General features: G+C 40.2%; 1 protein-coding gene across 1 annotated transcript; it reads right to left on the bottom strand.

Moving 5' to 3' along the window:
- Positions 1–838: 838 nt before the first annotated feature.
- eif2b3 (eukaryotic translation initiation factor 2B, subunit 3 gamma) lies at positions 839–36,110 on the bottom strand. Its single transcript, XM_080906825.1, has 12 exons — positions 35,805–36,110; positions 33,216–33,378; positions 31,495–31,649; positions 20,754–20,913; positions 20,499–20,610; positions 13,098–13,187; positions 10,176–10,312; positions 9,521–9,711; positions 8,804–8,866; positions 8,472–8,620; positions 4,805–4,908; positions 839–1,030 (listed from the first exon to the last, which is right to left on the bottom strand). The coding sequence occupies exons 2-12, from the start codon at positions 33,361–33,363 to the stop codon at positions 978–980; spliced, it is 1,362 nt and encodes a 453-aa protein (XP_080762951.1). The 5' UTR covers positions 33,364–33,378; positions 35,805–36,110; the 3' UTR covers positions 839–977.
- Positions 36,111–72,089: the final 35,979 nt, after the last annotated feature.

Below are 72,089 nucleotides of genomic sequence, written 5' to 3' on the forward strand. Positions count from 1 at the left end.
ATGACTGTATAGCTGATATAGACAAACAAGGCTATCTAAAGGACACCAGAGAGGGGAAGGGAAAAAAAACCCGGACCACGATAATCTCTCTCCTACACACACGGGAACATCACATAATCAGGCCACAAGAGACAGTCTAAATGTCTCATGCAAGGCCACAGACACAATAAGAAACGGGGGACAGTAAATCACGCGCACGCACATGTACACAAAAAAGCATCCCTGCAGACATCCCTGTCCTCATCTTCTTCCTTTGTGACTAAGGAACCCTCAAACCTGTAATTTAAGAAAAAAGTCGAGTGATGGAATGCAATAAATCTCGTGACAGCAAAAGGAGCAGTAATGGAAAGAGGAGAAGAAAGAAAAGCATCGGGTGCAAGTCGGCTTCCTCCTTTGCTGCGTTCGTGAACGCGTGTGCGTGTGAGGGCGGGGTGTCGGTGTTAACTGATACAGGATCGAGTTGGGTGGTCCGGGGCCTACACATACACCATTTTTGTGTACAAATAAACTCAACCCCCACGCCATTGTGGTCTCCCTCCCACTGCCTTTTCTCTCCCTTCTCTGGTCTTCACAGCTGCACAGTGTGCATGTGTAAACACCCGTGAACATTCGAACGTGCATGAGTGCGCGCTCCTCCCTCTGGAACAGGCTAAATTGAGTAATTGACTGCTGCTATTAAGAGACAGTAGTGATCTGATAATAACTAATGTGGTGACATGATTGCTAAGATTGACTCGGTACTGCCACAGAAAAAGTCTGTAAAATGAAAGAAAAAGAGGATTTCTTAAAAACAGTAAAAGAAATAAAATAAAATAAAATAAAAACACGGATCCACAGGTTCAAGCTGACGTGAGTTTATTTGGACACTGTGTACAAAAAAGCCAATTGAGGTCAAAGTCTAGGCTTCTGATTGGCCTATCCGCTGGGGGAATTAGGGCCGTGTTTTGCTGCACTTGGATTGGTTAATGAGGTGAAAACTAGATCTCCATGAGCTGGTCTGTTCCAACGATGATCTCGTTAGTCCGTTCAGCTGCAGAAAAGAGATATGACAAAGAGATTATATCAGTTGCAGCTCTTGTGATCTTCACAGTTGAAAAAATAAACAGGGGAAAAAACAAATTCAAAAATGTGCAATCCACAAATGTCAGCTTCAGTGATCTCTTCCTGAATATTGCCACCATGCAATATGGACTTGCACTTTATTGCCAACTGGTGCACTAAACACATTTAAAAAAAAAAATATTTCAAATGCCGAATGACTATAGATCGTTGTTGTTGGGCTTTAACAATACCCATAATGTGCTCATCGTTTGAAAACGACTGCCTGTAATGTGAACACCTTCCCTTCCGCATCACAGACACAGCAGTGCTGACATCACTGGCTACAGGCGCCAAACAAATATTAGATTTTTTGTCGTAAGAATGCAAAGATTTCTAATAATAAAATTTGTCATTTGGCAGCTAGATTTATACCTTGGACTACTCGTGCACTTCTTCGTGAGTTTTTTTAATCATTTGTTTATAAACATTATACCATGAAGATCCCGGAGCACAGTTTTAGTGCTAATGTTACTGCTGGAGGAGGTTTGAAATCTAGAGTTATTCAGTCAGCAGAGAGTTGGTGATTTCTACAATCTACGCTCCTCGGGTTGCTGTTGTTCAACTTTGCGATAATAACACTTACAGCTGATCGTGGAATATCTAGATGGGAATTCATTTTATGAATTGACTTTTTGCAGCAGTGGTGTCTTATTGAAGTACCATGTTCGAATCCAGTGAGCTTTTCAGAACAACCCACTCTTTCACAAACGCTTTCAAGGCAGACTGCATGGCTAGGTGCTTGATCTTATATACCTGTAACAACTTTACTGAAAACACCAAACCTAAAAGATTAAGAGGTGTGGCCTAACACTTTTGTCCCTTTAGTGTAACCTTCATTAACTGAAGGAGAAAAAAAAATCAACTAACAAAATATTTAGTGCAATAGAAAGTCTGTTTTTTTATTTCTGCATAATATTTCTAGTAGCTAACAAACTGAATACACATCCAATAAGGAGTTAATTGGTTCTTTTCCTTTCTTAAATCATTCTCTACTCAAAGCTAGTTTAACATGAGGAAAGTCAGCCCCGACTCCCCCGTGCATGGCTCTTTCCCTCCATCCCCGAGCGTCGGTACTGATCCAAAGCAAACGGTGGCAGAGAGTTATGTTCCATCCACACAGACAGGTTTTAGTGTGAAGGAATCTGTTGCTCAGAATGAGCTTATCCTCAGCTGTGAAGAGGGGAGAACAAATGGAGCATGGGACAGCAGGAGCGGGAACAAGAGGGAGTGACTGGGAAGAAAGGGAGGAAAGGTTACTCACACTGGGCCAGATAATTTGTCACTAACTAATAGAGTTTGTAGATGTATTAGGACCATATGTAACATTACATGTTACATATTCCTACTGCTGGGCCTGTGACACACATAAAAGGAGCCAACACGTGGGGGTAAAAAAACCTGTGTTTTGGAATAATTATTACTGTGACTATTTCCTTTTCCATCCTTCTTATAGCAAAGCATTCTTATCAAAAGCTGCTGTTTGCATTCGGTCATAGATAATCTTTGCCTTTTTTTGTCTATGTTTTTTGAAGCCCACTTATTCTATGCCTACATCATAAAATGTGCTACACATACAATCAGAAAGAAAGAGAGCTTTCTTAAAGAAAACACTGAATTGTTTTGTAACTCACAGAATAAAAGCACACATTCAAAAGCATCTAAGACCAGTGCGTGATCTCGCATCGTTGGCATGTGTAAATAAAAGGCAGTGTATGTGTGACACCTGCAATAGCGAATGCATATCTGAGTGTCAGAACATCTACAGGAGAGGTATGTATCTTTAAAATATCAACACCTGATGGACGTAGACGTGTGTATTGTATGTGTGCGTGCGTGCATGCGTGCACGTGTGTGTGCGTGGCTAACTGTCAGGGTGGTCCTTAGCTGCTAACAGCTTCAGCAGCAGAGTGGGTGTGTAATGTCTTTAGCAGCCCACTGTCAGCCAGCTAATTTGGTGGTGAGAGGTAATCTTGTGCTCTCCTGCAGTAACAATGTAATGCAGGAGGGAAAGAAGGCTTATCTTTACTGCAAAGCATTACACAGAATAATCTGATCTGACCCGTTCTTCATACACAGCCAGGCTGTGTGCGAGCCACTGTTAAACTGAATCTCCAGAATTGTTGTGTTAAATCTTTTGAAGTAGGTTACGGCAGATTAATCGAACATATATTAAAAACCTGTGTGACACTCTTCTTTTTCAGTCTGTTTTTATTTCCTAGCCTGCTAATTGATTTTGAAATCCAGCACATGCATGCCAAAATATGAAGGTAAGTTTATGTGCCAAATTAGAGGAATAACAAACATTTCAGTGAACCCAGGACCTTTATGGCATGTCGCAACTTCAGTCACCGAATCAAATCTCTCTGCTGCATCTGCTACTTTTTTTTTTGTTTTTTTCTTAAACTGTAAAATCTTCTAAGGAAGACGACTGGCTTTGGGTTGTCTGATGAATCTGACTTCAGTTTGCTGTATACACTGGACGTGTTAAAATAAAAGGAGACAATTTATGGTGAAAGGCTGTATCTTTGCTGTTGTTTTGGCCTTATAGCACATGCAAACACAGGTCCAAGTTTCCAGTGTTTAGTATAATAATGCCAGGAACTGTCTAACAGCAAAAAGGGGGAAAAAAAAACAAAACAGCTGAAGCAAGATCAGACTTCCTGCAGCAATCGCTCACTGGATGCTCCAAAAGGCTTCAGCTGTTTCCAACAGTTTTAGACAAGTTTAGCTCAAATTCACACTGTTGTTTCTTGGAACACCCTGTTGTTCACTCAATTAGGCTGCTCAGTCTGGTAGCTGAGCTCGCCCTCTCTTTCTCTATATGTGTATGTGTGTGTGTGAATGCGAGTGTGTGTGGATGTGGCTGGAGGCTGTTGAATTCCGGGTGGTCCTGTTCTGGCCCTGCTCTCTAACCTCTCCATCAATGTGACACACACATACATACACACACGCACAGCTAGCTTTTGGGACAAGAGGATTAAGGAAATAAAAAAAAAAAAATCTCTGACAAATCAGACTTGAGAATGAAGAAACTTTCCTAGTTGGCTCAAACACTTGGCACTTATAAACAGATACCACACACATACATTAACACCTTATCCGAGTCAGCCAGGGAGAAGTACAAATAAGCGCATCAACAAAACCTGGACGTTACAGCCTGTCAGAGCTATTTTTTGTGCTGGAAAATGTTAAGAGTGCAAGATGTCTCTGCTTTTTTTGTCCATACTAGGATTTTACTGCCCATTGCTCAGGATATTTGTTTTACTGAGGCCATCATTTATCCCATAGTGTCCATTTAGTTTGGGGATTGAAAACATGCTCCTGTTTAACTGTGTCATTTAAAAGAATTAAAAGTCCAAATGTACAAACCGAAATGCGAGTACTGACAGAGGAAACAGGAGTTGACTATAGTGTGGGCACCAGAGCAGCTATTAAACTCACCTTGTGGTGAAACTGCTTTGCCAACTGGTCAAATAATAAATAAATAAAGCCATAAAAGTGCTTATAAAGCCAGAAATTATAATGTTCACAAACCCTTTACAACCAGACAAACTACCTGCCGAGGTAGACTGTTTCATATAGCTAAAATCGAACGGCAAGACGTTGGCATGCTGAGAAGAGTGAACAGGATAAAATGAAATCAGGTGATAAACACCGATAGGCCATTTCTTCATATGTGTGTATTTATCTCGGTGCCTCTTACCTTCTGGTTCGATGTGTTGTCCATTTCCCACCAAACAGTATTTGAGGTCTGCTCCTCTGCCAATAACAGCATTACTGCAGATCACGCTGCCTTGGATATTACACCTGAAAATAACACACACACACAAACTGCATGAATTTGATTTTATATCAATAAATCTGCATGTGTGCTGGCCACTATGTTCCCACAGTGATGGCTGGTGGCTCTATGCATGGAGAGCTAACAGGTATACATTATACCTGCCGTGCGGTACCTGGTGAATGGCATCTTACGACGATGCCATTCGTCAGCATGTCGGTTTTTACTGCAGTTTTAATGGTATATCAGTACAGATGTTCATAGAATCACAGATGTTGCAACAATTTGAAAATATAAGACTTTGTAAAAAAAATTCTTTGCCTCTGGTTTTGACTTCTTCTCTCCAATATCAGTGCTGATGGGAAGGTGTTTTTAGAGTGATCACACCTATTTGTTCAGAAGAAAACTGCAGCAGCTACCTACACTGTGGCGATGAGCATAAACGGACGTGGCTGCGAGATGACGTTATCGGCAGCACACGAAGCGACCAATGCGGCACGTATACTGGGACCTTAACGCTCCTTTAAACAGAGGAAAGAAAACTGACATTACATGAAGAGATGCCACAAACTTGTGGCTCTCTTTGCATCACCACTTTACCAGAGATTTCATGAAAAATACCCTTGTTCATCCAGCTAAAAATCTCATCGGGATTTAATCGCTGTTTCAAGAGTGATTTGGCCGAGAGGGAAAACCATTACAAGAGTAACAAAAGCAGTCACATTGTCCAAGAGAACTATTTCCTCAGTCTTCTAAAATTGACATAAATATTATTCCACACTATCCTCAAAATATTTAAAAAAAATGCACAAATTTCCCTTCCTAAACATACAGTTCAAGAAAATCCTCTTAAAAGACTCATAAATCTTGTATTACCTGAATAAGGGATGAATCAGTAGATCATTAGTCCTAAAACATTATTTTTCAGCTCAGTTGTTTGCTCTCTGGGCCCTTGTGTAAATACGCACAGGCAGGTACACACAGCAAAGAACATTCATGCAGCACTGGGAGCTTCACAGGAAAGGCGCAGCTTTCCAGCTGGGCGCTAAGCTTCTTTACTTGCACCGTCATGGACTGAGGGCCACACCGGAGGTTACACAGACATTCGGACTGTTTTCCCCACCTCACACCTGCTCCGAAAACTCAAAACTATCCAAACTATCCAATCAAACAAACTTAATGACACAACATTAGCATCTCTATTAAGTTAAGGAAGGCGCCCACGCTGTGTGCGCATATATGTGTGTGTGTGTGTGTACGCTGTAGGCCCCGTTCTGGAGTCCCACCTGAGCTGGCAGTGCCAACCGACTGTGCATGCTCACATTCAGCCAAACCATCACCATAAAATTCTTGGAGAGAGACACAGACAGTCCTGTGTGTCCTGTGTCGACTAACCATGAAGGGCGTGTATCTGCGAATGTGTGTGTGGGGTAAGAAACGCGCGTGTGTTTCAGAAGCTCGGGAAGCCCAGTGGAGAACACATGTAGGTCTTGCCCAGGCAGTGACGCACACACACTTGGCCCTGTGCACCTCACACACAGACAGGTTTGTATTGGCTCATTCTATTCAGGTGGTTAGGCTTGGAGGGAGACAGAGAAAAGAGTGTGTGCGTGTGTGTGTGTGTTTAAGTTACTACCTAGAAGGTGGTGGTGGTGGTAGTTGGTGATGGGAGATTACAAGATTCAGAGTTTTGTAACATTAGAGAGAGAGGGCGAGAGAGAGACCACCAAAGAAGCTTCGAAGCTGAAACACCACTAATTACTAACACCAGGGCTCCTCCTTGCCATGACCCCCCCCACCATCCTCCCTCTCTATTACACTCATACACAAACACACACACACACACGCATGTCAACCCCCCACCTCCTGTGCCAACCCTCCCCTATAAAGTTGACCCCAACTATCCCCCTTCCCAAACATGCAGCGCTTTGTCAACAAGCTCTGGTCAGCACCAAACAAAGAAACCAGAAACGCGAGGGGTTTCTGCGACATGGCTGGGGTCTGCTAATCCCCTCATACTGGCTCTTTCTTTCCTTCTTTCTCCTTCCTTCTTATGTCCTCAAAGAAAGAAAAGAAAGAATTGCAATTTCTTTCTTGCGTGCTAGCCTGCTTTCCCCTCGCTTCTTTCTTCCCTTCTCCTGTCTCTCTTTCTTTCACGCCTTTGTGCGTGCACCTACATGGGCATGATGAGGGTCCCCATGCTAACTGGCTGGGGTCCCTGAAAGGCTTAAGAAGAGATTGCAAGAGACAGAAAGAGAGGGAGATGGCGTTGAGGCCTTGATGTAAAGAAAAGAGAGAGAGGAAGAAGAATTAAGATAAAAGAAACAGGAGCCTGTGAATGAGAGCATTAAAATCCAGAGCCAAGATGAGTCCCTTTAAACCAATATTCCTGCCCTAAGACACCAAACAGATCAATCTACATGCTAATTCTACAGTAGACACTGTTGCTCTCTGTGCAAAGCAGTCAGTTCTTTCCACCTTAACTCTTGACTACAGCTGAAACTGGACTGGATAGAAATCCTGCTGCATCCTTACTCAGACTGGACTCAAATCACAACTACAACATCTGACATGCTCTCCATTGAACTTCTGTGTTTCTTTAACCAAGTTGGAGTTCCTAAATCTCAAGTTGACATGATGCAATTTGCAGCACATTGGCTGTATGGTGGGTTTTTGTTTTGCTGTTAAAAATGATACGAAGTGGAAGAATAACATCATAAAAAATAAAAAAAAAAACTACACAATTTGCAACACTCTACATGTAAGCACAGACGTGCATGTGTGAAGTAACTACAATGTTTACCTCCTGGTGAGCCTGATTAGACCCCTGTGCTGAAACCATTCTTTAAATAAAAGATGGCAAACTGGAGGGACAACTGATCCTTAAAGGCTAAACCAAACACGTGATTTTATTAAATAGCGGCGGGCTATTAGGGAAAGTATCATCTGAACTCCTGTGGTATTCCAAAAATTCTAGGACCAGTGGGAAACTGGGTATAGCCAAGTAATTTAGGCGCTTAAATGAAATGTATGGATGTTGTGTGTTTCACTTCACCAGCTCTGTGTTTGTTTGGAACTGGTCTCTGGCTGGTTGCACACCAATAGCTACATTGTTAACTCAGCGATCCCACAGAAAACAAAAAACCTGTTACACGTCCTATCACCGGACACACACACACACACACACACACACACACACACACACACACACACACACACACACACACACACACACACACACACACACACACACACACACACACACACACACACACACTTCAATAAAAAGGTATGCAGCGAATGAAGAGGGAGCCACATAAACAGCTGAACAGGAGGATAAAAGTGTTTTTTCATGCTTCTGTTTAGAAACGTGTGCTTGCTAACTGCTGCTTGTCACCCACCACATGCAAGTAGCAACTTCACACTTAAAAAAACAAGCCAGATAATTAAAACTTTAATCTATAAACATGCCTTCAAGGTGAAATTCCCTTTTTTTTTTAGGTTAAATTAATGCGTTCAAGAAACCATTTCAAAGTACACAACCTCAGCAAGTGTGTGCATGTCTGTGTACAACTGTGTGTGTTCTCACCCCTCCTCGATGGTAACGCCATGCATGATGATGGAGTTGGTGACTTTGACCTTCTCTTTTACAGTGGTGAAGTTTCCAATAGTAGACCTTTTTATGGAAGTCTTGTCTGCAATGTGGCACACAGCTCCGATGATACTATCTGATCCCATCTGAAAGCCCACCACAAACAGCAACGGAGATACATGCATACACAATTTTAGTCCACGTATTGTAAAGTGCCTTTAGACGACAATAAAAGGCTCTGATGAAGTGAAGACAATCTGAAAAAGTTCAAAACAAGAGGGAAATGCTAGATAACTGAAATACAAGCATGGCTTGTAGTCTATATTCACCTGACATCTCTCAGAAATGTCAGCGGATGGATGGACTGATGGTTCTTCAAACAGCTTTGGGGCCTAGCAGAGAGAAAACGGGGGGAGTGAAAGAGTGATTAAGAAAGTAGTAATGAGTTTGAAAACAGACTGTAAACAAAAGATGGATGGAGTGTCCGCGTGTTTACAACGTTTCTTTTAAAAAGCCAAACATGTTGACCACAAGGTTTGTAGTTTTTAGAATAGCTGAGAGGCATAAATGTTCCTTCACAAGTAAAGTCAACTTAAAAGTGCATTCCTAAAAATGGCCATCAGGGGGCAGTTCCCACGGTCCAACTGCAAAAAGTCTTTGATAAAAGGACCAGCTCTTACTAAATGTATGACCTGAGTAAATTTATCATCAAATTGGTGACCGAAAATACTAAATCTGAAGTTTCAAGATGACATTTTACTGACAGCGGTGTGATGTCATCCAAGAAAGGAAATTAGAGAAAGTTGACTCATTTGGATGTAGCGTTTTCAGTGGGAGATGCATTTCATCACTCATTCAAGTGACTTCTTCAGTCTGGTTTCTCACGTTTCTCCCACTGATGTTGCTACGTCCAGACAAACAGAATCAACTTTCTGGGAACAGCATGTACACATAAGCATTTAACCACGATTAGGCTATTGTAGTCATGCCATACACGTAAAATAAACCCCAAACAAACAAAACAAACAGTCGAATGTTTGACTCACCAGTCGGTTCACCTCTATATAAGCAGCTAGAGTATTAACCCGGCAGCACAGACCCTGGTCCATAATGTGAACATAGCAGCGCAGCTTTCCTCCATGGTAGGCCTCACTCATATCACCACGGTGGTCATTCCAGCAGGAGCGCTCCTGCGCCAGCTGGAGGAGAGGCTCGTCCCGAGATGAGATGAGGAGCTCTGGACACCAAAAGAGGAAGAGATGCAGGAAGAGAAGAGGGTTAGAAGCTGATGCCTTAGGCAGCGATGCCCTAACCTAGAAGTTCTTTATGATGAATGTTTATAAGCAAGATGAAGAAGAATTTTAAAAAGGTTGCAGTCTTTGGGCAAGACTGAGGTTTGGACATCTGCAGAGGAGGGATAGTGGATGTACTGAACAAAGGATATCAATTATTTTGCCTCCAGGAAGGAGGAAAAGATGAAGACCACAGAGAAAATACAAGGATAAATGAAGGAGGACATGCAGAGTGTTGTAACAGAGGAGGATGCTGATGACAGGGTGAGATGGAGGCAGATGATCTGCTGTGGTGCCGCTAAAGGGACCAGCCAAAAGACAAAGAAGAAGAATCATGCTTGGGTTGTTAAATGCTGTTCCTCCTCTGATTCTGAGCGTGAAGATATGTTATGTGAATGCAAACAATAACCGTGGTTTGCAGGCCCATCGTTTTTTTCCTGGGTCTGATCGTCTGTGTCGTCTTTCAGTTTCTGGCTGTTAACAGTTTTGGAGAACTGTTTACGCACCAAATATGGCACCAACTCTCCACGGATCGATGAGATAGACCTAGGATACAAAAGAAACACATTAATTTAGTCATTTAGCAACTGGATCAGGTAAGAAACACTAGTTCATGCTATGCAATCATAACATCTTACAATATCTCGGTAAAAATGAAAAGATATAGACTATACTGGAATAAAATGGTTGTATTTTATGAATATCACCAGAGTAGTTGTAAGCAGTAATTGTGTAACACTCAATAACAGCATGTAATAAATAATTGAATGATGTATAAAGGAGTCATTGTCCCTATAAAGACGTCGATCAAAATCAGGAAAGGAAGCACTGACTAAAGACTGATGATGTTCCAGCAAGAAATACATTAATTAAAAAAAAAATAAAAAGAGCTAACAGTGAGCTTTCTTCGAAGTTTCTCTCTGTGTAAATCAGGAGGCAATATCCTCATCTTAATTTCTTTTTCCTCCTCTCTGGACTGCGCTGTGTTCAGTGTTCCTCTCTACCACACCACACACCCCTCCACTTGCCCTCTCTTACTTTCTTTTAAAGGGAGATTAGAATTTCCATCTGAATGACAGGAGAAAAACAACAGTTACTCTGTCCATTTCTCTCCTTGAGCAAGAGACAGAGAAAGAACATTGAGGAGAAAGGAAGAGAGGCAAAGAGGAGCCGTGAAAAGAGTCCAAGAAAAGAGCTGAAGAAAGAAATGAGTCATCTAACAAGAGAGATGATATATGGTGGCGGTAGAGGGTGCGTTGGTGATGCAATGATGTAAGATTTACATCTGCATCTCTATGGCAAATTGCTACTTTCAAGTGCTTTAACCAAAAATATTCACAGGATTAGTAAAGGGGATTTGTGTTTGTTGGCTTGGCTTTGGATTTATTGAGTGGAATAAAAGTAGCCTGGTGTGGATGCACTCCATTTATAGTTGTTGAACTTTAACAATGGGTAATAAATGATTTCCACAATTCGGCTTTCAGCGTGGTACCCACTTCTTCATGAAATAATGTGCAAGTTACAAAATACACGTGTGGAAGTCTCATCGCCACCCAGTTTTGGGAAGTTGCCAACAAATAATATTATATTTGCTTCCCAAAATTAAACGGATACAATCAAGCACTATTTAAAGTAAATGCTTCGCCAATAGAACACAAAGCAAAAGCAAATCAAGCGCTCCCTATATCAGAGCCTGACAATGCGACTGCATGTGACAATCACAGCTGTTCCCTGCACTGGACAACTAGAGGTTTCCTGGATGTACTCAGGATGACTAACAGTGTGTTAAAAGACAGACGCACAACAAAAATCAAATGTATGGCACAGCAGACGGTAAAGAGTTTCTGCTTAAAGTGGACTATCATCTGCTGTTTGGAGATACTTTGGATTTAGTGATATTAACCAAGAAGAAATCAGATGCAAACAGTGCTGTAGAGGTGTGTCTGCGCCTCAAAGCAATATAAGCCACTTATTCACATGCCTGAAAATGCACCACCACAAACTGCAGGATAATTAAGGCATGAAGGCCAAGAAAAACAATGCTTTGTTGCTGACGCAAATCGTCCACAAAACTCAGGCTGTGCAGTGCGTCTACATATTCCTTCACAAAGATGTGCTGAAATCACAACTGCAATCACACTTCCATTGACCAAAGATAGCAGTCCCCTCTCATGTAATTTTGTGCTTTTCATATTTTTATGTTTTTTGTTCCTTCTAAAAGATGCACTCAATTTGGGTAAATGAAGAAAAGTAGTTTTATTTTTACATAAAGATGGAACATGTTGCATCACATGGAAGTGAAAGCAGTGTTAAATTTAGAAAATTACTGACCCTAAAATGAACGAATAATCATGACAAATAATCAATATTGCTGAAAATAATATTGTTTCAAAATTGTCAAAACAATTTTCATCAATTTGCTTAATATAAAAGGAAAATGTAAGAATGCAAATGCTAATTTTAGGACTTCAAAGTGCTAGTTCCCACTACCTGTGTGAAAATAGGCATTTGTATAAGGTTTTGTCAAAGAAATTCACAGCAAGCATTTACCCAGCATTCAAGAAGTGACAACGTTTGAAGCGGCCCGCTTCCTGTTGTCTGTTTCAGGTTAACAAGAGCAAGTGCTGACAAACCCTGATTCTCAAAATAGTGAAAACAGCTTTAGCCTTTCATTTTTCAGATGCAGCACAGAGACAGACTCCTATACAGACTCCTCCGGCTATAGCGAGCTCCCCCGTCACACCGCTTCACTTCAGAGGCTAAAGGCCTAACAGCCTGTCTCAGTGGCACATAGTAAAACAAATTAACACCTCACTAGAATACCATGCTAACAGAACCTTTCAAAGCCTTACACACCATGTAACCATGTTAAACACACACAGATTAAGCAGCAAGGTAGAGTTCATGTCAGCTTGAGTGTGGGGCGTATGCATATATTTTGTGTCTATATGTGTCTAAGTCTGTTGGGTAATACCTCTCATGGAGCAGACATAAACAGGAAAATTTCAAAATTCAACAAAAAAAAATACAGTCAAAAATAAGTGAAAAAGGTCTGGGGAAATTTTTATGTCCACTGTGGACTTACTTTGCAGAAAGATCTAAACATAGACATACTTATATTCATTATTCACTTCAAAAGCATCATAAAGAATATGGTGATGGAGACATGTTTTTCTTGAGAGTTCACTAGTGTTTCTTGGTGTGGTTATTTGTATTTTGTTCTTGCAGATTTTTGGAAATATTTTGTGAGTTTGTATAGTCTCTCTTGTAAAACAGTCTGATCTCAGTAGGACTTCCTGTTAAAATAAAGATTCAACCCCCCCAAACTTACTTGTTTTCTGTGAGGAAGTCCACGACAGCCTTTTTCAGACAGTAGAGGTGAGCGTCCACTAAGCCCGTTTTGATGAGCATCCTGGGATGTCTGTGGGTAAAAGGAAAAACAGAGATGGAAATCAAAGCTCACAAAGTGTCCTCAGTTCGTGAAAACAAAGCATTAAAATCCACCGTTTGCACACAATGGAAAAGTGTGATGCACAGAAACGAATAGATTAAAATACACACTGCACACCTGCGCTGCTTTTACCATCTTAATTGGGTGCTACCTCTGGGGGAGTGTGCTTTGATTCTCTTCGTCACCTGCTGGTTTTATCTTTAATGCTTACTTCACGTTTGCTCAAGCCACTTTTAATCTGTGTTCCTTTGCACGCAGGACTATAACACTTGATGAAAAAAACAGCAAAACCAGCTATAATGCGTGATTGTCCTCTGCCGTCTACCATAGATGTCGCCCCGAGGGCAGCCGTCATGCATTCACTCATTCACACAATTTTTTTCACATAGGGAGAAGCGGAGTCAAAAGTCTGAACGTGACATTTACGAAGCGACAACCTAAAGAAAACAATGCAGTCCCAGACGTTTCAATAAACAAATCTATCAACACCCCTACGTCCTCTCCGACTACTTACCCTTTCTTCCTCTGCCCTTTCAACCACGACATAATAAAAACTGTGGGGTGCATTCCTCCTTAAAAGGGCCATACCACTTTTAGCCCATTTATTACCAATCACATAGACCTTTCATTACTGCTTACCATCTTTCACAGCATGCCGCAGTGATTTAGATTTTTAAGGTTGTACAAACAGGTTGAAGTCTGTCTCATTATCACACAATAACTCCGACCAAATTAAAAACAGACACATCCACTGTTTGCAGAGTTGTTCAGTTTTGATTTATTATTCCACACTAAAAGCAACAGGAATGATAATTACAACTCTCCCTGGAAAGTGAGTGTGACAGCAGGAAGCCACGCCAACATTACTTTGACGTGATAAAGTTTTATTCAAAGATGTGTAAAAATTTAGAAGTCATACAAAATTAAGGAAACCAAAACAAATCAACTGCAGTTGTGCAGAAACTCTATGCAGCTTTGTGAAAAACTAAGTACACCCCATTATTTAAAAACTTGTAGAACCACCTTTAACAGCAATAACTCGAAGTGATTGTTTCCTGTTTGAATTTATCGGTTTTTCACATCATTGTGAAGGAATTTTGTCTCAATCTTCTTCACAGCGTTGATTCAGTTCATTGACGTTTGTGTGCATTCGTTTATGCACAATTCAGGCACAGGTACCACCACAGCAGTTTCCCTGGGTCATCGAAACACCTCCATTCTTTTCTTGTTTGCGCATTCTGTTGTAGATTTACTGCTGTGTTTGGGATCATTGCCCTGTTGCATTACCCAATTCTGGCCAAGCGTTAGCATTAGTTGACTCTGGAACACTGGTATTCGGAGGAGTCCATGGCTCGCTCTATGACTCCAAGGTGCCCAGTTCCTGTGGCTGCAGAAGAAGCCCAAATCATCAGCCCTCCAAAACTGTATGAACTGTTTGTTCTGACATGCTGTATTTGTTTTTCACCAAAAGTAGTACTGTGCATTACAGCCCGATATCTCCACTTTGGTCTGATCCACCCCAAGGACATTGCTGCAGAAGTCTTCAGGTTTTGTTCAGATGCAACTTTGAAAACCCAAGCTGTTCTGCCATGTTCTTTTTAGAGATAAGACGCTTTCCAAACAACCGACACTTGTTCCATCTTTTTCTCCATTTAACTTGCTAACTGAGACTTGCAGAGTCTGAACTATAGCTCTTAGGATTTTGCAGATTTTTTGAGCATCACAATTTTGAGCCACAATCTCCCCACTCCTGGGAAGATTGTGGCATTCTGTTAACACACACCTGAATATTTCACACCAGCTACTTGCCAAAACTACTTCTTTTATAGAGGCGCACACTTGCTGCTGATGAGTTAATCAAGTGCATTTGATTACCAGCACCTGGTTGCTTCTTTCTCTCTGAATTCCTTTGGAGGCAATAAGGGTGTACTTGGTTTTTCATGGGACTGCATAGAGTCCTGTGAACACTGTATTTTTCACATGACTGATTGTAAGTCTGTGAATTTCCACTTAAATGTATTTCACCTTCTCTTTATGTCAATTCTCCTATTTTTGGAATTAGCATGTAACACTGATTAAACAACCTCTATGTACTAGGGGTGCAACAATACTTGTATCGATATTGAACCGTTCGATACAGTGCTTTCGGTTCGGTACGCATATGTATTGAACAATACAAAATTTTTAATTTATTTTATCAACTTTCCTTCTGACGATGCTGTCTGTGTTGAGTGCTCAGTGGATCTGCGCTCAACAGTGCAGCCTAGGCGGAGTAGTCGAACGCAGATTCACTGAGCGCAGGGCAAGCTAGCGAGACAGAAGTTAAGCTCTCCTTGCAACATGGCAAATTAAACCTCCCCCACCCTAATTCAGATCTGGCGTTTGGAACTATTTTGGTTTTCATGTGACGTATGACCCTGAAGGTTTACGTGTCATGGACTAAAGTAAAACAGTATGTTGGATGTGCCACGCAATGCTCAATTACATTGGTGGGAACTAGTGCGTTAGCGCAGTTAGCTTGTTAACGTGTTCGCCGTCCAGCCCCACGCACGGGGCGATCCGCGGTAGCTCGTTAACGGAGATTTGCCGTGTTGTGGCGTTAACGTCATTTCAATGAGATTTACGCTGACAACACTAGTGGGAACACAACGAATATGACTGCACATTTACTCCAACATCATCCTAGTGCAAAGACAAGTGGAAGCAGACAAAAACAACAAGCAGGCATGCTACAAGCTTTACCTGAGTCATTTAGACAGCTGTTAGCACATGATTCTCCTTATGGGGACCTGATATGTTTAATATGCTGCTGAGAATATAGCCCAGAAGAAGCGTATAGTATAGCTTTTATTTTGGAAAGAGACATTTCTCTGTAATAAACTCTCTTTTCCAAAGAGAGTTTATTACAGATAGATTTACTTTTTTATTACTTTGTTGTTTCAGCAACATTAAATTTAAAAACTGTACGTTTGAGTTAAAATATATATTTACAATTTTAATAAATGACAAATTAAAAAGGCATGAACATTTTTTGTATCGAAAAAATATCGAACCGTGACACCAAAGTATCGAACCGAACCGTGAATTTTGTGTATCGTTGCACCCCTACTATGTATATATATATGACCAAGATTTAGTGAATGTTTAAAAAAAAAAAGAGAGAGAAAAAGAAAAAAAGTGTTATTTTGATCATTTTAACTGATTTGAACTGAAACTGGGTTTTTTTCTCCTCATACACACAACTAATAATTTAAACTGCAATTTTTTTAAAACAGCAATAAAAGAAATGAGGAGAAAAATATCTGTGGTGACCCCACAGGAGCCATCAAAAAGATCTTCTCGACAAGCTTTCCCCTCCCACCTCAAACACCAGGCTTACAGTATAACTGGAGTGACTCGGGAGGATTACTTAGTCTCACACACACACACACACACCAGATGGTAAAAGCTCTAAATCAAACTCGGTGCGTGTCTGTCTGTGTTGAGGTATTTTATTAAAAAGCATAAAAACACATGTTCACTCTCACACACAGTCATGCTCTACGGGTGTCCCAGGTGTAAGTCTCTGTGTGGCTATCGCATACATAAAGTAAAACTCATCAGAACACCCAGCATGTGACATCACTGTTTAGCACCTGCAGACGGGCAAGAGACAGAGCCTTGGATAATTGGGTTATGAATGACGATGTGTGTGTGTGTGTTTGTAGGTTAAGAACAGGTGCCCTGAATCATAATAAAAATATGTTAGTAGCCATAAAAAGCAGCACAGTAGGTACAAGTATCACCATATCAAGACTGTTGCAGTATAAAACCAAAACATATTAACTTTTTTTAAGGGGGCCTCGTTAAAATAATTTTGAGGTCCATATGTTTTTATTCTGGGAATCTATTATAGCAGCTTTGCATGATCACCAATTCAAAACAAGTCCTTATTTTCCCTCATACTGAGCCTCGGTTTAACTACTTAGCTCGTCTTCCTCAAAGTCAACTTTCTTTGATTGCCTGTAACTGACAAACTGAACATTTGAACAACACCTTTGGGGGGTCTGCATATGCCATGTTAAGAAAATCCCTTCCCCTTGACATACCGCAGACCCAAGAGCAGAAAAAACTGTTGGAAACAGAGTTTTTAAGAGGAGTCTGAAGCATGAGCACACTAACTACTTCTACACATGCTGACTTTGAAATGTTCGTGTTTAATGAGTACGCACCATTGTAACAGTACATATATTACCCGAACATTAGTAATCAAGTTGCCTTTCCTAACAACAGCATCATGTGATTTATGGTTGCTGCGAGTGCTGTAGAGCTCATTGTCGAAGGGAGCAGGAATTTAGTGCCTCTGCAGGCAGGGATGACTCAACTGTTGGATTAATGACTGACTACTAAAGTACCACTAAAGTCCTCAGTGGGAGAGAGGAGTCACATCTCTCGCTCTCAAACACACACAGCATAATGTCTTATTTAGTTACAACTAAAACCCCACAGCGGATGGTGAGTCAGATGCAGCAGAATGACCGTTAATACCCTCATTAGTCAGGTTTTCACAAGAGCCAACAGTGCTGAAGGGCTTTTTAAAAAAACAATTTAACCACTCCTCCAAAGCAAAATTTGCGATTCTCGTAATATTAAACTAGCCCCATAGATGCTTTCTCAATTGAATTCACATATCTGATCTTGTGTTGCAAGCCTACAGTGCGCATGGCTCTGCAAGTGCAGTCAGACTAATGTTGATAGCTGTCAAATCCTGTGCAAACACACTCATTATGTGGGACCATTGATACATATGTTTAGTAAATTTAGTACAAGGATCTTTGGAAGGGAAGTTATTTAATTTTTTTTAAAAGGTACTTTGTGTAATATTTGTGTTTATTGGCTTTTAGCCCCACGTGTGCCATCATTAGTAACAGATGTAAGTAACTCCGAGTCTGTTTTGCTGAAGATCACTGCAGTTGATCTGACCTAAGCTTCCTTGCCTTTCCTTTATACACTTACTGGCCACTTGTTAGGCACTACATGCTAGTACTAGGACACTCTTTTGATTTCAGAATTGCATTAGTTATTTGTGGCACAGATTCAACAAGGTCCTGGAAAAATGCCCCAGTGATTTCCATATCGTCATGATAGGATCACACAGCTGTGGTAGATTTATCAGCTGCCCATCCATCATGTGGCTCTCTTGTTCACTACATCTCTTGACTTGAGTACAGTGAGCTTGCTATCATGTTCAAGAAACCAAAGTTTATTTGTGCTTTATGGCATGGATGTTATCGCTGTCAGAAGCAGCAATTAGAAAATGCATACACTCTGGTCACAAGGGGATGGACATACTAAGCAGGTAAGCAGTGGCATATTAGCACTGCTCAGTTTTAGCATCAACAAGCCATTCTCTGCGAAATCTACAGATGCTTGTGTGAGAAATCCCAGAAGGTCAGCAGTTTGTGAAATACTCAGATCAGCCAGTCTGGCACCAAAAACCATGTCCCATTCAAAAACTTCTACATTAACTTTCTTACCCGTTCTGATGCTCAGTATGGACTTCGAAAAGACGTCTTGACCATGTCTGCATCCCCAAATGCATTGTTTTGCTGCCATGCGATAGGCTAATCACATATCTGCATTAAAGATCAGCTGAACAGGCGCACCTAAAGTGTATGTCATAATTTTAAAACCTCCCAAAAACCCAAAACTAGCTGCTAAACTTGGGGCTTTGCTTGTTTTGCTTGAAACGTTCTAGTTTTCCGAACTATCCTGTTAAATCAGCAGATTAATACACAGTCAACCATTTCTCCAGACCTACATCCACAACATTCTGACAGGTGGAGCCTAATGTATGAGAGGAAGCTCTGCTGGATTCCTTTCACACCGTTTAAGCGATTTCCAGGTCAAACAATCTCACATGTGCAGAATGTTTTGAGCTAACACACCTCAACCATGTGGAAACTATAGAGAAGGAAAGGGAAGAGAAATTACAGAGAGGCTGAGGCAGAACAAGCATGGAGACTGTAAGAACAGATGGTTGGTTGTGTGGAGGGATGCACACAACAAGAACTGGTTCAATGAAGTGAATGAAGTGGAAAATTAAACGGACGCCAGTCAATGAAGAAATTCAGGGGGTTGCACTCACCGATTCATTTTTCTTTCACTAACGTTCCACAGAAACTGAAAAGAACCAACTGCAAAAGATACTACAGGTGTGAAATGTTAATGTGTACAAATGTAACACGAATACGAACATTTAATATCCAAAAGACGCTTCATAACCTGTATGTACAGTACGTGTAAGCTGTGACTACTCTGTGGGTGATACTGCTTTTGAAAACAGTCAGGTAGCTACAGGTGGGAAACAGGAATCCATACTCTGGCATTTACTCTGCTTACTACCTCAGGCAAAAAATAATTTTGTGTGGGTGTGTGACATGCGAGCGTATAAATGATCAGAGGTGCTTTCAGTGTTGGAAGTCTTTCAGTATAAGCTGTAAATGTTTAGCTGTGGGCTCAATAGGTTTCCATAACACTGTGACAATGTGTGACTGTTTTCTCTCCATCAATGTCCGCCTCGAGGTTGTGTTATGCGTTCATATAAGCATTTCTGAGTTTATGAAATAAGACAGAATGTGTGTGTGTGTATATATGTTAGTGTGTGCCTCAAGAGTTTCTCTGTGCAGAGAAGCATGCGAGCAGCTGCTCTGGCCCCCCTCTTATTGGCCAGAATTTACTGTGTCTTTGGCTCCATGAAGTATTTACAAGCTCCCAAACACCCGCTTTCACACATACATGCATTTTAGGAGTTCGAAACAAAAACCTACCTAGAACACTCTTCCTGTAACAAAAATCCCACACAGCCACCACAGAACCTTCGCCCTAAAACACACCGACTCTGATTAGAAACTTAAACATCTGCTTTGCCAGAGCTAAGAACCTACAGATGTACAGAACACGTCACCATCAGGCAAACCTCCAAAGTCTGATCCACGCATGGAGGAATAAGAACCTGCACGAGAACACGTGCCGCACATGCTCAGCAACTTATAAAGTGAACACTGATTTGCTTTGGTTAACAAACCGTGCTGTGGACAACTGTCATTCCACTAATACAGAAGAATCAGGAGCCTTTAAGAAGACAGAGACCCCTTTGAAGTGAACAAAAACAAAGACTCAACAGTGAAATGATTGAATGAAAGTGGATAACCAATCAGAAATGAGTAGATTTTCACATATATGTATAATTTCTAATGGCTCATTTGGACATATAAATAAGCAATGTGTGGTTAGACTTACTTCCTCATAATGGATTTCCTGATTGATAGTCCGTCCTCAAGATCGGCCTCATTGGCCATGAAGAGCAGTCTCTTTCCTGACTTATCAACACCAACAAAGTCTCTCTGCTCAGCTGGGGAAAAATACACAACATATACTATTAATACAAAAAAAAAATATTGCCCAGTTAAACCACTGCAGGGAAAAAAAAATTATAGATTACATAAACAGCAGATGCAAAATGGTCTCATTTTCTAAGATTTATTTTCATTTTACCTGTCTTTTTCTTGCCCTTCTGGCCTGGGACGGTCTCTGTGAATTCGTGGGCTTTGCTCATTAGCATGGCCATTGTCGCGTTGTGCGCCCGGAACAGATCGACCACCTCGTGAAGCGCTACGTCTGTTATCAAGTCACAACTCAACACCAGGATGTCGGTCTTAAGAGAAAGATTTGAAAGAAAATCACAGTGATCTATTCATGCTGATGTATTTACTTGACAGCGCAACGGTAAGACACAACAGAATGTCTAACATAATGAACCTGACGTGGTTTGGTGGGACTAGGATTACTTTACTAAGCATAAAGAGGCTTTTGACAGGAGCTTGCAGGCACACACACAAAACTCTGAAACAGACACAGAAATGGCTGAAATACAGTTGGCAGGGTGAAGCATTTAGACTATTGTATACATAAACTTTATTTCCGCAAGTGCTTGTTGGCCCTTTGTTAAAGTGACTTAAACTCTGATTACAGAGAGTAGTGAGTAATGATTTCTGCTGTTATTCACCATCTCTGTTTGAGAATATACAATTTCTCTTCTGATTTTGTTGTTTGACATTATGTTTTAATACGAAAGCAATATAAGTTGCCTTGTTATGCAATAGGTTATAGCTTATAAAGGTAAAAAAAATTATACTTGAGTAGCTCAGTTAAACGGTAAATTTAAAAAAAAAAAAATTAAACCAAAAAGCACAGATCTAAATAAAACAGGAAGGAGCCTGAATCAAAAGGGAATAAAGGTATTGTGGTATAAGGTAGTGAAGAGTTTCTGCATCTGTCTTCATGGAAACAAAGCTGAACCAGATGTCAGACAAAAAGTTCAGCTGCTGATCTAGTAAAAAGCGCAGAGGTGGTGCGAAGAAATTACTCAGCAACTTTTGACAACAAAAGTTATCTCCAGACACTTTATGCTGTAAGCCAAGAACCCTACAACAGTGAGTTACACAAATCCCAGAGTACCTGTTTTTTCTTTGCTCCCTTCCCTTCTCCATTCATTCAGGTCTGAGAGACAGAATCCATAAACAGTGAGTGTAACTATATTTTTCTGCTGTTTCTCTTTGCTTGGATCTAAGCAGACAATTCAATTCATAAACACGTGGTCTTCGTCAAATTACTTTGGTATTAATTTGTGATACTTCTAAGATTTCTGAAGTCCTTAAAACCTTGCTCTATTTTTCACCTAAAAGCCCACAGCAGATCGAAACGACAAAAAAGTCTCAACAGGTGATTAAACTACAGATGTTAAAAACAGGAACTGTAACAAAAACAAAACGGCCCAGTCTGTATTGTGATTATATACACTGAACAATATTTCTGGCATAACAAATTAATGCTTTCTATCAGGTCTTTAACATTGCTGGTAATACGTTACACTATGTCACAGTCTATACATTTTAATAAAATGTTATGCAACAAGCCTACTGCTCTTCCAGTAAGCCATTTATGCTAGTTTTACTCTCTCTAATTACTGCAAATGAGTAGTTTTACATCTTTCAAAAGCTTTGAATTTGTATAAAAGAGAAATTACATGTGATTGGGACATTTGTTTAAATCTTTTGCAATCTCACAATTTTCTATTTTTTGTTTGAAGTGCTTGAAAACGCCTGACAAATTAGACATCTGTCCTGTTTAGTTTTCAGTGTGTGTACGCAGTTATCTCTCTGAAAAACCTGCCTTAAATAAAGGAAGATTAACTCCACCCTGTGTTTACATCCACATGTTAAGTCTTGCCCATATTTGAGTCTTTTTTTTTTTTTTAAATCATGCTGCACTCACTGCATTCAGTGACACAATATCACATAACTCCCTTATCCTTCTCCATTTTACCCTGGCTGGCTGGTTTTAAGTACATTTCTGTGAACTGATCCACATAAAACACTGCTCTAACGTTACACACAGGCAGAGAAAACCAGCCAGCGTTCAACAAAATGCACTTGAGCTTAAAACAGAGCCCACATTTTTTTTTGAGAAAAGTCTTATTTTAGAAGATGACTATCTTAAACTAGTATCAGTATCCCTACTATCTAACCACATGTAAATCAATACATGTTTGGAAACACAAATAAATATGCAGCTGTGAATTCCAGTTGACGTATCACTTGCTCTTATGGCGAGAGCAAAAGCAGTACCTGTCATTTGAACTGTTCTCCACTGTCTGAATGTGTGTTTGCATGTGGGTGCAGCCACATTTGTGTCTGTGTGCGGTATCTATCTGTCTGTCAAGAGATGAAGGCTGTCAGCATAGGGACTAATCCCACCATTAGCACCAGCAGCCTTAACGACAGAGACATTATTGCTCTGTTTGTGAAGGAGAACACAGAGTGAGAGAGGGGGGATAAGGAAGAAAAACACATGAGCAAAGAATCCACAGACTGTCAAACAAAAGAAAGAAAAGGAAAGATTACAGTGAAGTTGTTTTTAAAAAAGTATTTATATAGAATAAATGTAATATATTATCTGGTTTAAAAAAGGATCAAAGTATGTAGAGTATGAGATCAAGGGTCAAGTTGACCTAGATTTACATGCAACTCTAATCTTGACCCGGCGACAGGAAGCTGCCACAGTAAAATTGAAGGTGCCTGCAAGAGATCTCCTGACTCCTGAGACTCTGAGACCTTTCAGCTCTCTCCTCGCTCTATCACAGACTGATAAGCTCGCACACATGTTCAGAAACAGAGCACTCTCACACAGCCACACACATTAAATGGACAAAGGCGTGCTTGCTTCATTCACACATGCACGCACGCAGGCGTACACTCAGAGGCGACAGCCGAGTGGAGTCAGCTGGAGAGGCAAAGACACTTTGGCCTTTCAACAGCCAGGATCACTGGACAGGTCAGGACCACACACACTGGTGCACAAGCAATCACACACAGATTCGGATTTGTCCTAGTGGTAACTGACTTCAATCCAAAACTAGTGCTTGCACAATCCTGACCCGTTTCAAGGACACTTTCTTTGTTGTATGAGGTATGAATCCACCAGTAAAGGCTGACATTCACAACTTTGTTATTTACAAGTTACAAAATTCAGCAATGTCACGTACATAAAGAAAGCTATGATGTATATAATAAACAAAGAAAGTATGAAACAGAGATTCAGGCTTCATCCAATTCCCATGAGAAGACAGCAGCAGGGAGAATTTCATGGTTTGATTCAGGAGTTGAAGCTCTATCATGACTGCTTTTGTAAATATTTCACCTTTTTCAAAGAACCGATTCGCCCAGAGCAGCGTTTAGCTGCGTGTCGGAGGTAAAATAATATTATTTTACTATTTCCATATAATTGTATATTCAGTACCAGTGAATGTTTTGAGCTACAGTGCACTTGTTGGTATACTGAAGTATACTTTATGGTATACTGCAGTATGAAAACTGACAATACTTTCGCTCAGCTGCATGCATGCATGCACGCCAGTCAGACTTTTTACCACACTTCCAATAAAAACAGTCTATTTGTTCAATCTCTTTTATATTTTGATTCCTCAAAGGATTTTTGAAGCTAAGAACTTGAAATGACTCGGCTATGTGACACTGGTCATCAAGTCAGTGTAGGTTTGAAGGATACACAAGCTTTGACTAATGTGTTCATCATAAAAAAAACAAAAACAAACCACTGAATATTTTCCATCACCCTGGGATAAAAGTAATGTCGGTCACTTTTAACATGTACAAGTCTTGCCTGGTCTTCTTAAGATTATGAAGTTTCAACATTGCAGTTCAGTGAAAAAACAGAGAAAATGCACATGGAGTAAGGGTGTGGAGCAAGACTGTTGAAAGAGGGAAAGAAATTAAAAAAGACACATCTAAGCATGTTTGCTGTGCCGCTTTCATGAAAAGCCTCAGTCCCATCTCTCACTCCTCTCTTTCTTCACCTTTTGTGTCAAGTCTTACAGGCTGACTAACAGATGTGGACCAAAGGTGAAGCCTTGAATCACAAACTCCAATGTATATATAGCTGTTTTAGTTCATACGCGCTCATTATACCAGGTGATTAAGCCTCAACGATAATAAAAATGTCAAAGAGGCTTTTGGCGTACAAAGCAAAACGTGCATGCAAAGTACTCCTTTCACTAGTTTGGCTTATTGTGAAAGAACTCAGCATTAATCAGCATATCCGTCCACTTTTGTGTAACCTCACTGTTTGCAGAGTGAACAAAATAAAAAATGCTCCCTGTAATCTCTCCTTTCAGTGTTCGAGAGAAATGGCCGACTGTGCTCACCCAGAGCACACACCAATTCCTGTAACTATTTTGTTTGATCGGTTACACCAAATCCCCTCATGGAAGGGTGTTTGCATCAAGATGTGTGAGTGTCTACACTGTGCGCAGGCTTCGGTTTGACAGATTGAGTGATCTCTGTGCGGGGATTTGGCAGGCCATGGTTACAGTTCCTCACTCATCACCTTGCAGTGTGTGAGTGTTTGTAACTCAATGCCTCTCATCCAGCTGGCTGCTCAAAGGATTAGAAACTCAACGATTCTCAATGAGAGCATGCTGAAGCTAGTTCTGCCTAAGTGTGTGAATATTTGTACATGTGGTAATTCCAAGCATCTATTAAAAGGACTAATCTAGCTAAGAAAATAACTAGAATCTGTACACCAATTCAAAGGGGAAAAAAGAAAAACGATTAAAGCCATTTGACCAAAAGAACTGAAAGACTGATCATGTTGTAAAGAATGAATGTCAGAAGGACATTTTTATCTTCGATTGTACAGACAGGCACAAAATAAAGAAAAAAAACCCTGAAAGCTTTATCATTACAGTGAGAGCATTTAGTGCCTTTGCTACACTGTGAGGAGTATTTTGCTGGCAACTTGAATGTAAAGCTGTTTTCAATGATCAGCTTTATCCATGATTTAACATTTCTGTCTTGAGAAGAGCCACTCTCTTTTCAGGACAATAACACCCAGAGAATCACGTGGAATCACTAGATTTTTAACCCATTTGAATATCTATGCAACATGTCAAGTGTGGCTGACCAAAAAGATTACTGTATTTTCCACATTATAAGGCGCACTTAAAATCCTTTAATTTTCTCAAAAATCGACAGTGCGCCCTATAATAATAGTTAAAAACTGTCTAAATTCTTTCATCTTTAATAAAATGATCAGCGTTGCTGCTTTACCAGGTGTAACAATTAAATTTAACATGCAGGCATCCATGAAAACAGAATTTATTAAATTTAACAGAGTTAGAAGTTAGCAGGAAGTTAGCTTGCTAGTTTCCACCTAAACATGATATAGCATGTTCTGATTGAGAGATTTCTGAAAAAATTAAAACACACAGCGCTGCTTTCGATTAATGCACCTTATAATCCGGTACGCTTGATGTATGAAAACAGACCTGTGCATCGACATTGCGCCTTATTATCCAGTGCGCTTTATGGTCCGAAAAAATACGGTAATTGTAGTGATTGAGGCTCTAAAACAACAGTCTTACATCAGATTGTGATAGAGATTTCAAGATGACTGTTTGTGACCTGACCTGGGACAAAGTTAAAGAAGCTACAACTCACATTGTAACTGAAACTATAGCCTGCTAGGGTTATCAAAATACTAGAATGTCAAACTTACCGAAATGCAGTGTAAAAAAAAAAAAAAAGCACAGGGGGAAAAAGATTAGAACAATACAAACTTTACCAACTTAATAACACATGGCTAATATAGGAACTGTGAGGAACTGCTTATAGTTAAATGACTAACGTTAATGTGTGTGTGTCAGTCAGGCTAACGTTTATGAGTATGTAATACTTTACTGTTTGTAAAGACTTGTTCAGTCTTGGGGTGCTGGTATAACTCATTGGGTTGAACAGTCAAACCAAATGCCTAAAGGCTTCTGCAGAGTCCACCCTGTGCCATTTCCTGCATGTCCATGCTTTCTCCCTCCTTTCCTTACTACTCTAGTCTCCTGTCACGAAAAAAGGCTAAAAAAACCCTCTAAATTAATCTAAATAAAGTTGTCCAGTGTTGCTAATGTCAAATATTTCAGCTGCTAGTGAGGAGAGGTGCTGGGTGAAGTGTGTCAACTAGAGGAGGCAAAGACTGCACTGGTGGTAATGATACTGATACAAATGAGTAATTTGATAGTAATTTTTAGTATCTGAGAATTGATTTTTTTGACAACCCTACTACGCCCTACATCTACTTATCATCCAGTAGGAATGTAGCATGTAATGATGCTTAGTGTTGGGAATGGAAATTCCTGGAAATATTAGGATCCTGTGGTTTTTCTTCCTTTTAAGATTAAGGGTGGGCGATATTGTTTCAGATTGTTCCTCTTTTCTATATGTTGATAATTAAGTGGTTCTGGTATTGTGAAATTAGTTGACTCTTCTAATAATCTAGCTTTTTACTACAAGCTACACTCGTATGCCTTTCTAAGTATCAAGCAAACACATTCACCCACCTGCACATACACACTCTTTGGGAATTTGCCAAAAAGGAGGAGCGAGGGATCAAACTAGGGCTGAACGATATATCGCATTTGCGATAATATCGCGACATGATCAAGTGCAATTTTCTAACCGCAAAGGCTGCGATTATACTCTGGACATGTCCAAATTCATGGGCTGCATCCTCCTGAGGCCGCATTTGTAGACCGATTACGTCACAGCGACGCACCGAAGGCTGTCCAAATTACTACCATATCCCAGAATTCATAGCGCGGCCCAGCCAAACTCCAGTTTCCAGCAATGGCGGCCGCTACTAAGTTTTAAAATTACTCATACTAATCTTTCTGGGTCACAAAATAAACTTTTAACATATTTTCAGGCGAGAAAGTAGTTGTGTAAACATCAAATATCTGCTCGGTTTATCAAGATATCCCATATTTGCAAAAGTGCTTCGACGTTTTCAGAGGCGTCTGCTACCCACCAGCTCGACAGCTAGCCGGGAGCTCGAGGGTTACTGATGCGGCCGAGAACGGCACAACTCCCGGCACATCATTTTCAGATCACCGCGGAGTTTCGCTGCTCGGGTTAAACGTAATATATAAGTCACTTAGACAACCTAAAAATTTTATTGTTGGGCTTTTTTCAGTGTTTTGTTTGTTCGTGAGTAAATCGGTTTGGCTGAGATTAAAGTTATTAGATTAGATAAAATAAAACTTTATTAATCCCCCGGGTGGGTTCCTCCTTGGTTTTCACACAGCTGACTAAACGTCAAACAGAAAACTTATTAAACAGAAGTATGAGACAGTCGAGAATTTACACCAGTGTCTGGTTATATTTTAGATAGCAAGAAGCAGACGGCCGAGTTTATTAAACTCCACCGAGACAGCGGTGACGCTAATCAGAAGGCTAGACCGTCCAGTTTCACGCCTTTAAATTTTAAAGGCGTGTTTGTGTGTGTGTTTATACAATTGCTATTATGTTTGCACTTTATGTGTAATGTTACTGACTGCAGAGATCAGTAAGATGTCTGTATTTTTTATTTATTAGTTTTATTTATTTAATATTATTTTTTAATTGAATGACTGTCTAGTAGTTCACAGATGTCGAAAAACTGAGTGTGGTAAAGCCACTGATTTTTTTAATGTATATTTCTGCAATCTGCACATTGTACTGACTTTCATTTTAATGTTTACACCAGGGTTCCTTGTCAGCACTTTATGCTCAGATGTTTGTAAGCTAAAAATAAACTATTGTGTATGTTCAAATATACTGTTGTGATTGAAGAAGTTAAATAAAAATGTCAGTCATCAATTCATGCATCACCTCATGTCATCATAACAGAGGTCTGTCTTCCAGGAAAGAACAGTTTAAAATTAATGTAATATAGTATTGGCCATACTATATGATGTATTACTTGTCTTTGTTTAATAATACAGAAGACAAAGACCTTAAAAAATAATCGCATATCGCATCGCAATCGCAATATTGGGGCAAAAAATCGCAATTAGATTATTTTCCATAATCGTTCAGCCCTAGATCAAACCCCTGACCAGAATCACAATCCAGATCAAGAGTTGTGATTGTGCCAGAAAAAAAAAGTCATGATCTTCTGGCCAATCACCTACCAACACTTGGTTCAGATCATAATATAATTAAAAAAATATACCAACAAAAACTCGTCTTGATTAAATAAAGATGTGACTGGATGCAAAAGTTAATTTTGTATGGCAAAATGTTTGGACTGCATTTCTGTAACTGCCAAAAATGTGTCTTTTCTTGTAAATGTTTGAGTCAGACAGTACCGTAGATCAGCACTATTTACCTTGCTGATTTCATATAGCATTACTGTAAATATGTATTGGCTGAAAGCCTGAAAACAACCATAAAACCTTAAATTATTGACATACGCATGAATCACAATGAATTAATTACTCAAAAGCATTCATAGTATCACCTTCATTTAAGATTTGATGAGTCTGAATTAATTGTGATTCTTAAAACTGACATTTCTAACTAAGCCAGTGGTATACAATTCTTTGATATTAAAACAATAAACAAGAGAAATTGCTTTTGAAACACATCAGCGGCCAACCCTAACCCCAAACTAACCCTAAACTCATATAAACATGTCTTCATGGACACAAGGGGCCAGTCAGTACAATGGCATATACACAGGGTCACCATACACCCTTACATACCCAAACACAAATGTTGCACAGATGTGCATGACTGCTGCATGAGAATAAATGGTGCACTGGGTAAACTGGCAGCACAAGGAGTTTGAGTCTTAACCATGACCTCATCTGTTTAGAGTGAATCGGATGAAGGGAGGGATGGAGGGATCAGCAGGCAGGATATAGAGGGGGGTATGGAAATTGCAGTTGGGGGTCATGGATACCAAGACAGCATATGTACACGTGTGTGCCTGTGAATGTTTGTGTGTATTTTAAAAATGTGCAATGAGGTACCTCGGCGGCCTTGGCCATTCAAAGCAGGAAAAGGCATGGATCGGTGGTCAGCCCAGCAGTGTGAACGTTAGGGCTGCCACAAATGGTTATTTTGATAGTCGACTAGTCACCGATTATTTTTGCGATTAGTCAACTAATCAGATCATGCATCCATTGGACATACAACGTACAGCTTATTACACCAGCATGCATCTGCTCTTATATAACTATCATTAGCTTACAGCTTTAAGTGTTTAAGGTATGTGCTAACTAAAAATAAAGACAAGATGATAGTTTATTACATTTTAATGAAATTTGCAGATTGTTTCGGTGGAGTTTAATAAACTCAGCCGTCTGCTCCTTGATATCTAAAATATAACAGGACACCGGAGTATATTCCCGAGCATCTCACACTTCTGATAATCAGTTGTCTGCTTGACGTTTATTCAGCTGTGTAAAAACTATAACTTTAATCTCAGCCAAACCGATTTACTCAGGAACAAATAAAATACTAAAAAAAGCCAAACAATAACATTTTTAAGTTATCTAAGTGACTTATATATGTTTAACCTGAGTAGCGAAAGACGGCGGTGGGTTTGAAAACGATTTGCCAGGACTCCGGTGTTCTCACCGGCTCTAGTGAGCCTTGAACCCCAGCTAGCTATCGAGCTGGTGGGTAACAGACGTCTCCGAAAACGTCGGAGCGCTTTTGAAAATATGTGGTGTCTTGATAAACTGAGCAGATATTTGAGGTTTACACGGCTACACGTTTATTTTGTGACCCAGAAAGAATAATAAGAGTAATATTAAAACTAACTAGCTGCCGTCATTGTTGGAAACTGAGCTGGGCCACGCTTTGAATTCTGGGACAGAGCTTCTTCTTCTTCGGGGTTTAACGGCAGCTGACATCCTTGTAAATGCAGTGCTGCCATCTTCTGTTTCAGTCCGCTATTACACTCTTAAATCCTACTAGTTATCCCTGCGCTTTTGGGATGTTACAAAGCTTCAAACGACGCGTTGACTATTAAATTAGTCGTCGACGATTTTGATAGTCGACTAATTGTGGCAGCCCTAGTGAATGTCCACCTAAACTTCCCCCGCAATCTTTGTCAATTTTTTATCTTACCTAAAACCTTTCTGCAATTCTTTGTATGGCTGTGACATTAAACAGAATAAAAATTTATAAATAAATAAAAAAAACTCCCTACAAAACACTGTCAATCAGAGCAATGGAGAATGGTATTACAGAGCAGAACATGCAACATGCAGTGTCTGTGGATGCAACATGCAACTCTTTACTGGCACTGCATAATAAAGCAAAACTCAAACCAATGCTTCCTGCAAATAAACAATTTAACCATAATATTTTGTTAAAAAAACACTGCAAACAGTATCCTATATTTTTGTAGACACTGGAACAAGTGTTAGGATAGTCGCAGTCATGCAGGACTAGAAACTGGAAACTAGTAACCAGTTGCTAGGGAAAAATAGTTTATTCTTCCACCATTTGGGAAATGGTTGCTAGAGGTTGCTGGGAGTCGCTTGCAAATGGGTGCTATACCAGGTTCCGCAGTTGCCCACAATTTCAGACAACGACTTGTCTGCAAACACTAGCCCCGTAGTTGCAGAGTGATAATGAAACTGTGAAAAATATGATGGAAATGTAAGCTATTCACCTTCAAAGTAATGTATAAATGTTGTGCCTTATCACTGCAAACAAAACATTTTAAAAAGGTGCTCCGGACCCTTGTGACTGAGGCCTTTAGTGTAACCCTTTCATTAATTCAGTCTGATCTAATTCATACTTATTTTCCATACATAGCAAATAAAGGTCCAAGAGATTGAGAGTAAATATGCCGCCCCCTCCCCCCCAAAAAACACCCACAAATACATACGCACCTTGATCTTTGGCTGGATGTGTCTGAGAGCATCAGCGGTACCCATGTCGCCATCTTCCTGGATAGAAACCACATCCAGTTTCATCTTCACATCCTTTATTTTAAGGTCTGTGCTCATCGCCTTCTGGACCTCTTTGGTAGTGATCACTATCACCTCTGAAAACACAGTTCACAAAAGTATCCCTTTGATTATCTTACCTTCATAAAAAAGGAGACAAGCCACAGCAGATGCTTACATGGCTATAATATGTTGTGAGCTTCAAATAAGCCACTTTTGTGTTTTTTATAAAGTTGGTAGGAACAGTACTAGACCACTTTACGAATCTAAAATGTTGTAGAATCAGTCTAGTTTAATTAGCCTTGCCTGCATTAAATGGTTTATACCGGGCATTTGCTCACTCTAGCTGTGTCAGCCTAGTAAAACCTAATTGCACAGATTTGGCTAGGAAAATGCACACTGTAAACTGCTGGCCACACAGAATGATTATGTATAGAAAGCAACTTTTATTTAACCTAGCACAGGCTTTTGTAATGAACAGCATATTGCCAAAAATAAATAAATAAATACTTTAGAAGGTCAGGCTTTCTGAGCCCCACTGCATGCTGCTGCACAAGAGTCAGAAAACTTGACTGTAAAAAAAATAGTGAGGAAATGCACACCTGACATGCTGACAATGTCAAGTTGACAAGCTGATGGAAGTACAACTAAAACAGACCAGAGCAAAATCTGACTCAATGTAAAATATTTGTAATGGTGTTAACTGAGGATTTCAGTGCCAAACAAAAGCAAAACTTTCACTGACCTTAAAGAGAATAAAGAATTACAACTGGCTTCGCTTTTACATATTTAGAGTTTGAAAAGCATAACACATTTTAAAGTAACTTGTTGTTTCTTTTAGGTATTTTGAATGTTTTAACAATGGTGAAAAACATCTAACCAGTTTTAACTCCCCAGAATTTAGAGTCCAAGTAGTTGGTCAACAACTACTTGTGTAGGATAGATCTTGCTTAAAGTCTAGTATTGCAAATTATTGCTTATCCCCCAAAACAGATAATTTATTAAACACACAGCTATAGTTTGCACTTCCCTGGATTCTGCCTGGCTTTAACACTCCAAATGATGAACCAGCAATGAAAGAAATATCATTTTTTAAGTCACAGTTGACATGATTGTAATCATAAAACCATTTTTATGACCTCCGCTGACATTCTCTCTTCATTATGTCACTGCACAAATAACTCTCTCCCTTTAAGAGTGCTCACAGTTTCTACATCAGTTTTTGTATCTGTAATTTAATCCTGACAGTACTAACGTGAAAAAAAGGAGTCCTCAGTTATAATAGGAGGTGAAACTATTTTTCTTATAGGTCTGAGTTTCCACTTTTTGTTCCAGACTTTCCAAATGGGCCACATAAACTTACTGGCAGGATTTTTGCTTCTTTACATTTTATGTGGAAACCAAGAATGACTTAGCCCTAACTTTAAGACTTCTCCCCCGCTACCACTTACACAAAGCTTACATGCAACAAATACAGTTGATGTGAGCTGTACGCTACAATATCAGACCTGATTTTATAACTTAAGATGACCTATAAAGCAACAAATATTTTCACATATTATGGACACCCAGACCTCTGAATAATATTTCTAATATTCAGTATCAGCTGAAATAATAGCTGAACCAAGAGATAAAGAAGCATTATATTTATTGCTAGCTCTCACCTTCAAATCCCACCTTCTCCAGAAGGTTAAGGGGATACCACATAAGGGGCTTGTTGCCAACAGGCAGCATAGCTTTGGGGGTGTTGTATGTCAGATCAGTCATACGAGAACCCCCACCCGCCGCCATCAGCACCGCTTGGAGCTCCATGTCTGCTGCAGATGGCTAAGAGAGGAGGGGACATTGTAAATGAAAACGTATAACATACAGTACTGACCACAGGTGTAGACTTAGTACTTCAACAAATTAATACAGCACTAAAATACTGTCGATAATATTTGTGTATAATACTCTGTAAAATAGTATATAAAAGCACAAAGAGTAAATTATGTTCATATTAGCAATAATGTGAGTTCCTAAATGTAAATGGACACCATGGGTAAATGGGCTATTGTACATCAGTTCAATATAGTTCATGCACAAGAGCACAAACAGATCCTTGTTAAAGAAGTAAGTCTTTTTATTACTTTAATTACTAGTTTTTAAATGCATTTAATGCTACTGTTATGTTCATTTTAAATAAAGTGTGTTCAATGTACACATATAACATACTGATGATGCTGTGTGCCTCAGCTATATACTCCAATCAGTCTTCCAAGTGACACTCCCTCTGCTCTACCCTGTTTACCGTATTCAAAAAGTCTTAGCTCACACCAGCCAAGATTGCAGGTGGCCAGTCTAACAGAAGGCTAACACAGACAGACAATCGATAATGCTCACATCCACATCTATCGTCAATTTACAAAAACCAATTAAGCTAACCCCATGAATATCTTCAGACTGTGGGAGGAACACAGAGAACATGAAAACTCCACACAGAGGCCCCAGCTGGCTAGCACACAGGAAGCTAATGACAGAAGGTTAGCAGTTTAGAGGCATTCCAGACCTGCTTCAGATGTTTAGTAGTTTGTGAAATTGCAATTTGTGGTCACGTGAACTGACACAACTGACAAGCTCTCTATGATTCATTTACTCTCAAGCCTGTGTGACTGAACAGTGATGCTAGACGGATTTTATTTTACAAAGTCAGGACATTAATGTTAGGGATCAGTGGACTCCTACTCAAAAGACTGAAACTGTGAATTCCCTAAAATACTAGTATCATCATTATGATCATCAAGAACTGTGTTTTTCTGTCTTTCATGGTATTGGCTTGATGTCACTAATGAGATCTCGTTGCTGATGGATGAGCACAGGAGTTAGCTTCTAACATTTCTGAATGTCATGATCATGCTGGCAACTAGGGCAGTGCCACATCAAAACAACCACAATAATACCAGTATAAATTTCACACAATACAAAAATGTCTTATCGCAAGTTTCTTGCTATAGCAACGCCATGCATTTACATTCCCTAGTGCACACGACGACAATGGGACAAGACTAGGCATCTCTGAGAGTGAGAATCAATGACGGTTTATTATAAACAAAAACCATACTAATAAAATATCGTAGTTCCCACTAAAAGCGAAAACAACAAACATATTTCAGCACTTGGAGGAAATACACATGGCCACACATTGTACAACCAGGCTATAAAGTAGAAGATACAGTGCAAATGTAAACAAATGGCTCCACCGAGGACCACTAGCTGTTCTCTAAATGCCAGGGAGAACAAACAGTGGATGGAAATTACATATGTGGTTATATAGTGGAATAAGCAGGACTTTAAGCAGCTGGTTAAAAGGCTGTTGAACCAACATACAACATCCAAGAATGTAATGCTATGTAATCACTACTTCAGTATCGTGCTGGTACTTCTGGTAACCGAATAGATTCATACTTCAATCAGCATTATTGTTGGGTCTTTACCTTAAAATATAAAGCACCTTGAGGCAACTGTTGCTGAGATTTGATACTATATAAATAAAATTGAACTGAATTTAAATTAGTGTTTCATCAATGGAAAAGAAGAATGGAAAATACACTTTATTTACAGTGATGCTGATGCCTGCAAGCATCACTAAAATCTTGTTCAGAATTCTTTTCTATATCATCAGTAATACTGTTATTGCAAGTTTCACTGAAATACTGTGATTTGATTTTGAAGTTATACCGCCCAGCCCTACTGGCAGCACACAATCTGTTTCATTCACCTTCATACCAAGAGCATGCACAGCTTAATACTTGTTGAATAGACTCCTAGTGTCTTTTTCCCCCCCAAGCATTCAGTGGTATCGACCTTCAACACTATGATACCAGTGCATCACCAACAAGTTTGCACAACTGTGCTTCATTGTATGTAAACAAAGATGCCTGTGCTTTATTGTAACGTACGGCAGCTATGGCTGAAAATGAGGAAAAAGAGGATGAATCTGCATATTGTGTTTATCATGATGAAATATGACATCTAAAATCACGCAGTTATTTGACTCCCACAGTCACAGCTTTCTTAGTCTCAGTACAGCGTGTGCTTCACACAGCGCCTGCTCTCCTGAACGTTTATATCCAACAGACATCATGTCATCGCTGTAGTAACCACTAGCGTCAAACTGGCATGTGTGCTCAGGACATACCCTGTTGACCGAGAGCACACCCATGCTTTAAGAATTAATTCAAAGCCGAAGCACTGAGATATAAAACTTTACCTACCTGTCAGAATCCCTCCGAGCTGTTCGGCTGCCTGGAAATGACAGCGGTGCTAGACGCATGTAACTTGCCGTCAGTGTTGTTAGCACTCGGCTAAGGACTAGCAACGAGCAGTAAACGATGCCGCTTTTTTAGAGATAGATTACAACCAACCGGACACGTTTCTGAAAACCGACAGGTAACTTAAATACAAGTAAATAACAGATATTAGATTTCTCGCCAAATAATTTAACAGTAATTACGCAAAAGACGCTAAGCAACTAGCATTTTAATGATGACACCTGCGTGCCTTTAGTGAAATACGTCCGTGCGGGAAACTACTTCCTCTGTAGTATGGTTCCGATCAGAGAATAGAAGAAAAACTAGACCATGATTTGTCATAGACTAAAGTTTTTTACAGACAAGGGGAAAAGGAGGAATAGGTGTGGTTGAGAAGGACAGATCTGTTTAAAAAGAAAAAAAATCTTCACTCTGCTAGGGTATAATATCATCATGCTGGCAAGCTAAACTATGATTTATACTAAATTAATTTTCCGAGTGATGATGATGATAATTGTTTTACATTATTAAACAGATAAAGAATATTCTTTTTTTTTTTAAAGCTATGGTACAAGGAATTACAAATGTTCACACATTGTAAAAATGTGAGCAGGTTAGCGGCCAGAAGCCAAACAGCAAAAGCTTAGAAAAATCCCAATTCACAGAGCTGAGACGTAACAGCAAATTGAGCTTGGGGAATGTGGCTCTGGTTTTGTTTGCTCTGGCCAGGAGATGAGCTTGACTGCTCGTTACTGCCTGCTCAAAGCCAGGCAAGCACGAGAAGGGTGGGAAGAAGGAGAGAAAAAGAAAACAACAAAGAGACGAAGAGGCCTGACTGCCTGTTGTTGCCCAAACACCATAATGCTGAAACTATTGAATGCAATTTCTCCACCGTGAATGGTGATTGCTGAAAAAGTGGGTGTCCAGCTGCATTTGCTGTCTGTGAAGCAGTGCAGAAGAGCCATGTAGACAAATAACAAAAGAATAAACTCTAAAATCAAACAATCCCATATGCTATTTATCTTATAAAACACACTTTAACGGACATATGATCATTTCTGTTTATCATCTTCACCTTCTCAAGCCTGCAAGGTGTTGTCAGAAGGCAGGTGGCATCTTTCTCAGTTCATATCAAGGAATCTGGGAAAAATTAGAGTGTATATATAAAGTGTGTGTGCCACAAAAAAAGGCCACAGTAAAAGTCAAATAAAGACCACAAAGATTGCTTAACTCAGCTGGTTAACCACAGGGAACTGAAGTGTGTGAGACATTAGAGAACTTGGCTAGTTACAAGAAAAGCTCAAACAGCAAGAAAGCAAACATGTCTAAAAGGATATCAAAGTTGGTTTTTGTTTGTTTGTTTGTTCTTGTAATAATAATAATAATAATAATAATAATAATAATAATAATAATAATAATAATAATAAAAAACGGGGTCAGTATAGAAGTTTTTTGTTTGATGTCATCTGCACATTACTTGCGTTTTCCTGTATAGTGGATGTGAAATCCTTGTGATGGTGTTGTTCTCATAATAATGTTGTGTTGTAAAAGCTTTGGAATTTTGTGAGGAAACAAAAAAGTGTTTGTTTACATAAAACTCTCTTCTGGAATAAATGGTAAGTGTTTTAGTTTTTAATAGCAATAGATAACTTCTTGGCTAATGCTAACTGATTGCTCAGACAGTGTGATTGGCCAGTTGATGAGATGTGCATGTGTTGTATGCTAAGTTCTGTATTACTTAAAAATGTAATTAAGTACAAAGATTTTACATGGCTCAGCTTCTCTCCTCCTCCCCTCAGACATCAATGTTTCTTGCTTATGCTTTCCATACTTCCACATTCATATTCATGTTTCTTTATATTATTGCTTTTCAAGGTTATTAAAGATTTTAATCTCTCTATTTTTAATGCAGCTTTGACTGACTATAGAAAAAGGGAAGCTTTTCAGAAAACTCTGGTTTGCTTGCAGAAAGGTTTCTAATAGGCTTTGTCATTATATACTGCCCTAAGGATATCCTTCCATACACATAGCGACAATGCTATTGAACAATCTCTCTCTTCATTTAGCATGTTCATTGTAAGGAGGAGCCCTACAGAGACACATTGTTTATCACAGTTTGACTTCTTTGATATATGTGGGGAAAACGAGGGAGAAGAAAACAGAATTGAAAAATGAGACAAAGAGGAATCACATGTAAATTAAAAAAATTCCCTGTGCATATGTATTTTGCATATTTTCAAAAAACGCTTTATTTGTCAGAAATGAAGACATCCGACTGAGCGGTTAGGGGAAGACAAAATGAAAAAAGGTCCAAAACAGAATGCCACAACTCCGAGACAGAACCAGATGGGGATATGCATGCAAACAGACATGGAGACAGTCATGCAGGTCTAATCGTTGAGTGACTTGAAATGGAGCCCTAAGATTTCCTCTGATTTCCTCTCCCTCCTTGGCTCTGTTGCAGCATCTTGTAAATCATTCTCAGTTCACTGAAACAAGCCAGTTGGATTAGCTTGGTTTAGATCATAAACATTTGTAGCACAGACCACCCAGCGAGAGAACAGAGCCAAGGCGAGAGTCTGTGTGAGTGTACATGCATGGGTGTGCTTGTGTGTGTGTTTGAAGCCTCCCTCTGAGTTTAGAGGTGGGTACTGCAGAGCATACAAAGTCACACACGCACGCACACACGCACGCACGCACGCACACACACACACACACACACACACACACACACACACACACACACACACACACACACACACACACACACACACACACTGTGGTTTGTGTTTGCTCCACTTCCAGGGCCAGTGCTCTGTGGGGCCCTTACCACTGCTATGGAAACTAAAACCGGCACGTTCGCCCAGTCAGTGTCAGAGATGAACGCACATGCTCACAGTTCAAAGATTAAGATGTCTCACTGTGGCAGAGATGCAAAAACTGTTTTACATTCCTTCGTTGATGTGATTCGTTTTTTTTTCTTCTAATTTACTGTGAATACACTTTAGTTTATTGCATGCTAAAACCTCCCTTTTGTTATGAAATACTTCACAAGATCCATTGTCACTGTTTTATTGGACTGAAACCCAGAATGCCAATTTGTTCATCATCAGCCTCAAAACCAGCTGTGAAATGTTATATTTCAAACAACTGTGATATAAAGTGTGTTTTTTGGGGATTCGCAAATAAATGTCATTTTTTTTCCCACCTGACATTCAACAGTCTGCGTCACTAGACCTTTGAAATTCATTCCTTTTCACTTGAACACAGTTGGAGTAATTCTTTTCTTGTTTCTCTCTGCTTTCAGGAGGGATCTGAGAGCCAAGCTGGTGTCAGAACCAGGAAATATCTGGGTTGGGTTTTGAGAAGCCAGAGTGGGAAAAGCTGGACAACTCCCTGCTGCAGGGCGCTGGCACTTTTCTCTGTAAGATGCTGTTTGAGGGTCTCTATAACCCATCTGACTGTGTATGTTATCCATTTGCATCCCTCCCTGTTGAGCTACAATACTGGCAATTGTTGTCTATCGCTCGGCCACATTTTCCATTACTAGACTCCGTATTTACTCAATTATAAGACAATTCCTTTTTTCTGAAAATTACATCGAAAATAGTTGTGGTCTTCATGAATCTGAGGGTAAATGTTGGATCTTCGGTAACAGAGTACAGCAGCTTCAACTGTTAAAAGTGAAATGATTATATTTTTAAAAAGCGTGCTGCAAATGCAGAGGCTGTCATTATCAAGTTTGTAAAGGCCTTTCTTGAGCATCTCTGTGCGATAAAGGCTGTACAGGAAGACTGTTTTAAAGATCTACTAAGGTGGTAACAGAGGAAGATTAATATAGACTTATACAGGAAAAGTGCTAATGGAAGAGGGAGGATTTTGCAAGAAGAAAAGAGAGAGTTTGACCATATCATCTGAACTGCAGCTCGCTTTCTGCATCTGTGTGTGTCTTTGCTTGGCCACGTTCTGTTTGATGGACTTTCTGGGAGGTCTGTTACCCACACAGGGCAAACATGAACAGACACACATGCACACACACTTTTATATATACACTCTATAGCAATAAAAACAAAAGTATATGGAACATTTTGTACCTTTTGTTTAGAGATCATTCATTCCAAATCAGTCTAATTGATACCTTTATATTGGGGATGAACACCAGATCATTACATTACACTGTTGAACTGTGTTACGATAAGATAACCCTTATTAGTCCCACGCATGGGAAATTTGTTTTGTTATATATTATTTAAATGCAAAAACATGGATTTTTATAGACTACAGTATTATAACCAAAATGTGCAACAAACAGATGAACAATAATCACGCCATCATAAATTACAACTTACCCCCCCCCACCCACAGTTTTCAAGTCCTAACTCTGTAACTATTCTAAAAAGCAAAAGCATAAATGTACAAAATAAATAAATCACTTTGCTGTTCTTTTGGAACATTTTGTGGGTAAGCGATGACTCAGCTATGGGTTTAACTCTTTTTATGTATAAACCTGTCGCATTTTATGGACAACACACCCAAAATATTTGGTCATGTTTGATCTCTCTCGACCTGGTTGCCTTCCTGTTCAGCAGAAAAAAAGACATACACACACACACACGCACACACATGCGTGCACACCCACATGTATGCATCACGCACTTGCAAAAATCATCTTTTCAACCGAAATAAATGTTTATAGCATTCCAAACATTTTGTGTGTGAGACAGTATGTGTGGTCCTGTCTGCACCTAGCGTGTGGTTTGAGGTTAAGGTGTTTGTCTGCTGGTGTTTGAGCACGCCAGTAATGTGTGTGTGTGTGTGTGTGTGTATGTGAGAGAGAGAGGATCAGAGAGATGTAGAAATGGAGAGCAAGAAACACTAGTGTTTGTGTTTGAAAATGGGAGCAAGGCAGAGAGAATTAAGGAAAAAAAAAAAAAAAAAAAAAAAAAAAAAAAAACACTGGGGTATTTTATTGTATCCATTAAATTACTGAATTCACTAAATTTACTAATTCACTAAATTGCTAATAAATGTAGCCATTAAAAAGCTACAATATAAGAGAGATACACTTAGTACTGGCCAAGACTTAAACAATATGAGTGCTTGTAAAGTCTAGTATTGTAGCAATGTCATACACAGGGATCAAGTTGCAAATTGACAAAATCAGTCATACACAAGAGCAATAAAGAAATGCTTTAATGTGATTAGTTGCAGTTGCCCACAGTTTTGCATTCATAAGTCTCAAATATTTTTCTTTGTCTAAGAAAAAGCAAATCAAAATGAACTTTAACAGGTTAAATGTTTGGCCTAAAGGTTTAATGAGCATTTACCTTTTTTTGTTAAATATGTCTCATGTCCTAAAAATGGCTGTCCTAGAACAGCACAGCACGAAGACACTTCAATTCAGGTTCATTTATATAACATCAAATCACAGCAACAGTTACCTCAAGCCACTTTATACCACAGTGTAAAGACCCTACGATACTCTGGTGAAAGCCTCAACAATCAAGTGAGCTCCAACGTGCAAACACTTTGTACTGAGAAGTATAGTCCATTGTAGGAAGTTTCAAGTCCCCACCATGGCCTTAATGGGGCCACCATACAGGGAGTGCAGAATTATTAGGTAAATGAGTATTTTGTCCACATCATCCTCTTCATGCATGTTGTCTTACTCTAAGCTGTATAGGCTCGAAAGCCTACTACCAATTAAGCATATTAGGTGATGTGCATCTCTGTAATGAGAAGGGGTGTGGTCTAATGACATCAACACCCTATATCGGGTGTGCATAATTATTAGGCAACTTCCTTTCCTTTGGCAAAATGGGTCAAAAGAAGGACTTGACAGGCTCAGAAAAGTCAAAAATAGTGAGATATCTTGCAGATGTTAGGTGTGGCTGTGTGCAGGCAGGAATAGGACCCAAGGTGCAGACTCCGGAGACGGACATGAACTCAAAAAGGCTTTAATTAGGTACTCAAAAATATAACATAACTGAAAAAACTCAAAACAAACTTAAACTAGAGAAATGACAGAACACACAGCTAGGAAAACGGTAGATCGCGACATGGACACAGAGAAACACAGGGCTTAAATACACAGAGGGAGCAATCAGGGAATGGGTAACAGGAGGGAAACACAGCTGGGGCAAATCAGGCCTAACGAGACAAGGGGAAGCAAAACCAGACACATTAACATCAGACAAGGACTTTCAAAGTAAAACAGGAAACACATAACACAGACTGAACAAAGACACAGACTCGCACGCACTGCAACAGAGGGAACAGAGACGTGGGACCAGGGCAGACACAAACACTGACTGGACACGGGGATATAGCCACTAAGGACACACAGAGACGCGAACTAGACAAGGGGATACAGCTGACAGGGGAGACAAAGCAGCTAGAGAAGACAGAGACAAACTATAAAACAGAACTCAAAGAAACCAAAGACTAGAAAGTATAAATAATATAATAAACTCAAAACCCCTGGGTCAACGACCCAGGCATCCTAACAGTACCCCCCCCTTAAGGGCTGGCTTCCAGACAGCCCAAACCAAAACACCAAAATCAAAAAACAAAAAACAAAAACAACCCAACCAGGGTGGGCGGCGGGGGAAACAGGATGGAGGGCCCGAAACAAACCAAACAAGGAGCCAAAAACAACAAAACAAAAAAAAAAAAAAAATGCAAACACTGGAGCCCGGAAAGCAACAGAACAAAAAACAGGAACAAAGTCCAAAACAACAGCACCAAGGCCCAGGCAAAGTCCCAAAAAAGTTCAGGGGGCCGGCCCGGAGGCTGACAGCACGATAGTCCAAACCCGGGCAGTTCAGGGGGGCGGCCCGGAGGCTGATGGTCCAAGAGCCCAGAAAACAGTTCAGGAGGCCGGCCAGGCGAGAGGCACCGACGGCGACCGAGCAGATCAGGAGGCCGGCCGGGCGGGAGGCACCGACGGCGACCGAGCAGATCAGGAGGCCGGCCGGGCGGGAGGCACCGACGGCGACGTAGTTCAGGGGGCCGTCCATGACGGCAATGACGTCCAGTCATCGGCCGTGCAGGACGTGCAGGAACAGACAGCATGGAGACCTCAGGAGCAGACGAAGCTGAACACTCGGAGACTGGACCAGGCGAAGCTGCAGAGGCCGGACCAGATGGAGCCGCAGACTCGGAGGCCGGACCAGGCGGTGGAGCCGGTGGTGGCTGAACGGCCTCGCCAGAACCATCAGCAGACACTGGGACGTGCTGGCTGGGTCCTCCCGGACCCCCAGCTGACGAGGCAAGAGGCTGAACGGGCCCCTCGGACCCTCCAGCGGAGACGGGAGGCTGAACGGGCCCCTCGGACCCTCCAGCGGAGACGGGAGGCTGAGCAGGTGACTGAGCCGATAGGTGAGCTAATGTCTGAGCTATGGAGAGAAGTCTAATATGTATCGACTGTTGTAAAGATGGTAGTAATGGTGGGTGAGGTGGTGGATGAGCACTAAGCTGAGCTATGTCTTCAGAGCCTACGGAAAACTGCTGGACGGGCTCACCCGAGCCTCCAGCGAGGACAGAAACCGGTGCAGTGGCCTGCTGGGCAGTAGCCGCTCCCACCCGCGGAATAGGCACGGGCGCAGAGACTAGCGGAGCCTCAGCTGGCCTGGAAACTGGAGCAGGGACAAACTGGGCCCTAGCCCCCCTCACCTGAGGAACTGATACAGGTGCAGGAGATGGCTGGACCGCAGTTGCCCTGGGCAAAGGAGCACCGGAAGGCAAAGGAGCAGGCTCACTGAAAACTGGCTCATCAAAAACAGGTGACGACCCTTCCCCACCACGTTTAACAGTCTGTACAGTCTTAGATTTAGCAGTGTTCACAGTCTCAGAAAAAACAGACTCGGCAAACTGAGGTTTTAATTTGTTCACACCCCAACGAGCAGACCTCAAACTAAAAATCTCAGACGAATGCTTATTGCGATGAACTAGCGTGGGAAGATTCAAACCAAAACTGGCCTCCCAATCCAAATCCTCGTCGAGAAAAGAAATCCCAAAAGTGTCTGAGGTGAGTTCATAGTCTTTACTGTTCAACGGCTCAGGTGGAGTTTGGAAAGTGTAGTCCTTTTGACTCACCACCTGAGGTTGCTCAGACGTGTCCATATGACGGCGACGTGAGCGCCGTTTCCTTCGGGCAGAGGTAGCTGGCGGCGTGAGCAACTGAGCCTCCGGTGCACAGAATGGTGACGCTGAGGCCGGAGCGTGAGTGCCTGAAGCCACGCGGAGGACTCCCAACTGAAACGGCCGCATCTTGCGTGCTAGCGGAGCAACAGGTGGAGACTTCTGGCAGCTCCGGGGACCGCCGAGAGCCAGCCGAGTGCCATGGAAAATGCGCCCGACGTCAGGGGTGAGCCATGGCTTCCAGCGGAGTTCCTCCTCCAGCTGGGCAAAGGCTGCTCGGCGTCGCTCCTGGAGTTCAAAGTCTGCTGGGTCCATAGTATGGTCGCGATCTTCTGTTAGGTGTGGCTGTGTGCAGGCAGGAATAGGACCCAAGGTGCAGACTCCGGAGACGGACATGAACTCAAAAAGGCTTTAATTAGGTACTCAAAAATATAACATAACTGAAAAAACTCAAAACAAACTTAAACTAGAGAAATGACAGAACACACAGCTAGGAAAACGGTAGATCGCGACATGGACACAGAGAAACACAGGGCTTAAATACACAGAGGGAGCAATCAGGGAATGGGTAACAGGAGGGAAACACAGCTGGGGCAAATCAGGCCTAACGAGACAAGGGGAAGCAAAACCAGACACATTAACATCAGACATGGACTTTCAAAGTAAAACAGGAAACACATAACACAGACTGAACAAAGACACAGACTCGCACGCACTGCAACAGAGGGAACAGAGACGTGGGACCAGGGCAGACACAAACACTGACTGGACACGGGGATATAGCCACTAAGGACACACAGAGACGCGAACTAGACAAGGGGATACAGCTGACAGGGGAGACAAAGCAGCTAGAGAAGACAGAGACATAAACTATAAAACAGAACTCAAAGAAACCAAAGACTAGAAAGTATAAATAATATAATAAACTCAAAACCCCTGGGTCAACGACCCAGGCATCCTAACAGCAGAGGGATGCAGCAGTCTCAAAATTGCAAAGCTTCTGCACTGTTAAAATTAGATAATCTCTGATATTCTCAAGATTCCCCCTTCCCTAATTTGATTTGTCACTCTTAAGCTCTGCTTCTGTGCTTCTTATGACACGCTCATACAGGGAGTGCAGAATTATTAGGCAAATGAGTATTTTGTCCACATCATCCTCTTCATGCATGTTGTCTTACTCCAAGCTGTATAGGCTCGAAAGCCTACTACCAATTAAGCATATTAGGTGATGTGCATCTCTGTAATGAGAAGGGGTGTGGTCTAATGACATCAACACCCTATATCAGGTGTGCATAACGTCCTTTCCTTTGGCAAAATGGGTCAAAAGAAGGACCTGACAGGCTCAGAAAAGTCAAAAATAGTGAGATATCTTGCAGAGGGATGCAGCAGTCTCAAAATTGCAAAGCTTCTGAAGCGTGATCATCGAACAATCAAGCGTTTCATTCAAAATAGTCAACAGGGTCGCAAGAAGCGTGTGGAAAAACCAAGGCGCAAAATAACTGCCCATGAACTGAGAAAAGTCAAACGTGCAGCTGCCAAGATGCCACTTGCCACCAGTTTGGCCATATTTCAGAGCTGCAACATCACTGGAGTGCCCAAAAGCACAAGGTGTGCAATACTCAGAGACATGGCCAAGGTAAGAAAGGCTGAAAGACGACCACCACTGAACAAGACACACAAGCTGAAACGTCAAGACTGGGCCAAGAAATATCTCAAGACTGATTTTTCTAAGGTTTTATGGACTGATGAAATGAGAGTGAGTCTTGATGGGCCAGATGGATGGGCCCGTGGCTGGATTGGTAATGGGCAGAGAGCTCCAGTCCGACTCAGACGCCAGCAAGTTGGAGGTGGAGTACTGGTTTGGGCTGGTATCATCAAAGATGAGCTTGTGGGGCCTTTTCGGGTTGAGGATGGAGTCAAGCTCAACTCCCAGTCCTACTGCCAGTTTCTGGAAGACACCTTCTTCAAGCAGTGGTACAGGAAGAAGTCTGCATCCTTCAAGAAAAACATGATTTTCATGCAGGACAATGCTCCATCACACGCGTCCAAGTACTCCACAGCGTGGCTGGCAAGAAAGGGTATAAAAGAAGAAAAACTAATGACATGGCCTCCTTGTTCACCTGATCTGAACCCCATTGAGAACCTGTGGTCCATCATCAAATGTGAGATTTACAAGGAGGGAAAACAGTACACCTCTCTGAACAGTGTCTGGGAGGCTGTGGTTGCTGCTGCACGCAATGTTGATGGTGAACAGATCAAAACACTGACAGAATCCATGGATGGCAGGCTTTTGAGTGTCCTTGCAAAGAAAGGTGGCTATATTGGTCACTGATTTGTTTTTGTTTTGTTTTTGAATGTCAGAAATGTATATTTGTGAATGTGGAGATGTTATATTGGTTTCACTGGTAAAAATAAATAATTGAAATGGGTATATATTTGTTTTTTGATAAGTTGCCTAATAATTATGCACAGTAATAGTCACCTGCACACACAGATATCCCCCTAAAATTGCTAAAACTACAAACAAACTAAAAACTACTTCCAAAAACATTCAGCTTTGATATTAATGACTTTTTTGGGTTCATTGAGAACATGGTTGTTGTTCAATAATAAAATTATTCCTCAAAAATACAACTTGCCTAATAATTCTGCACTCCCTGTATACTGTAAACAAAGGTGGACATTGCTTTGCCATCTGAAAAGTTAAGCAATGCAGAAGAGTGTTAAAGGTTTGCTTTGTTTCTCGTGACCAGTACTCATATGACTGAGGTGGCTGTAGCTCAGGAACAGTAGGTCGTGTACCAATCAAAAGGTTAGTAGATCAGTTCCTAGCGCTTCCTGTCCATGTGTTGGAGTATTCTTGGGCAAGCTACGATGCTTTCATAGGACTGTGTGTGTGAATGTTAGATAATAGTGTTAACGTCCAGCTAAAAGCAGTGCGTGTAATTGGGTGATTGGGACTTGTAGTAGAAAGCCCCTTTGAGTGCTCAAAAGTGAGTAGAATGTATAATATATGTGTATATATATATAATATATATATATATATATATAAGTACCAGGCCATGTACCATAAAGAAGTTGGACTGTGTAGAAAACAAACTATCAGCTTAATTGATTTGTAACCTTACTATAAGTTTTTTGTGATGAGATCTTGGTCTCCATATGCTACTTTCAGCTCCTCCGATGTCAACACAGCACGTTTGATTTGGTAGAGTTTTATGCCTGATACCCTTCCTGACACAACCCCAAAGTGGGATTTGTGTCTGATTGGAACTCACCAGCAACCACTAGCCTATGGAGCCATAGATTATAGTCTCCATAGGAAGTTTCTTAATAGAGCATGATGTTATTTTAATAAATGATGGTCATACTTTGTCTACAATGTTCAGTAAAGCTGGGTGTGTTTTAGAGTGTGGCAACATTGTGACTGAAAAGTCACTACAGTATGGGCACAAAGTTTCTAACCAAAATGGGAGTCCACAAACCAATGAGTGACATCACAGTAGCTCCGTCTTTTTTATGTAAGTTATTTGATCTAACCACTGAAGGAGAGACACACAGCTGGGGGTGATTGGTTTTGCAGTGACGCTCATTTGCTTCACAACAACAGTCCCCTCAAGGTGCTTTGTATTGTAAGACCCTGCAGTAATAAAGAGAAAACCCCAACAATCAGATCCTCTTTGAGCAAGCACCTGGCGACAGTGGAAAGGAAAAACTCCCTTTTAACAGGAAGAAATGTCCAGTAGAGCCAGGCTCAGGGAGGGGAGGCCATGTGCCTTGACCAGTTGTGACTAGAGACAGGACAAAAGACGTGCTTGGAAGGCAGCCAGAAATGAATATTAACTAAAGAGTAAACGTGGAGAGGTGTATAAACACATAGTGAGTGAAAAAGGTGAACCTAATCTTGAAAATAGAGACGGTGTCTGCCTCCCAAATCCAAACTGGGGCCTGGTTTCACAGAAGAGGGGCCTGAAAGCTGAAGGCTCTGCCTGAGCCACAACTAAGTAAGCCCGCAGTCTGAGACCGAAGTGCTCTATTGGGGTGACACGGTACTAGGGGGTCTTTAGGATAAGATGGGGTCTGATTATTTGAGATCTTGAATGTGAGGATTTTAAATGTGATTCTTGATTTAAGACAGAGTCAGTGAAGAGAAGCCAATATAGGAGAAATATGCTCTCTCTTTCATGTCCCCGTCAGTACTCTAACTGCAGCATCTTAGATCAATTGAAGGCTTTTCAAAGAGTTTTTAGGACACCATGATAATAATGAATTACAATAGTCCAACCCAGAAGTAATAAATGCACGAATAAGTTTTTCAGCATCAGTCTGAGACAGAATGTTTCTAATTTTGTCACGGTATGGCATGGCACACCGTGGAAGGAGTGGGGAAGGAGGACCCAGGCGCGGTGCTCTATGTATAGGCAGTGTTTATTTACAAAGTGAAAAACAACGTAGCAATAAATCCCCGTGTTCTCCCAGACTCCCGTGTCGTGTCTCCCCGTGAATAGTCCGTGTTTCTGTGCTCTCCGCTCCCGTGTCAGCACCCCCCGGTGCTCGCTGCTCCCGTGTCTTCCACGCTCCTCCTGCGGGAAACAAAAGACGCAGCCGTCAGGACACATACAACTTGCGGGCATACACACACTAACTCGGTAACAGGACGACTAACGTGGAGTCTCATGCAATGATCCCGCGTCAGTGGGAGCTCCAAGACTCTCCTAAGTAGCTCCCCCGACGAGCCCTGATCAGCGGCAGGTGTGTGGCTTCGGGTGTGGCCAGTCCTTCCGCAGGGCCACACCCCTCAGGCCTGCAGGTGGCTGAGCTCCATCCTCCAAGCATCCCCGCAGACATAAACACACACACTCACATCTACAATCATGGAGGAGAGCAGCAGCAATACCAAAATACATATAATAATAATAATAATAATAATAATAATAATAATAATAATAATAATAATAATATAATACATAACTGCTCAGGGATCCTGGGTCGCCCAGTCCCAGGACCCTGACAAATTTTGGAAATATTTCACAAATGCAAGAAAGCAGCCCTGCATATTTGTTTCATTTGCACACTGACGGGCATACCCTGCCAATGGATTCACAGCCTATGGACTGAAGAATGTGCAATGTGTGACCATTTTTACAGTCTCATTCTGTAAAACAGTAGTAATGCCATAATAGCACACCATGCCTCTCTGGCAGTTTACAAATGTCTGTTAACTCCCCAAACAACTGTTACACCAGGCACTATAAAATACATGGAAACAGTTGTTTGCATTTAGAGACCATTATACAAGTAAATAGAGCAAAAAAACATAGATGTGGGTATTTTCACACATACAAAGGACCACACACACAAATATCGCTGAAAGGGCAAATGAGTGCTGATATAAATGATACTACTGGTACCACTGGACACATCATTACCTATACTTGTTTTTATAGGTGACTAAATGAAGCCTTTGATGGTACGCTGTCTGGTTTTTGTGTTTTTCAACCCAATTTGCATCAAGTAACGCGGGAGCATGTTGGTATTCAGCTGTTTCCAGCACACTTAGTGTCAGTGCCAGTAAGGAACTGTAATCTTGAGTCTTTCCTCTTTTATGTGATGGTTATCTTTGGCTCTTTCTGTTTTTTAGCACTCCAGATGCACGGCTTTATGTGTCTCTCAGAGTTTGATCCACCACTTGAGTTGGAGCAGATATATCTGAAGAGCTTGTTTTCACAGTTCCTAGAGGATTAATCATAATAGTCATCCCTCTAGTGCCACCATGAAGTTGGTGTCATTACTTCTGAAATGTGAAATCCTTATTATCCATTTTAAATATAGAGATTTATTGAAGAGCTTCACTACATCCAGGATGTCTAAATATCCATAGCACAAAATGTATTTTGCCAATAACAGTGCCAATTTATTTGTCCAGTGTGGACAAATAAATTGTAACTTTAAATGATTGCCCATATGTGTGTGCTCAAGGATAACTAGTGTTTGCATGGATTAGCCCACACACAAGGCCATATAACTGTATGGATATATGTGCATGATACAGACAGTGGGAGATTGAAGGAGGAAGGAACAGCAATCCTGCAATTCTGCACGGGAGGCTGTGTATCATTTCAGGGCTTTCTGTATCAAAAAAATAGTGCACATGCCTGCTCACACATATGCACACACACACACACACACACACACATGCACACACAGAGAGATAGGTAAAAGCATCTGCTCCAGATGTTTAGAGTATTTTGTTTCAGTGAAGGTATTGCAGCCTCACATCGGAGAGGAGATAAATCACAGTGCTGGACAGCAGCGAAGACACTTTTAGAGGCATTTCTAAACCCACCGCATTCACTTGGTTCCCATTTGGCAATATTCACAGATGCCATTTGGAATGACACTCACACACAGACAGCAGCAGTACACAAGGCCGATTATTTTCAACACTACCCGTAAAACTTTACTTTCAGTTGTGAGGGAAAGTATAAAATGGAAATGTTGCACCAAATAAAGGCTCTACTGACGTCACCATCCCGAATGGCAGGCTAAAGCAATAGCTCCCTCGTGAAAATAGTTATTTCGTCCCTTCAGAACATCAAATACTAGACCTACAAATAATACTCGAATAGATGAGAGGGGCAAGAATGGGGAAGACGCGTGCAAACAAAGAAACCACCGCAGCAGAAACTGCAGATGCAGAAAATTTGAGGAGCAGCTCTCTTACGAAGGGACAAGAAGGCGAAGCTAATGCTAACCCAGCTCTCTCAAGTGCCGACGTAAGTTTGACAAAAATCCTGGAGGAGATTCGGGACTTCCGAAAAGACATAAAAGAACAATTAACTGATATTAAATCAGAGATTACCAGCGTTAATCAAAAAATAACAGAGGCAGAGGTACGAATTGAAAAAGTGGAAGACCGTGTTCAAAACTTGGAACAGACTCTGAATAAGATGATAAAAGTCATGCATCAACAAGAAAATAAGCTACTTGACTATGAAGGAAGATCCCGACGAAAAAATTTAAGGATCTATAATGTCCCGGAAGGAGCCGAGGGCTCGTCTATGGTGGACTTTGTGGAAAAACTACTGCGGGACACTCTGGAGATAAACCCTAACGAGGAGTTTGGCATCGAGAGAGCACATCGGGCGCTGGCTTTAAGACCCGCCGGAGACAGGCAAGATAAAACGCGATCAATAATAGTCAAATTTCTCCGCTATAGGGTTAAAGAAGAGATCCTACGTAGAGCTTGGGAAAAGAAGAAAGTTTTTCTGAATGGGAAATTGATATTCTTTGACCATGACTACCCTCCAGTAGTACTGCAGAAGAGAAAGGAGTACGTAGAGGCGAAGCGGGTGTTAAAGCAGAAAAACATCCGCTTCCATACTCCGTTCCCGGCAAAACTACGAGTGTTTTATGAGGATGGAATAGTTCTGTATCAGACGGCGGAGGAGGCGACTACAGACATGAAGAACAGAGGACTTCCAGTTAATGTGACTACACCGAAGGAGAGTCTGGTCGAGCAGCTGTCCCGTACCGCCTGGGAAACCACGAGAGGTCCAACTCAGCGAGGGACAGACGACGAGCGAGAGAAAGATATCAGGGCGAGACTGCGAACCTTCAGAAGACAGATCATGCCCTCGCCAGAGGAGCTATAAGTACTGTCGGACGTTAAAATGAGGTAAAAATACGTGGTGTTAAATATATTTCAAGATGTTTTGTGAGAATATCTTTACCCCAATTGGATGAGACTACACAGATATAAGCGAGAGACACATAAGGACACACTTTTTGTGAAATGAACAACGACTTTGTTTTCTGCCGCCTCAAGTGCCATGATGGGGGCCCTCAGCCCATATATGGGAGAGGCTTTCCTCCACAGCTAGACGTTTTCTCTAGCTCTACACAGGGTCATTTCTTAGAGACCCCAGCCTTGGAATCACAGTTTTTTGTTTGTTTTTTTTCTCTGTATTTGATGTTTATGTTTGATATGTTTGTCTGTTTAGGGAGTAGATCTGATAAGTTTAATTTTACTTGCTTTATGGACATACGCTGATTACATATGGCTAGTGATAAAGTAAAATTTATATCTTTCAATGTTAATGGGCTGTTAAATCCAATTAAACGTACTAAAATCCTAACTAAAGTGAAAGCAGAACAAGCCCATATAGTCTACTTACAGGAGACCCACATGACAGATAAGGAGCACGTAAAATTAAAGAGAATGGGTTTTACTAATCTGTTTTTTTCTTCATACAAATCAGGACATAGGAGAGGAGTTGCAATCCTTATTTCAAGCAAATTAAACTTTGAAAAAGTATCTGAAATGGGTGATAAAGAGGGCAGATTTATTCTAGTAAAAGGGAAAATAGATGGGAATTTGATCACCCTCTTAAATGTTTATGCCCCACCAAAGAGTGATATTAGCTTCTTCCAAAGGATTATTAATATTATGGTAACAGAAACAGAAGGCCTTTTGATCTGTGGAGGGGATTTAAATATACACCTGCAGCCAAAATTAGACTCGTCTAGCAAGAAAACATACGATATGAAATCTCCATATATCAAAGTGAATGCACTTTTTGAGGAGGTAGGATTAATGGACATATGGCGAGACCTTTTTCCTAATAGAAAGGACTATACTTACTACTCTGCCCCACACTCTCTTTATACAAGGATAGATTATTTTATAACATTTGGTAAAGATAAGGATAAAATATATACTTGTGGAATTGGAACGATAGATATAAGTGACCATGCACCAATATATTTATCCATTGATTTTAACTTACGGTTAAAAAATAATACATGGAAATTGAACTCAAGTCTATTGAATGATTCACCTTTCAAGACACAAATTAAATCAGAAATTAGTCTCTTTTTAGAGTTCAATGATACCGGAGAAGTACCACCTCCCATACTATGGGATACTCTGAAGGCGGTACTAAGAGGGAAAATTATAGCAATAGCTTCATTTAGGAAAAAAGATAAGAATAGAAAATTAGAAGAGTTGAGTAAGAAACTAAAGGAATTAGAAAGAAGACATAAAAGGGACTTAACACAGGATATATTAAGGGACATCAAAAACATTAGGAACGAAATTAACAATATAGCCACACAAGAAATCAAGAAAGATTTAATGTTTTTGAAACAGAGACAATATGAAAGTGGCATTAAATCTACCAAAATATTGGCGTGGAAATTGAAAAAAAAGATAGCGGAAAATACAATTTATAAAATTAGGGACCCAAGTACAAAAGTGATAAAAAATAAATTAAATGAAATACAGGAAGCCTTTGAAAGATTTTATAAAACCCTATACTCTGAAGCCCCGGGCGGGACTGAAGCTCAGATGGATAGCTTTCTGAACTCTCTAGACTTACCCACTCTAGATGAAGAACAAAATCAAGCAATGACAATGAATATAACTGAGGAAGAATTAAAAGCTGCAATTAATAGGCTTAAATTAAGTAAATCACCAGGACCAGATGGTTACACGGCAGAGTGGTATAAAGAATTTAAAAAGGAACTGATACCTGTCTTACTGCCTACATTGAATTGGGTTTTGAAAAAGGCACAAATGCCCCCCAGTTGGAAGGAGGCAATTATTTCAGTTATACCAAAAGAAGGCAAAGATAAAATGGAATGTGGATCTTTCAGGCCAATCTCTGTTCTTAACGTGGACTATAAACTTTTCACATCTATCATGGCCAAACGGCTAGAAGAGTTCCTACCAACACTGATATGTAATGATCAAACAGGTTTCATACATCAACGCCAAACACAGGACAATATACGAAAGACACTACACATTATGGACCATATACAAAAACACAAAATCAAAGCAATTGTGATGAGTGTAGACGCTGAAAAAGCCTTTGACTCTGTCAATTGGAAGTTCCTCTACAGGGTACTATATAAATTTGGCTTTCATGATATGATTATTAAAACGATACAAGCATTATATGATAATCCTACAGCCAGGATCAAAATTAATGGATGCCTATCCAACAGTTTTACCCTAAAAGGGGGCACTAGACAGGGCTGTGCATGGTCACCGTTACTTTTTGCACTATACTTGGAACCACTAGCTCAATCCATCAGGCAAAATAAGGACATTAAGGGAATTTTTATCAAAGGGACACAATATAAACTGGCTTGCTACGCGGATGACATTTTGATTTACCTTGGACACCCAACATATTCTTTACCCAAGCTGATGCAGTCATTTGAACAATACGGCCAATTATCAGGCTATAAAATTAATATAGGTAAAACCCAGCTACTCTCATATAACTACAGCCCACCAGAAGAAATAAAATGTAGCTACTCTCTGGTATGGCAAACGGAGTGTTTTAAATATTTAGGCATAAATTTACCGAAAGACCTTACAAAACTATTCGAACAGAACTACCTACCCTTATACAAAAAAATAAAGGAAGATATAGTAAGATGGAATTTAATTCCTTTCTTTAGTTTTAATTCAAGAATTGATTCTATTAAAATGAATGTATTGCCAAGATTTTTGTATCTATTTCAAACCCTACCAATAGAGATTAACCAAAGTCAATTTAATGAGTGGGATAAAATGTTATCTAGATATATATGGCAAGGTAAAAGACCAAGGGTTCGCCTTAAAACACTACAGCTGGCTAAGCAAAAGGGAGGATGGGGCCTCCCTGACCTCAGATATTATTATTTTGCAGCGCAGATGAGAGCAATAATATGCTGGTGTAACCAATCATACACTGCCCAATGGAAAACCATTGAGGAACAAATGCTGTCTATACCTATTCAGGCAACTCTAGCTGACAATAACTTACAAACCTATATAAAAAATACTGATAACATGTGGGTGAAAAGGACCCTTAAAACATGGAGAACTATTATAAAGGAATATAAACTCGAGACCAATATTACAGTTCTTAAATGGTGTGCTTACGACTCAGAGTTCAAACCTAATGAACTGGATTCTAGATTCAAGGACTGGACAGGTAAGGGCATAACAGCCCTGTGCAGTATAATGAAGGATGGAAAATTGTTCAGCTTTGACATGCTTAGAAAAACATTTTCATTAGAAAAAGAAGACTTCTATCGATATCTGCAGTTAAGGCACTATGCCGACACGAAGATGAGAAACGTAACAATGATAAACACACGCTTGATGGAACTGTTTATAAAAAGCTATAACTCAGAAACTATTGATAGAATTGTATCATGTCTCTATAAGGGTCTAATGGATTTGAAACCACATTCGACTTCATATATTAGAACAAAATGGGAGAAGGAAGGAGGGATAAAAATATTAGAGGAAGAATGGACGGCAATATGGAGATATCAGTGGATGTGTACCAGCTCACAAAAGTGGAGGGAATTTGGCTGGAAGTGCCTAATTAGATACTTTATAACACCTTCTCAGAAGTCTCATTATGATGATAACCCCCCTGCTTGTTGGAGGAACTGTGGAAATCAAAGTGCAAATCATTACCATATTTTCTGGGACTGCTCAATCTTGAGGGATTATTGGAGAGAAATACATAATGCCTTACAGGATATCTTTAAACGTGAAATACCTCTCGAGAGTAAGACTATGTTCTTTGGATATATACCTCAGGAATGGCCTAAATATGATAAACATTTAATAAATATTTTATTGGTGGCCTGTAAAAAGAATATCACCAGAAAATGGTTATCCCCAGAGAGCCCAAACATAAGTACATGGATGGAAATCACAATGGAAATTTATAACATGGAAAAGATAACAGCTTCTGTTAACCACAAGCTGGAGAAATTTACATCATATTGGGAAAACTGGGTTAAATATATCACGCCTCATAGGCCAGATTTTACTATTACAAACCAATAATTATGATGTATGTATATATATTTATAGGATCACCCCATACCAACACATCCGTGTTTTTTTTTTTTTTTTTTTTTTGTTTCTTTTTTTTGTTTTGTTTTGTTTTGTTTTTTTTTTTTCTCTTTTCTTAGGTTTGTTAGTTTTGTTTTTTGTTTTTTGTTTTTCGGATTATGTGATGATTTCAATTACTTCTATCGTTGTAAGTATTCTTCCCTTATGACTTGGATGTAAATTAAAATACTATTTCAGTATTTAAGGCAGATAACCTAAGTATGAAGAATGCTTACATGATGTACATACTGTGAATGCCTGCTTTTGAAACCTTAATAAAAATATGAATTAAAAAAAATAAAAAATAAAGGCTCTACTGCCATTTATAGACTCAAAATTACATTCCTATCACTCTGATGTGATGTAACGAAACAGATACGCTTCTGTGCATCCTTAAGTGGATCAGACCGTCCAGCATCGCGAGGGACTCATCAAGAGCCAGTATTTTTCTTCCTCTGTTGGATAATAGTTTATGAGACACCAGCTGAGCAGCCTCAGACCTTCTCTGATGTGGGGAGGGATTCAAACTCACCATTGTGGTTTTGTGAATGACAGCCGTTTCCTGATCTTGACCCCTAATGTAGTTGTTTCCTCTCCACTCTTGATGTGCAGCCTTTATATTCAGCCGTGGTCTCATCAATCATGGGTTCAGATGTTTAGTCACACACAAACCCTTTCACACACAAATACACAATCCACAAACTGAGAGGACCTTACATTCATTTAGATTCATTTATAAATATCTATTGATTTCAAATCCGCATATGTGACTATGGTGTTCACAACATGATTAAATGCTAGCACACAAATATATTCATAAATGTTTGTTTTAAATAAGTTGTCGTAGGCCTATACTAACTACCAATCCGGTCGTTAAGTCTGACGTCACTAGCCGTGTCTGGGCCTAAACTCCGCTGCAGGTCCATATATCAAACGATCACTATGGCATTACTGAGAGTTGAAAAACTGTCTAAAGTCTTTCATCTTTAATAAAATGATCAGCGTTCTGCTCTACCAGGTGTAACAATTGAGTTTAACATCCAGGCATCCATGAAAACGGAATTTATGACATTTAACGGAGTTAGAAGTTAGCAGGAAGTTAGCTCGCTAGCTTCTATCTAAATACAATATAGCATGTCCTGACTGCGGGGTTTTGGAAACAAATTAAAACGTACAGCTCTGTTATCACTTCCAACATAAATAAAGACAGAAAACTAAACAGCAGTGACGTTTGTAGGATTACTTAAGTTTGGCTAGCTGGTATATAATGATGTGCTACTTGACCGCTAGCGACACAGCTATGTTAGCATAATATAAACAAGCTAACTTTTTTTCCACTCGATAAAAGTTAACGTGAGTGTTCTCGGTGGTCAGGATTCAGGAACAAATGTAATCGCATGGCAGGATGCTGTAAAAGGACCAAACTTCAGCCAGGAGAACAACTGAGATAATCCATCCACAATACCAGGTTAGTCATTCATATACTGCTGCATGGGCTGGGCTGTAGTTACATCCTAAGGATTTAAAAACTGAGCTTAAATAAATGATTAGCGGTAATAAAAGCCGAGGGAGGTCAACAGTGATCACTGACTGTTTTAGGAGCTTTTTGAGATCAAATAGAAGAAAATACAAAACATTAAACACGTTAACAACACAAAAGCCATATTAAACCAGACTACTTTAGACCCGGAAGTAGGATTCGTCACATCATCACTTAACGACCGGATAAGTGATCCAGTCTGTTAACAGAGATAGCCAGTTACATTTAGAGCTCATAACTGATCCTCAACTTATAAATTGTCAGTTAAAAAAATTTATACATGTAATTGCTACATTTTTGATTGCTCTATCATTCTCATTGAACTCACCGGATGTGTTTTATATAAACAGCTTTCAGGGAAGATTCTATTAAATATGGAATGATTAAGTCTTTAGATCTCTCTTAAAACTGTGGACATAAAACTGTGCTGCAGGCTTTCTTCTTCCACTAGAGCCAGGGAATGACCTCCATCTGTTGGTCGGAAGCAAGTATTGCCATAAAAATTAAAAAAAGAACGTCACTGTGTTTGCACCTGACATGAAGGAAACTTGGGCAACTTGATGGCCTTAAATTGTCACATTATGACTTTCTGTAATTTACATAAGATTAAATGTTATAATAATATTACATTGGCCAATATAAAGTTAACTTTATCTTAATTCTAACCAGGCACTTCAACCAGCATCTGATCAATGAAACATGACAGCTGCTACCTTCTCAGATGAAGCAGTGATGCATCTCCACCAGAAAGAAGAAAGCTTAATTCTAGATCAAGAACTGAGAGCCTCAGTGTTTCCTGTTCATTCACAGCTATCAATGTACTGAACTGACTCTAAACTCTAAACAAAACAAAGTCAAATAATTTCTTCTTTGCTGCATTACAATATATAAGTCAATAAAACAAATTAAAATCTCCTCTGTTTAAAACTGACTTCAATCATTTTGCATCATAAATTTCCTCAAAGCATTTCATTCAGACTCAGGTTGAATTGATCTGCTGTACTTAAAAGAAAACCCCTGTTTGATTATTACAAGTGTGTTTTCTGCTCTGAGGGGGATTTTCTCTGGACATGATGTGACTGACCTTGTTGCTTTCAATCTATTCACAGTCATGCCTTGCTTCACTGGTGGATGTCACAGTGTCACCCACAGGGATGAGGGAGCTCATAGACACACACAAACACATGCGCATACACGCACGCACAAAGACGCACAGCACATCACAGCATCCTCACATCGATCCCTGGCAAAGCCAGAGCGATGCAACTGCTACTCCATTGTCAGACCCCTTAACTCCCTCCTTCCTGCTCCCACTCTTTCTCCTCGCCACCCCAGTCTCTACCCCAATCCCTGCTAGCAGGCCCCACTCTTTTCTCCTGGTTGCCATGGAGATGGCTAACAAAGCCATCACTTTTACCAATTTCCTCAGAGACAGGTGCTGGCACAATGACTGCTTCCTTGCCGACTGAAAGGGGAAGGGGCAAGAGGGGTCCATGGGAACTCCAGGCGGACACTCTGAGGGCTGTCCAAGTGTCCTCCTCCCCGGGCCCAACCGAGAAAAGAAGGCTAATTTGTTGTCCCTGTTTTCCCAGGGAGGGGGGATGCAGGAGAAAGGAGGAGTGGGGAGAGAGGCTGGGGGTGGAAGGAGGGCAAGTGGGTAAGAGAGAATGAGGCAGAGAGAGACAGTGAGTGTATATGCAAAGGGGTGTCCACCAGTTTTCAAAACAGACCGCCTAATATCAGTCTCCTCTCGCTTTCTCTTGCCAATGGGTGGAAAGGTCCTCCTTTCTCCCCTTGTTCCTTCATCTCCCCTCACTTCTCCTATTCTCCTGTTACAACTCTTTGGGCCCAGAAACAATGGCGAGTCATGGCATCATGACTGCAAGATGTTTCAATTTAGCTTTCAGCAAGCGTTCACTTCCTTCTTTGTGTGGTGCTCTGTGTGTGTCTGTATCTGGTTTTGAATGTTTAGTGCAATAAAGTTTGATATTTCTTTTTTTTCTTCAACTTTGTGCAACATTTTTTTGCAAATATCAGTTTCTTTAAAAACAATCTTTGCGCATTGCAGGATATTCTATCGTTGTTTTGTTGAAGTCATTGTTTACTGGTCTCTTCACAGCCTGGCTGACTCCTCTGAAAGAGGGGCTGTCTGTTGGAGCAGGCGCAAAGTATTTATTGCCCCTCTAAGAAGACAAGCCATAAGCTTTCAATTTGAGTGAGGTGTATGTTTGTGTGTACATGTGTGTCTGCTTATGAAGTTGTGTGCATGCATGTGTGGTAGCGCTCGTTTGAATAGACCATGCAAACGTTTTTGTTAGTAGCACAAAACTTTCAGAGGCAGCATGTAAAGCACTTAGGTTCTGTAAAGGACACGGCATTCAGCTGCAAAAGACCCTAACGGTCATTGTATTGGCCTGTGTGTGTGTGTGTGTGTGTGTGTGTGTGTGTGTGTGTGTGTGTGTGTGTGTGTGTGTGTGTGTGTGTGTGTGTGTGTGTGTGTGGGTGGGTTTTAGAGAGAGAGTAAAAGCATCAGAAAATAAAATTTTCATTCTGGGCAAATAAGTGGTGGTATGCTTCTAATTATTCTGTTAATAGTGTGGTAGTAGCTTGTTTTACAATAGTGATTTCTTTTTTTAAGTGAATAGAGGGAAATAACACAAAATTGTTAAATACATGAATGAAACAAAACAGTGTCTTTGTTTCTTGATAAATCCCATTCATTTACCTTTTAGGAACTGTTGCCCATACAGAACTGTATAGGTCCTGGTTTACCCGTCATTTCTTTACATTTTGTTAGGAAAATGAGAAATAGATGCAGTGATTTATTGGAACTTGATAACACAAGTGGAAATGCAATATATAAAGTAAAACAGAGTTTGTACAGTTGTAATGAGCTTGAATATCAGTATTTGGTGTGGCTGCCTTTATTCTTCTGCATAGTCAATGCGCTCTTAGGCAACCTTTCATGTTATTTCTTTTACCACGCTTTTGGAATCGTTCTCCAGGCTTCTTTAAGGACATTCAAAACTCATCTTTGGGGCAAAACAGCAGCTCCTGGTAGACAGAGCAGTCGCCTGAGACTGCAAGACCAGACTGACCAACCTGTGCACCGCCTAGACAGGACTGACTACAAGAAGGCCTATGACACAATGTCCCACACCTGGATCCTGGAATGACTAGAACTGTACAAGATAAACACGACTCTAACGGCCTTCATCAGAAACACAATGGGGATGTGGCAAACACCACTAGAGGCCAACTTCAAGCCGATAGCACAAGTCGCAGTCGAGTGCGGGATCTACCGAGGAGATGCTCTGTCCCCACTGCTATTCTGCATAGGCTCGAACCCCCTCAGTAAGATCATTGACAAAACTGGCTATGGATACTGACTACTGAATGAAGCAATCATCAGCCACCTCCTCTACATGGATGACATCAAGCTGTATGCCTGGAGTGAACGAGACATTGATTCACTGATCCACACCACCAGGATCTACAGCAATGACATCGGAATGCCATTCGGACTGGAGAAGTGTAGTTGGATGGTAACGAAGAGAGGGAAAGTAGTCAGAACTGAGGGGATCACGCTACCATAAGGCAACATTGCATACATTAAGGGCAGCTACAATATACCTGGTGATCCCACAGGTCAAGGGAACCATGAAGAGGCTGCTACGAAACCACAACCACCAAGTACCTGCAGAGGATCAGGAAAATCCTAAGGAGTCAGCTAAATGACAAACAAAATCTGGGCTATCAACACCTATGCCCTGCCAATGATCAGGTACCCTGCTGGGATAATAAGCTGGCCAAAGGAGGAGATAGAAGCCACTGACATCAAGACAAGAAAGCTCCCTATCATGCATGACGGGTTTTACCCTAAATCCAGCACCTTGAGACTGTACGCTAAGCAAAAGGAAGGAGGCCGGGGACTAGTGAGCGTCAATACCACAGTCCAGGATGAGACAACAAACTCCATGAGTACATCAGGAAGGTGGCCACAACCAACTGTGCGCTTAGTGAATACCTCAGGCAGCAGAAACCCAAGACAGAAGAGGTGCAAGGAAAAGAATCATCATGAAAGGACAGGCCCCTGCACGGTATGTACCACCAGCAGATAGAGGAAGTGACTGACATCCAGAAATCCTACCAGTGGCTGGACAAAGCTGGACTGAAAGAAAGCACACAGAGGAACTAATCATGGCAGGACAGGAACAAGTTGTAAGTACAAGACCCATAGAGGCTGGGATTTATTACACCAGGCAAGACCCCAGGTGCAGGCTGTGTAAAGATGCCCCTGAGCCAATCAAGCACATAACAGCAGAGTGCAAGATGCTAGCAGGCCAATACATGGTGCGCCATAACCCAGTGGCCGGCATAGTATACACAAAAATCTGCAACATCAAGAAGGAACACAGGAAGCTGGAAAAGTACCAAGGGCTCAGAGAAGAACTCTGGGTGAAGGTAACATTGGTACCAGTGGTAATCTTTCTTGTAGACTAAGTTTAAGAAATGGGAACAAATTGTTGTTGTTGTTTTTTAACAAGTAAAAAAGTGCTTAAAGATAGAATTTAGAAAGGATTCTTTGCTAGGTTGTCTGTCATGTGTAGACACATCATTGGGTCATCCCTTGAGTCAGGTGCCTGTTTATGGTGGCATTATTCTTCGATCACTATTAAGCTCAAGAAACAAAAACAAACACACAAACAAACATTACTCTGAAAATGTTCAGGTACAATGGCCGGACTAAAAATTAGTGAAAAAGCAGCCAGTGTCCAAAAGAAAACTTTGAAAGCCTGGAGAACTGTTGCTCATGACCAGTTAAAAACATACAGACCTCATAATATCTTATTCAACTATGTTTGGACTGTCCTGTCCTTCTACCAGTGGGGGTCACCAAAGTCAGAAATTTTCAGATCCTACACAAAGTGGTCTGAGTCTTATTATTTTAAACATTTTCCTTCTTATTTCCTAACAGTTCACATCTGTGGAGCTCTTTTACACGTTGTTCAAATATATTTATATGTAATTCAGGTTTATAGGTGACTAAAGCTGTCAATACATCCTCAGTAACAAAAGATGAATGGAAAAATTCACTACGTGACGTTTGTACAGGGTCCCATGAAGTTTACATCTTTGGTGGGATCACATCATCTGACCTCCAGGACGTTTCTCAGCTGTCAGGAAAATCCTCACATGTCACACCCAGACATATATTTAGCATTGGTTTATTATGTTTGCCTGGGAATGAGGAGTGAAACACAGCACAGCGGAGGTAAACAAGGCTTTGAAAGATAAGTTAAACATTAGCCACAATTTCGATAACAGAGACTACCCAAACCTCTGTCCTTCAAGTTTCATTCAGTAAAATAACTTCATGTATCAACGTAAGGTGTGCAAGAAAACAAATCATCACTGTACGGTTAAAAGGATGTTTTAAGATGTTATTTAAAGATATGACACTGAGTTGGTTTTGCAGAGTTCCCCGGGTACTTACAGGGTAGTAGGCTGAATGTACCCTGTCCCATTATTAAACAGTGGAACATTCATGATTTCGTGCCTCACTTTACCTCCTGTTTCAAAGAGCTGCTTGTTGGCACGGCTCTGTCATTTAATAACATTTCACATAGTTCAAATACTCGTGTCATAAATCTCTTGAGCTATAACTTCCCCCGTAGGGTCATCGGCAGGGAAAGTGGCATTGATACTGTTACAACACATGCCTTACTGACATGCCTCTTCCTCTGTGCAGCTCATAGTTACTGTTGCCACAATATCACAATATCAATTCATGACAAGAAAAATTCAATAATACAAGAGCTATTTCTCATGTATGGAGGAAACAAAATAACATTTTATGTTGTAAAGTAAAATAAGTGAAATCCTTCCATCAATTTTACTAAGAATACAAAAGCCTAGAGCGGGGATGTCAAAGTCATTTTACTTTGATGTTAAGTTGGCTGGAGGAGTACACATTTAATCCCTGAGATATCTTAACATAAGAAAAGGAATTTCAGCAGTATGTCTCAATGTTTCTACATGATAAAGAAATGTTGCTAGGCTGACATTTTGGGCTTAAAATGTAAAATTACAGACAAAGTTCTGGTAGCTCATTGCCTAGAGCTACCTGTAATTATAAAACAGAAATGTTAGTCACAAAAAATTTTTTTTTTTTTCTTTGACTGTGAAGCCACTGGAAAAAACAGAAATTTCTACACTAGACAGTAAGAAAACCTGCAACAATTCTGTCATTTAATTGTGTATCTATTACTTAATTACTTTGGTGCTGTATAAATGAGTATGGTGGATGCCTTTATCAATAGGAAATTCTGTAAAACGTGAAAATACAGTTAAAAATCCAAAATTTACGCCATCCTTCAATTGTTCCCAAGCCAGCCAGTGGAGTACATTGGATTCTCTGCGCCTCTTGTTTGACACTCCTGGACTGGATGGAGCATATCATAGCCGATATTTGGTGAGAGGTGGAGTACATGTACTCCAGGGTCGCCCATCTATTACAGGGCGAACACAGAGACACAGACGAGCAATTATTTGTGCCCACACTGACTCATATGACCATTTTGAATCACCACTTATCTAACATCTTTGGACTGTGGGAGGAAACCAGACCACTGGGAAGAAAAACAAATCAAAGAAGGAGCCACACATATGCAATCTCCAAACAGAAGGACCCCCAAACACAATTCACAATTCATACTTATGACAAAAATTTGAGATAAACCAAATTTTTGTCATAAGTATAAGTCGGTGGCACTCAAGTGACCTGGTTATGTCTGAAATAAAAAATGAAGAAAATCATTTTTACAGTTTTACATAGTCGTGTTTATGCGTGTTTGTGTGTGTCCAGCAGATGGCAGTAAAACATAAGACAGGATTGATATTCCCCTTTTTGCTTCATAGAAACTCCTTGTATCCTGACAGCATTAAAATAATAATTAAAATAATATTAATGATCAGGCAGAGTCCACTGTGCAGTCAGAGATTGGAAATAAAGCTATTTCTCCGGGTCAATTGTTGCTGATGGAAACATGTTAAAAATAGGAGCTGCATACTACTTTATGTTCAGTCTACAGTCTTGATTTGCCCATGATAAACTCTGATGTGGATCTCAGTTTGGAAAATGCTTCACAGCAGGTAATCACAAAGGAAACCAACTGATATAAACATCTGTTTTAAAAGGAAGAGCTGCAGGCCTTTTCTATTCATCATGTAATTGTTGCCTGCCCAAGGCCATCATTTTTTTTCTTTTTAACCATTAGGGGGAAGCATTGTTCAAGCTATTAGCCGGTTAGTACAAGTATCTTTTGTGAGTGCAGCTGTGCTGCTTGATTGACCCCTACCATCCATCTCCTCAAGTCTGTTTCACTCTTGCCTCTGTTGAACTGTAAAAGGATCTGTTTATTAGCTTCCCGAATGAGCACAGTGAGCCGACAAAGAGACAATACAATATTGGATTTGTGATCATTAATACTCATGTGATTCTTTTGGCTGGTTTACAGCCTCTGCTTCTCTGTAGCTCTTTTCCAAAAGGGTGTTTTATTTACTCCCATGATCCAGAATCTAAAAGGACCAAACAGAAACACCTGGACCATCGATTGTTAGAAGAAACACTAAAAGATGTATCCCACAACACCAGGTATTATGTCATCCTCTGCACATTCTCTTCATGTCTTTTAATGAGAGTCTAATGAACATTGTAAGTGCATCTGGCCTATATAGACTGTTTTCCTTGCATGGGTAATCACTCTGGGAAATTATTATTCGGCAGCTTACCGTTTAGACTAGCTGACCTAACAAACAGCAAAAGCGTGCACTTGCAGATAAAGCTTCTACCTCACACAGTCACTGATGGTGAAATATTTAAAAAAAAAATATTTTAAATTACATGTGGTATACTGTTAGATACGAGATGTATGAAGATGTGTATTTAGTAAGTAAATCAAAAATAGATATAGTAGAAAACCTAATACAGGCACACTTGTATGTACAAACTGTGAGAAAAGCAGATCACGTAAACAAATATCAGCCTTCACACAGTAAGATTAACTATTGTACGTCAGCTGCAAATTTCATCCCCTTCTTTTTTTAAAGATTACAGCTTGGTGAACATTTAGTGAGCAGCAAACACAGAACTGTTTGCTTGAATCATTAGTGTAATAACCCCTCTACCTTCTTTGCTCTGTCCATCCAAAGTGATTCATAGATGCAGACACTGCAAAGCTGAAATAGCAGCATTCAGTCCCTCACCCACTCTGTAGATTATCTGGCTGTTCCCTTGCAGGAAAAGGCACAAGTAGATTTAACATGGATAAACAAACACTCTGTCCTAGCTGATAGGGTATGTGAAATGTGCAAATAATCTGTCTCAATTTTTTTTTTTTTAAATGATCAGATGCCCTCCCTGTTTTATAAATATCAACGCAGCGTCAACATAATACTGGGTTTTGGTCTGTTGGAACATTACAATGCCTGAAGTCAGGAATGAGAGCACTTCTATTTGTGGTAAATTGGCAGTTTGGTGAAGTCCAGATGCGTTTAGGCCTGCAGACTGAGCTGCTGACTTACTGTGACGTGATGTAATCCGTGATGCTTTAGCCTGTGCCCGACCCCTTTAATGCGCACATTTGTGTGGCAAATTCATCTTTTTCCTTTTAGCTTTTAATCTATTCATATCCTGCGTCAATGTCCTACTTTTAGTTGTGCATTGTTCTATTCCGGTATTGTACAAAGAAGACAAGTGATACCCACACACACATATACACAGACAAGTAGGCAACCTACGGCACAAAGACTAAAAGCTGCGGATGTGTCAGGGGAAAAAGGAGAAGGGATAACTTGGTTTATTTCTTCTTTCATTTTCTTGACATAAACAAGCACACAGGTGTTTTCGGATTATCAATACAGAACTTTTACCTTTTTAAAAGAAAAGTCAACAGTGATTTTTTCTGTTTGATATAATATTGAGATTGGGGCACAGACACTGCAACAAACTGTTGTAAAAATACACATTTTGCACATTAGATACTCTTCTTTATGCTGGGAATGCTTATGGATTGAGATACAATTTATTACCAGCAGTCTATTATACAAAGTTACAGTTAATATGAGCCTGGTTTTCATTCTGTATCCCCTTCCTCCAGTTTGATTAGCTCTGCCCATCTCCATCTAGCATGTGCACTAGCATGGCTATGCTTCTCAATCATTATGCACACCTGAGCATCATCTCTTCATCAAGACTGCTGCATTTAAACCCTCAGTCTTTAGGCCATTGTCTGCCAGATCATTCAGTGTTCTGCATGCTACGCTTGTGTTGGACAAACATTAGGTATTTGTTTACGCCTTTACTTTGGGAAGTATTTGTTAATGGGTCATATAAACCATTAAAGAATGAGCCAGCTAATCTTGATTCTCTTGTCTCTCTAGCCGTAAAATTAGACAATCGGTTGCATGAGTGACGTAGAGAATGGTTGGCGCTGATGCAGTCTCAATCCAACACTCATGCTTTACGTCATTTCAGGTCAGGGGAGAGTTTGTACTGTTGTCAGCTGGGACACTTCTTGGCTATCTTTCCATCTCAGCCAAAAGACCAGGCTAACTAATAGAACAAGGGTTACTGGTGGGCCCTAAAATCCCCATTCAAGCTATTCCATTACCAGAAATTCACATTAATGCTCTTAGCTTAGCTTCCAATACTGAGGCCAGCTTTTTGGATAAAAAATTAAATGAGGAAAGTATTCCTTTAGAGCTATTAAATTGAAGAGCCGTTTGTCTTACTGGTTATGTCTTGGTTGAGGTTGCTCATTATAATGTTCATGTTACCCTGGTAACAACCATAATACCATAACTTTATTGAACTTGTCAGCAAAAGGAAAGCTTTTCCTCTACCTCCTCATATGTCATATAACTATGGTATTAACCTCCTGATAGGGGAGGTGGTGATCACAAATGATTTCTACTTGCAATGATTACAACTCAGCTTTGGATTTTCTGAAAGATGCTGCTGTCATTCTTTGACCTGAGTAATGCCTAACACATCGTCAGCATCAGAAAAAGGATGAGTTATTGTCAGTTCAAAATGCAATTGGATGAATGGAGATGGACTAAAAAAAATCTTTCCTATATTCAAATCCTGATCAGACTCACTGGTTCTTGTTCTTCAGTCACTTCGGCTTCACTGAAGCCAAGAACATCAGGCCAGAGGCCTCTTCCTGCCAATACACTTTTGAGGAGATGACTTCTGATCCTAAACCTCCTTCCTGCTTTTTGTTATTCCTGTCATCCGATGAGCACATTTCCTGGACTCTGGTTCATTCAACTCTATTGCATATGACCAACCAATACAGCAAATGAAACGCCACATCAACGCTCCAGGTCACAAAGTCTGGAGCACAAAAAAATTCCTTTGAAGATTTGTAAAATTTAAATATATAACTTATTCGTATTTTATAGCTTATAGTGACTCTCTATTGTGATTTCAGATTAATCTCTCATCCTAAGTAATTTTGTCTTATATGTTACACAAGAAGAAAAAAAATCTCAATTTAAAAAAAACAAAATCAAACACTGAACAAATATCAATCAATGTCTGTTTTAACAGGATGCGGTGGTTGCAGCTGCAGTGAAGGCTACAAAAGCAAACAGGAAGTGAGTGTTGTTATCTGGAAATTTCAGAGAATTTCACTAGCTCGGCTGACACCTGGCTCTTCTGTAGTTGTTTGCAACAGAATTAACCAAGGTGACCAAAAAAAAGTTCATTTTATTACTTCACCAGATAAAACCAGTCAAGACAAGCAAGCTACAGCAGCACTGGGTACAGGCTCTCGTCACTCTCATCACACACACTTGGATTCTGCATTACACATCATGCCTCTTCTGCAACAGTGTGTCATAAACAGCTTATTCTGCCCCCTACTGGCAAGTGAAATAAATGTGTAAATAGAACAAATGAACAAACTGCTAAATAACTCAAGACATATTACATTTTTCACCCGAGTCCTCATCTGCATTCAGTTGGTTTTTTTATTTTTATTTAACTGATTTGTAATCAGTTTTACTTTATTCATCACATTTGTGACAGACTTGGATATTTTAGTGAGGCTGCTTTATCTCTTCCGCTTTATATGACATCTTCTCGAATTGCTGTGTTCAACACACTGGTGCTTTTCAGCGTTAGGCACATTGAATGCTTCTGCACACACAGACTCTCGGTTACAGTCGCTGCCTGTTTAACATTCACACACACACACACCTCAGTCGAACCACTGCTGTGTCAAATTGATCACTTTATCAGCTGGCTCTGCTCCAGCACACTCCCTTTTGTGGAAGACCATGACTGCAGCGGTACGACGATATACAGGCTCTGTTATATTTGTGCCAATGAACTGTTTATACATTTGAAATACAAATTCCCACCATACTTTACTCATTAGCTTAAAAAAAACGCTGCAGATTTGGTTCAAACTACGTAAGAGTTCATCTATTATGAGGTTACAACATTCCCAGTCTGGCACTCAAATGCATTACAGACAAATCCTTTTGTTGGGAGGAGGGATGACAATAGAGTTTATAGAGGAGGAAGTAAAAGGAGGCTACAGTGCTTTTATGCTTATCTTAGCCTACATCCACTTCATGTTGACTCATTTTCCCTCTAAACTCTGCTTTCATACCAGTGTATTATAGGCCTCTTAACAATACTCTGGGGATAATTCAGTCTGCCACTGTGCCAGAGCTGTGCTAGTCTGAAAGTATTACTTTGACAATACACCATCTGTTTTTGTTCTCTGTTTTGGGAAGCATAATTTTGCTTGTTATTTTCTGTGTATGGTGACAGTTTAATTTATTGTAGAACATGTAGAAACATGTTATATATGTCATATTATATTCATATATTTTTGATGCGGTTTAAGCAAAACCTTGTAACTGTAGTCTGTGTTGTTACAAACACTGAGATAGTCCGAGACAAGCCACAGATCTGAAATTAAACCTTGTCTAATATCACAATGGCAGGGGAAATAGATGGGGCTCTCTAAAGCTTCCAACTCTTCCTGAACTAAATCAGGGAAGGACGGGCCATATAGAAAAGGAAGAATAAGATGTGAAGGATTATGTGAAAAGATGTCATTGTCTTTTCTTTTAAAACCACCAACCTCTAAATTTTGACTCAGTTTGAAAGATGCTCAGCTACTGAATATGCTGTAAATGGTTTCATATATTATGCAGACTTCTACCATTATGATTACAAATTACAGCATTACAGGCTCACAAATAGTAATGATGACTCATTCTGTAATTTGAATGTTACACAAGATATGAATGTGTCATTTTTACTCTGTCAATAAGTAATTTAGTTTTACTACATTAACCTCCTAAGACCCGAACTCTTACATACATGCATTTTTAATTTCTCTTTGGTATTTGGGTATATTGGGGCCCGATGAATGCAAAAACAAAGAATTAACAGATTTTTTTTTTTACCTTATTTTTATTTTTAAGAAAAATGAGAGCCACATATGAGGATATTCGTTTAAAAATTTGATAGAACAGTAGCAGTATAATGTCCTCATAAGTGGATATCAGGCCCATGTAGAGCAAAATTGAGTACTTTAGTCTAAATTAACCAATATGTGATGTCCACATATGTGGACGCCAGGTCCTAGGAGGTTAATTAATAAAAACTGTAAAAGTCCTTCAGTTTGTTATGTAATGAAAGAAGAGTGTTGTCAGTCAACACAAAAGTACACACTCTGATTATTTGCTTAAACAGACCCATGCACAAACACGAGGTTGCTGCATCCAGCTTTATGAAGATACTTCCAGCCTACTGTAAAATCTACTGTTAGTTAATAATTTAAAAGCAGCCTAGTGCCAGTGCTCAGAATTGATAGTTTGGTGTCAAGAGGAGGAGAAAACAATACAGCGCACGATCAAAGAGATTACATAAGAAGCTACCCTACAAACCTGGATTTGCAGGATTTCACTGCACAATGTGATTTTCCCTCTGAGATCCCATATTTCAGATTTGCAGCCGTTCTAATGTTTTCATTTTGGGTTATAATGTATCATAGTTTTATGAGGAAATGAGGAACACAGAAATAATGTCTTCTGGAAATGTTTTAGCAGTTTTTGAAATGTAAAGTTTCAGTGCCTTTGGAGCTTTCTTGATTTCATTAGGTAGTGCAACTAAAACATTTACAAAAATACACAATGAGCTGATTTATTAGGGAATGCAGCTCCATGTGGAGAAACACTACAAGAATGAAATAAAACTGCTTGTGCCTGTTTTTTATAGTATCATCTAAAAAATATTTGCAGCAAGGCAACTTACACACAAGGGGGTCTGATTGGCTTTGCTTTGGAGTGAGCCTCAAGTGGTGAATAGGGGAACTGCAGGTATTGGCCCGTCCACATTGGCTCCCCAGGAAAAACCTTGCATGTTACCAACAATCCAATGCTACCTCAAGTGGTTATTTTGGAGAATCAGTTGTCTTAGATCAGAGGCCAAAAGACAACTTGCTTTTAATGTCTAGTCCCAATGCAGAGAAGAGGAGTAGGCTTGTGTTTACAGTCAGAGCAGCACATAACCAACATCTAATCTTTCGGCACACAACATTTCTTAAAAACTCTTCTCCAGAGAGATACAAGCACATACGCACATGGATGTTTACAGCTCAGTTTGGGGCGTTTGCTCTGCTTTTCCGTGCTACTCTCATTGTGTCTCTGCTGCCTTCTGATCTTTGGCATTTTTGACATTCCAGCCATCTGCTGGCCTTTCATTTGCCTGGCAAGCGCCGGAGATGCACTATACTAAACAGGCTGAGGGGTGCCTCAACTTTTCTGGCTGTCTGACTATTCGGCAAAAGAAAAAGATAGAAAGATAGAAAGAGAAAGGTTACATAAAGACATTATCAACACCTTCCATTATGTGGTGTAAAAGCACAGCAGAAAGTGATGAACAATCATGAGGTGTGACAATGATATTTCACTCTGGAGATTTATTTTAGTGGTTTGAACCCAAGACGCACAAAGTCAGCCACAGACATAACTGTTTTCTTACACCAGATATTAATCAGAAAGTGAGAGTGAGTAGGGGGAGCTTTTTTGGCTGAGGGGACATCAAATAGCCGTACATCACTTTTAATGGGTCGCCGCTACACAAAACAAACAAAAAAACTACAACAAAGGAGCGATGAACAATCAAACAGTGGTGTACCGTCAGACATTTTTCCGTAGAAGAAGGTTATGTTTGTTTCCACGCTGGTTTGTTAAAGGTGAAATGCAATGATGTGGTTGAAAAGAGAGGATGTTAGAAGGTCATAGAGTGGTTTTCAATGTCTTAATCTCTCCCCACATCTGCTTTTATGTTTTCTGCTACTTTCTGTTACATTCTTATACGTCTGGAATTTTTTTAGTTAGTAAAATGCCCGAGTAATATCTATGGGATTTTTTTTCAGAAATTTACATTTTCTCAAAAATACTAAAACCGTGTTGAACTTAATGCACCATGATACTCACTCCATTATAATATAAAATTTTGAGATGTAGGCAGAAATTGAGAGATTCAAAGACCAAAGATAGACTTTAAAACTCTAGAATGCCCAACTCACTTGGCAGCAGTACTGTGAAACAGCAGCACCTG

Source organism: Rhamphochromis sp. 'chilingali' (assembly GCF_963969265.1).
Source record: "Rhamphochromis sp. 'chilingali' genome assembly, chromosome: 16".
Classification (NCBI taxonomy): domain Eukaryota; kingdom Metazoa; phylum Chordata; class Actinopteri; order Cichliformes; family Cichlidae; genus Rhamphochromis; species Rhamphochromis sp. 'chilingali'.

What these genes read in the sequence shown, in the direction of transcription:
- eif2b3 (XM_080906825.1), bottom strand. Translation starts at nt 33,363, where the DNA reads ATGGAGCTCCAAGCGGTGCTGATGGCGGCGGGTGGGGGTTCTCGTATG. An exon ending in ACATCCAGCCAAAGATCAAG is followed by an intron (nt 20,914 to 31,494) that starts GTGCGTATGTAT and finishes CTTTCTCTTAAG; the next exon opens with ACCGACATCCTGGTGTTGAG. An exon ending in AGGAAATCCATTATGAGGAA is followed by an intron (nt 13,188 to 20,498) that starts GTAAGTCTAACC and finishes TTTTACCCACAG; the next exon opens with ACATCCCAGGATGCTCATCA.